The sequence below is a fragment of the Trichosurus vulpecula genome, chromosome 1 (assembly GCF_011100635.1).
Source record: "Trichosurus vulpecula isolate mTriVul1 chromosome 1, mTriVul1.pri, whole genome shotgun sequence".
NCBI lineage: Eukaryota > Metazoa > Chordata > Mammalia > Diprotodontia > Phalangeridae > Trichosurus > Trichosurus vulpecula.
The window spans coordinates 399,699,982-399,772,070 of record NC_050573.1 but is presented as its reverse complement, the minus strand read 5'-3'; the positions used below and the strand labels follow the sequence as shown (position 1 = coordinate 399,772,070).

Here is a 72,089-nt window from a genome sequence, read left to right as displayed (position 1 = left end):
TTCTATTGTCCCCACTTTTTTTTATCTCCTTCCTCCTTCTTTCTTGTGGGGTAAGATACCCAATTGAGTGTGTATGTTATTCCCTCCTCAAGTCAAATCTGATGAGAACAAGATTCACTCATTCCCCCTCACCTGCCCCCTCTTTCCTTCCAACAAACTGCTTTTTCTTGACACTTATCTGTGAGATAATTTACCCCATTCTATCTATCCCTTTCTCCCTATCTCAATATATTCCTTTCTCATCACTTAATTTGATTTTATTTTTTAAATATCATCCCTTGATATTCAACTCACCCTGTGCCCTCTGTCTATACATACATACATACATACATATATACATGTGTATATATATATATGTATATATGTATATATATATATATATATATATATATATATATATATATATATATATATATATATATGTATAGTCACTTCAGCTACCCTAATACTGAGGTCTCATGAATTACACACATCATCTTTCCATGTAGGAATGTAAAGAAAACAGTTCAACTTTAGTAAGTCCCTTATGATTTCTCTTACTTGTTTACCTTTTCATGCTTCTCTTGGTTCTTGGTTTAGAAAGTCAAATTTTCTATTCAGCTCTGGTCTTTTCACTGAGAAAGCTTGAAAGTCCTCTATTGTATTGAAAATCCATATTTTGTCTTGGAGCATGATACTCAGTTTTGCTGGGTAGCTGATTTTTGGTTTTAATCCTAGCTCCACTGACCTCCGGAATATCATATTCCAAGTCCTTTGATTCCTTAATGTAGAAGCTGCTAGATTTTGTATTATCCTGATTGTGTTTCCACAATACTCAAATTGTTTCTTTCCGACTGCTTGCAGTATTTTCTCCTTGATTTGTGAGCTCTGGAATTTGGCAACAATGATCTTCGGAGTTTTCTTTTTGGGATCTTTTTCTGGAGGCAATCGTTGGATTCTTTCAATTTCGATTTTACCCTCTGGCTCTAGAATATCAGGGCAGTTCTCTTTGATAATTTCTTGAAAGATGATATCTAGGCTCTTTTTTTGATCATGGCTTTCAGGTAGTCCAATAATTTTTAAATGATCTCTCCTGGATCTCTTTTCCAAGTCAGTGGTTTTCCAATGAGATATTTCACATTGTCTTCCATTTTTTTCATTCCTTTGGTTCTGTTTTATAATATCTTGATTTCTCATCAAGTCACTATCTTCCACTTGCTCCAGTCTAATTTATAAGGTAGTATTTTCTTCAGTGGTCTTTTGGATCTCCTTTTCCATTTGGGTAATTCTGCCTTTCAAGGCATTCTTCTCATTGGCTTTTTGGAGCTCTTTTGCCATTTGAGTTAGTCTATTTTTTAAGGTGTTGTTTTCTTCAGTATTTTTTTGTGTCTCCTTTAGCAAGTCATTGACTTGTTTTTCATGTTTTTCCAGCATCACTCTCATTTCTCTTCCCAATTTTTCCTCTTACTTCTCTTACTTGCTTTTCCAAATCCTTTTTGAGCTCTTCCATAGCCTGAGACCAATTTATGTTTTTCTTGGAGGCTTTTGATCTAGGCTCTTTGACTTTGTTGACTTCTTCTGGCTGTATGTTTTGGTCTTCTTTGTCACCAAAGAAAGATTCCAAAGTCTGAGTCTGAATCTGAGACCATTTTCACTGCCTGTTCATATTCCCAGACAACTATTTGGCCCTTGAATTTTTTGTCAGGGTAAGATTGCTTGTAGAGTAGAGTGTACTTTGTCCCAAGCTTGAGGAGCTGTGTTGCTATTTTCAGATCTACTTCTACACAGCAAGCTCTGCCACACTAGTGCTCCTCCTCCCCCTAGAACTGCCAACCAGGATTGTGGCCCAGATTCAAGCAGGGCAAAGCAGGTTTTGCCCTCCTGCACTAATCAGCTGCTTAACTCCTCCCACCAGGTGGGCCCGGGACCTTAGGCAACTGCAGCTGTAGCTCTGGAAGCAGGCTCATTGCTGCACTACCTCTTCCACCCCCAGGGTGGTGGCTGTCTGCAAACTCTTTTCACTCTGTCCCAGTGGCTTTGCCCACTAAATTTCTCTGTTGTCTTTGGTGTTTGAGGGTTGAGAAGTCTGGTAACTGCTACAGCTCACTGATTCAGAGTGCTAGGGCCCGTTCCACCTGGTTCCCAGTCTGGTTGGTCCTGGCACTGCCCATGCTGGGCTCTGCTCCGCTCCGCTCCCAGCTCTGTGCAATAGACACTTCCAATTGACCATCCAGGTTGTCCTGAATTGGAGCCCTGCTTCTCTTTACTATTTTGTGGCTTCTGCAGCTCTAGAATTTGTTCAGAGCCATTTTTATAGGTGTTTGGAGGGACCTGGAGGGGGAACTTAAGGAAGTCACAGCTTTCTGGCCACCATCTTGACTATTCATTTCTATATTTGTATACACAGTGTCTAAGCTCTGTGTCTCATACATTGTAGATGCATAATAAACATTTGTTTAATCAGATTGAATTGACTGCATTTAACGAATTGCCCAAAGTATGAGAAGATATCAAAAAAAGTGTCCAGAGACAGGAGGATCATAGCTCAAGAGTATGAAAAAAAAAAGAAAACTCAGCTGTCATTTAGGTTGTTTTACAGGGGAGGGAAGTGAGGCCACTGTAGGTAATTATGTCACTCAGGTAATAGATATGTAAATATCTAAGAGGGGTTTGTGACCTGCAAGTTCTCTTACTCTGGAGTAGGTGCTCTTATCATAGACTCAAAGTAGGTTGGCCAAGTGAAAAGAATGCTAGGTTTGGAGTTAACCAGGTTCAAATCCTGGGGCTGACCTTTAATACCTGTGTGACCATGAGCAAGTCAATTTTTCTCTCTTTGCCTCAGTTTCCTCATTCATAAAATGAGAGGGTTGAATGATATGACCCCTACATTTCTTTCATCTAAGATTCTGTGAGCTCACTTTTTCATATGTAGAGCGACAGATGTAAATACACAGAGATAGGATAGACATATTGTGTTTGTACATGGATGTTTGCGTGGTTTTTTCCCCATTATTAGATAGTGAGCTCCTTGAGACCAGGGGTTGTTTCTGCCTTTCTTTATATCTCCAGTGCTTAATAAATGCGTGTTGACTTGACCATACTTCAGTGCAGTTTGATACAACCTAAATGAAGAAAGAGCAACCAAATGGAGGGAAGTTTGAGTATTGCCAAAGACTGAAGACAAGATTGAGAAGGTGGACTGAAAAAGAAAGTAGTTGAGTATGACAATAAGAAGGGTATCTCTGATCTTGGAAGCAACAATTTCAACAGAGTAGTAGAACTGCAAATAAGATTGAAAGGGAATGAATACAGTATATGTGGAGAGAAGGTTGATAACAAGTACTTTTCCATGAATTTTGGGAAATTATATGAGAGAGAAAGAGAGAGAGAGAGAGAGAGAGAGAGAGAGAGAGAGAGAGAGAGAGAGAGACAGAGAGAGAGAGAGAGACAGAGAGAGAGAGAGAGAGACAGAGAGACAGGAAGAGAGAGAGAGAGAGAGAGAGAGAGAGAGAGAGAGAGAGAGAGAGAGAGAGAGAGAGAGATTCATTCAGCCTTTGCAATGACTGAAAAATTTTTGCAGGTTTAGGAAGGGTTATTGAGGAGGGTTGCTGATTAATTTATTCCTCTAGGAAATGGCCTCCAATGGTGCTGGAAAAGACTTAGGTTAGATATAGGGAAGACAATTTTTGACAATGAAATGTTCCAAATACTGAAAATGTTCCAAGAGTTACTTGAATATCTTGATGTTATGACATATTCCAACATGATTGTCTCCTGTGAGTTCTCTCTGCTTTTGCATTATTTACTGATTTTCTCATTCATTTTCTTTCCTCTGTCTTCCCTATTCTCTTGGCTTTCCACATTATGAAAGTGTAACGGATAGTGAAGTTCAGGCTTCACCTGAAATTCACCAGGCTCCAGGCTTTGGACCATTATGCTGTATGAAATTACAAACTCTAGATTTCAACTGAGTTCTCTAGTCCTACAATACAAACTGTGGGGAATTGAAATGGGTATGTGTTTGTGGGGAAGGAAGGGGATGGTGGAGAGATGGGGAAGGGATTAGAAAAAAGTCCTATCCTTCTCCATGTACCCAGATCCTTTCTAGTCAATCTTACCCTAAGCAAAATTGTAAAATAAGAAAAAAGAAGTCTTCAGAGTAGCCTCTATATACCCTACACCCAACCATCATTTTATTTTCCAACTTCATGTCTTTAGGAGCCTCATAGACACTGTTGCCTTCCAGTTAGCTGCCCTTTCCACTCTGTTACTTTATATGTTCCTAGCATCACTATGCTAAAGGTTCTGATCCCTTTCTTTCTCTTTATATCCTAACAAAACACAAATGTCCTATATCCCATTCTATACAGCCTTATTCTCTCTATGTCACATTTTGGAATGAAGTGGAGATGCTTTCTGCCCTTCTCAGATCATAGGTTATTATAGCAATACATATACGCATACATACATACTTGTATATATGTATATATACATGCACATATATAGTTATGCACATATGTATGCACATGATATATATGTATGTGTGTAGAGAGTTCCAAAAAGTCAATTTAGTTTTATATTTTAATTATTTAATAAATTTAATAACTTAAAATTGCCTTAAGACTTTTGGGATATGCTGTATATTTTTGGACCTCAAAGGAATTTTAGTAATCATCACCTAAGGCAGGGATTCTTAACCTGGGTTCCATGCATCTCCAGTAGGTCCATGGCTAGATTTCAGGGTGTCCATGAACTTAGATAGGAAAAAGAAAATCATGTTTGCTAACTTTTAATGGAAATTTAGGATTCTCTCAGATTATGAATTTTTAAAAAATATTCTGAGAAGGGGTCTATATACTTTGCCAAATTGCCCAAGGGGTCCATGACTTACAAAAATGCTAATACCTTCATTTTACAAATAAATAAATTGAGGCCCACCCAAAGAGGTTAGGCAATTTGTCCAAGATGCTTCTGCTCCAAGGTAGAAGACTAGGATCCAGATCGTCTGATTTTCAGTCTAATGGTCTTTCCACTGTACATTATATTTTGTTGCTGGCCGGTAGGGCTAGTTCTGCTTAATTCATTTAGCTAGTTTGATAATTTTGCCATTGGAAATGCTTATTAAGATTTAGACCTACTCTACTTTGTCTTGGTTTACTTTGATGGCTCTAAGGAGAGTTTTAGGTGCAGAAGAGGTGATTGTGGATGTCTCTTAAGGCAAGTAGAATTCTGTCAGAGAAAATGAATTCTGTAAAAAAGAATTTTACAGTTTTCCTACAGTTTCATAGGTTGGTGTTTTCACTCTGAGATCTGAAGGATTATTTTGAGGAAGAGGAGAGTTCTCAGTTACAAAGATGTTTTGGAATTTTATCTTCATTTCAAAATCAACAACATTCTTTTCTATCACAGGATGTGTCTGCTGTTACAGTAACTGCCCATTACTTAGAATGGATTTATTGAGTAATGAGTGGAAGGAGAGAAGGATGGTAACTAGATGGGGGAATCAGAGTCAAGATCAGGCAAGAAGGCATAGACAGAAGTCAAGATTGAGTGTTTAGGCAATGTCCAAACTGTCCATAAAGGAAGAGGTCCAGAAAATGAGATTCAGAATCTCTCTGGATCTGAGGCAGACAGGCAGTGACACAAAAGTACAACCATTATCTGGCTGTTGCTCCTAGTCCAGGGACCACCCACCTTATAAAGCAGACTTCACAATGCAGATGAATAAGGGGAGAAAGATAAGTGCTATTTCCCAGAGCAAGGCTGGGTTCTGAAACTGCCAATGGCTGGAAACGAAAACTCACAAGCAGAGTGGGAGCTTCTCTAAGGAGTCAAAACAGTTCTAATAACATTTGAGTAAAGGCAGCTTCAAGATGACTGCCTGTGAAGTCTACTTGAAACTGACTATGCAGAAGAGGACCATTAGACTGGGCAAATCAGGGTCCTTCCATTAGCAAACCATTGTATTGTTAATTCTGCTTTGCTTCTGCAGACAGTAGGGGAGATTGAGGGGCTGATTAGAGAAGAATTGCAAGGATCTCTTTGCTGGCTCTAGGCAGGATACTCTTGCTTTGCCTGTGCTTAGATCTGGGTCACAGTCCTGGGTAGCACTCCTGGGGCAACAAGATGTGCTGGTAACATGGAGCTTGTGGAAGTGATAGAGAGGGAATCCCCCTCACAGCTCCAAGGTAGAAAAGAGAGCTTGTGGTCACTCACAGACCAGAGCACAGGCCAAGAGAGGAGCAAACATCTCTCCTTTGCTCATACCACCCTGGAAGAACTAAAAATTTACAGGACCCTAGAAGTACCACTGATAACAGCTGCACAAAACCCCTGAAGTTTAAGACAGGACACCCTACATGCTGGAAGCAGAGTCCTACCTTAACAAAGAGTTAAAAAGTCAAGTGATTGTCGGAAAATGAGCAGACAGCAGAGAAAAAAGTCATACTATAGAATCTTATTTTGGTGACAAAGAAAATCAAAACATACAACCAGAAGAAGACAACAAAGTCAAAGCTCCTACATCCAAAGCTTCCAAGAAAAATATGAATTGGTCTCAAGCCATAGAAGAGCTCAAAAAGGATTTTGAAAAATCAAGTAAGAGAAGTAGAGGAAAAATTGGGAAGAGAAATGAGAGTGATGCAAGAAAATAATGAAAAATGAGTCAACAGCTTGCTAAAGGAAACCCTAAAATTACTGAAGAAAATAATACCTTAAAAATAGACTAACCCAAATGTCAAAAGAGGTCCAAAAAGCCAACGAGGAGAAGAATGCCTTAAAAAGCAGAATTGGAATGGAAAGAAGAAATGGAAAAGGAGGTCTAAAAGCTCACCGAAGAAAATAACTCCTTAAAATTAGAATGGAGCAAATGGAAGCTAATGCCTCTATGAGAGATCAAGAAATTATAAAACAAAACCAAAAGAATGAAAAATTGAAAACAATGTGAAATATCTCTTCAGAAAAACAACTGACCTGGAAAATAGATCTAAGAGAGATAATTTAAAAATTATTGGGCTAGCCAAAAGCCATGATCAAAAAAAAGAGTGTAGACATCAATCTTTCAAGAAATTATCAAGGAAAACTGCCTTGATATTCTAGAACCAGAAGGGAAAATAGAAATTGAAAGAATCCACAGATCACCTCCTAAAAGAGATCCCAAAAGGAAAGCTCCTAGGAGTATTTTAACCAAATTCCAGAGTTCCTAGGTCAAGGAGAAAATATTACAAGCAACCAGAAAGAAACAATCCAAGTATTGTGGGAATGCAATCAGGATAATACAAGATTTAGCAGCTTCTACATTAAGGGATGGGAGGGCTTGGAATATGGTATTCTGGAGGTCAAAGGAGCTAGGATTAAAACCAAGCATCACCTACCCAGCAAAACTGAGTATAACCCTTTGGGGGAAAAATGGAAATTCAATGAAATAGAGGACTTTCAAGCATTCTTGATGAAAAGACCAGAGCTGAATAGAAAATTTAAGAGAGAGAAAGGTAAATAAAATACTCCTAGAAGTTTTCTTCTTGCTATCTCTTTTAGGAGATGACAGATAGATAGACAGACAGTGAGAGAGAGAGAGAGAGAGAGAGAGAGAGAGAGAGAGAGAGAGAGAGAGAGAGAGCACACAGGGTGAAAGGGGTGAGAGAGAGGAATGTACTGGGAGGAGAAAGGGAAAAGTAGAATGGGGTAAAGTATCTCACATAAAAGAGGCAAGAAAAAGCATTTACAATGGATGGGAAGACAGGGAATGTGAGAGGGAATGAGTGAACCTTACTCTCATATGATTTGGCTTAAGGAGGGAATAGCATACACACTCAATTCAGTATGGAAATCTGTCTTCCCTACAGGAAATTAGGGGGGAAGGGGATAAGAGAGCAGGGTATGATAGAAGGGAGGGCAGATTGGGGTAGGCGTTAATCAGAAGCAAATATTTTTGAGGAGGTACATGGTCAAAGGAGAGAATAAAATAAATGGGGGGTAGGATAGGATGGAGGGAAATAGAGTTAATCTTTCAAATGACTGTTATGGTTGTGTTTTGCATGGCTATACATGTATAACCTATATTGAATTGCTTGCCTTCTTGAGGGTGGGGAGGAAAGAAGGGAGAGAATTTGGAGCTCAAAGCTTTGAAAACGAATGTTAAAAGTTCTCTTTACATGCAACTAGAAAATAAGATATATAGGCAATGGGGTATAGAAATCTATCTTGCCCTACAGGAAAATAGAAGGGAAAGGATTGGGGAAGGGAAGAAGGTGATAGAAGGGAGGACAGATTGGGGAAGGGGTAATCAGAATGCATGCCATTTTGGGGTGGGGGCAGGGGAGGGGAGGAAATTTGGAACTCAAAATCTTGTGGAAGTGAATGTTGAAAACTAAAAATTAATTAATTAAAAATTCTGCTTAGCTTACATGAGTAGTGATTTTACAGTTTATGTTGATATTTGTTTTCTTTTAAATAGTCCTATATGGAAGTAGGTAGGTGGGTATCACATAGATAGAGCACTAGGCCTTGAGTTGAGAAGACCTGAATTCAAAACCAGCCTCAGACACTAGCTGCGTGACCTTGGGCAGGACACTTGACTTCTGCCTGCCTCAGTTTCATCAACTGTAAGATGGGGATAATAATAGCATCTATCTCACAGACTTGGCATGAGGATAATATGAAATAATGTTTATAAAGCACTTAATACAGTGCTTTGTCCATAGAAGGTGCCAGGTAAATTCTGGTTGTTATTATTATAATTATTATAATTATTGTTATGTTATATGCATGTATTATACATGAATAACTGTCAATAAACAAGCACTTATTAAGCAATATGCATCATATACATTATAAGTACACACTGCTATAGACACTTCTATATGCATATATAGGCACTTGCCTGTGTGTAGATGTGTGTTTCTTAATGCTCGTGTGCACACATACATGTAAGTTTGCATATAATATGAGAATAAGAAAAGCATCTGTGAATTCATACATGCATCAAGAGATACCAACAGAAGTCAATAGAGAGATATATGGTGGGTGCTAACAGTCTGCAAAAAGGAATAAATGAATAAATAACAGGAAATGTCAAAAAAAGAACAGGAATAAATAATGCCCTCAGGGAGTTCCCTGATAGGCTAATAGGAAAAGAAGATGGGTTGATTATGTGCTGAGTGAAGAATGACTGGTAACCAAAACCTATCATGCAACGAGTTCCCTTTCAATGTCAGCAGAAAAGAAGTAAGCCTCCAACATGTTGGGTGAGCCCTATGAGGGGAACTGATAGGCAAACATGGGCAAATGGACAAGAGCCACAAAGACTGAGCTGGCATTGGAACATGTAGGCCTGGTGCCATAGTGCACAGAGGTATGGGCCTGGGGTCAGGAAGATCTGGCCTTCCAATCTGGCCTCAGATACTTGGCTGTGTGATCCTGGGCAAGTTACTTAACCTCTGTCTACCTCAGTTTCCTCAACTGTAAAATGAGAGATAATAATAGCATCCACCTCCCAGGGTTGTTGTGAGGATAAAATGAGATAATATTTGTAAAGTGCTTTGTAAACCTCAAAATGCTATATTAAATCAATGAGGTAACAGGATACACACACACACACACACACACACACACTCATTCTAGAAACCTGCATCCCTGTTACCAATACACATAAGTACATGCATATATGTAGTTATACACATACATATATGCATGCGTATACATTGATTCAGCCACACATACACACGTATAGATATGCATGTATAAGTATGTGTGCTGTGTGTACCCACATTACATATGGATCCTCTTCTTCTCTGTGTATATGAGACTTTGTGCCACTTTTTAACATAAGTTTACATTCTTGTCTCAGCTCCCAGGCTCTTACGCTGTTTAGGGGTGGCATGGTATGACTATGACATCTGGCTGACTCAGCTACATGTGACTGATTCCACCTCTCTGCATGTCCCTAGACCGGTACCCACTGTTGTGTCTTGCCATGTTGCCCTGGTCAGAATCAGACAACTAGCATTTACCTGGCACCTTCTATGGACAAGACAAGTACTAAGTGCTTTATAAATATTATTTCATATTATCCTCATGCCCAGTATGTGAGATAGATGCTATTATTATCCCTAGTTTTGGTCCACACTGCCGCCAGAACCTAACTGCGCAGATACTTCCAGGTGATTTGGAATAGTCCTTTCCTGCTCTCACAGAGCTCCTCTTGCAACATCCAGCCTGTTCCTCCAGAGCTGCCACCATAGCTTCAGTGGGACTTTAGCATCCTCTCCCCTACTTCTCATGGATAGCATTCTTTCCTCCTGTTTTTCAGAGGAGGGAGGTCTCCATTTGGGCTACACTGTCTGTGTGCTGGCATGGCAACTTTGAGGACAGAGGCACTGTGTGTTCTTCTGGGTGGTAGAATTGAAGATGCACATTGCAAAGTGAATCCAAGATGCTTTTGTCTATTCCAGGAGCCAGGTGGGCCAAGAATCAGTATTGCTACATTAGGTACTACTGTCCCACCTGTACGTTTGCAGTCACTACCCAATTGATGCTTCAGCCAATTTTTACTGTTATTTATAAAACATGCTAAGGACATAATGACTGAAAGAGGAAACAGCATGCCAGATGAAACTTTGGTTTCTAAATGTCAAGAATCTCTGCCCTCTCTATCTCTCTTCCCCCTACATTAAATATATTCTGCATTCAAGTGGACTCGGAAAAAGGCGATAATCTAAATTCATACCCAATCCAGAGGATATTCAGCAGACTTTTACTGACACCATTCATGAGACCTATGTATATGTTATTGACTAACAGAAATCAATGTAATTATCATTACCCTCTTAATAGATCATGGGCAACTGGGAGCACAATGGATAGAGTTCTGGTCTTGGAGTCTGGAAGACTCCTCTTCATGAGTTCAAATCCAGCCTCCAACACTTACCAGACATGTGACCCTGGGCAAATCACTTAGCCCTATTTGCCTCAGTAAAATAAGCTAGAGAAGGAGATGGCAAATCACTCCAGCATCTTTGCCAAGAAAACCCCAAATGGAGAGATGAAGACATGACTAAAGGGTAGGAAATCAACTTAGTAGATTGTGACCATGGAGGAGGATTGATGGTATTTGAAATCAGGTCTTGAGAACTTCTGAAGCAATCCAGGTGTATCATTAAAGGATTAATTGACAACACCTCCCAAGAATCATCAATAGATGGCAATGGTCAAATGACTGATCATTTATAAAACAACCAGACAGTCTAGCATATCCAAATCTTTTTAGAGCTAACCTAGAAGTAGTCATGAATTTATAAAAGAGAATGTCCCGGCTACAAGTCTTTCCTCTGGGAAAATGTACTGTATGTGACAATTCTGAGAGGTCATCTATTCTGAACAGAATCAGAAGGGTGTGCTTCTGCACTCAGAGAGGAAAAACATCATTTAGAAAGCCAGACAAGGAAGCTCAGGCAGTAGTAAGTCAATATTTTTAATATGGATGATTGTGCTGCATGTACATGAGCAAGTATGTGATATTATACATACTGTAAAATACGTAGTCCACAGGATCAAGGATCTAGAGCTGAAAGGAACCCCAGAAGCCATTTAGTCCAACTCCTTCATTTGACAGGTAAGGAAACTGAGGCTTTATTTCAAAGTCTCCCTTATACTTAGAAAACCATGACTTTAATACATGGATTGGCAAACCACTGCTAGTGAGCCAAACCTGGCCTCCCACCTGCCATAGGCCAAGAATATTTTTTTTTGCATTTTTAAATAAATCAAAGTTATTTGCAAATGAAAAAAAAAACATTCTTAGTTCTCTGGATGTACAAAAATAGACAGGTAGTATTTAAACTAGATCCACCCCTGGTCTAGCTGATTGTTGAAGCAGGCTCATTGACACCTTTTTGCTATCACTTTCATTTCAGATCTCATGAAGGACTTCAATTAATCAACTCTACCTCCTATAGAAAACAGGAAGAAATGGGGGTGGGGAGTTGGAATGGGGAAAATAATTATTTGTTATATGGAGAAAAATACCAATTTACCAATCTCACACAATCAAATTTTTTTAATTGTCAAAAGCATAGTTCATCCTATTATCATTACTATAGCAATAAAATGTGTACCCATTTGAATATCTCAGAGAAAGATCTCAATATATTTAGTCACTTCAGGATACATCAATAAATCAATATGTAAATATTTATTAAGTGCCTACTATATGCAGCTAGGAATACAAAAAGAAGGAAAAGACAGTCCTTGTCCTCAAGGAGCTTGTCCCATTACAAACTAATGGGGGAGACAATGTGCAAGCAAGTACATGCAAAACAAACTGTACAGGACAAATAGGAAATGATTAAAATAAGCACTGAATTTAAGAGGCAGTTCAGTGGCACAATGGAGAGAGCACTAGGCTTGGAATCAGGAAGACTCATCTTCATGATTTCAAATCCAGCTTCAGATACTTAATAGTTGTGTGACCTGAGCAAGTCACCTTACCCTGTTTGCCTCAGTTTCCTCATGTGTAAAGTGATCTGGGGAAGGATATGCCAAGATAACCCCAAATGGGGTGACAAAGAGTTGAACATGACTGAACAGTGATGACAACAGCAACTGGAATTAAGAGGGGTTGGGAAAACTTCTTGTAGAAGATGGGATTTTAGCTAGGATTAAAAAGAAGCCAGGGAGGTCAGTAGTCAGACTGGGGGAATGAGGGCATTCCAGGCATGGAGTACAGACAGAGAAATGCCTGGAATTGACAGCTAGCGTCTCATTCCTGGAACAGCTAGAGGCCATTTCCTCGTTTGAAGAATGCTGGGGAATAAGATGTAAGAAGATTGGAAAGGTAGGAGTTAGGTTATGAGGGTCTTTGAAAGCCAACCCGAGCATTTTGTATTTGCTTTTGAGGACAATGGGAAGCCACTGAAGTTTATTGACGGGGAGAATGACATATTTAAATCTGCATTTTAGAAAAAGCACTTTAGTGGGTAAATGGAGAATGGATTGAAATGGGGAGAGACTTTAGGCAGGTGGATCCACCAGTGGACTATTGAAATAGTAAAGGTATGAGGTAATGAGGGCTTGCACTAGAGAGGTGGCAGTGTCAGAGGAGAGAAGGGAGTATATTGGAGAGATGTTGTCAAGGTTAAATCAATAGGCCTCAACAGTAGCTTGGATATGGCTGGGTGAGAGATAGTAAGGAATCCAGGATGTGTCCTATGTTGGGAGCCTGAGAGACTGGGAGGTTGGTGTTGTCCTCTACAGAAATAGGGAAGGTGGGGGAGAGGGTTGGGGGAGGGATAATAAGTTCTGTTTTGGACATATTGACTTTAAGGTATCTACTGGACATACAGTTTGAGATATCTGAAAAGCAGTTGGAGATGTGAGATTGGAGGTTAGCAGAGAGACTGGGGCAGGAAAATTGGTATGAGAATTATCAGCATAGCTATGGTAGTCAAATCCATAAGCTAATGAGATCAACAAGTGAAGAAATATGGAGGTATAATGGCAAGCAAAGTGAGACTTTTCACTGTTTTTTCTTTTGGAGTACTTCTTAGCACTAAGGCAATCAAGTGCCTTTGATTTAGTCTTTAATTGAATTAAGAGTCTTTGACAACCTGCTTAAGTCACAAGAAAGCCTAAGTCACGTGAGTTTGAGTCACATGTTTGTGACACCCTCTGACCATGAAGACGTGTGTATATATACTCAGAGGTTAGCATTTTCCTTGGGGGCTCACTCCTTGGAAGAATGTTCGTGTGATTTGGCCAGATGAGACTCTGGGTAGCCATTAAAGACCCCCCCCAACTTTGAAAAACCAGCTGTTGGTGCTTCTCTCTCTAGTAATTATGTATGTATTGCTATGGACAGATGGTTAGAAGCCCTGTCTGCTGATTTGTGTTATTTGCTCTCTTTATATAATTTCTGCTTGTAATTTCTGTTTGTGTTTTCTCTGAAGTTCAAGGTGCTGACTTTTTCCCCTGAACTAAGTGAATGATATATATGTTTAATTAAAGTGAGATTGTAAACCCCTTAAAGTTGCTTTCCTTAGAAAAGCAGATCAAAGAACCTGTGCTAGGAGCCCTCCTGTGTGCTGGCATTGTTGGGCTCATACCTCCACAGCAGCTGCTAGTAACATAGTTGTTACAGGAGGATAAAGAGAAAAGGGCCCAGACAGAATCCTGAGGGATGCCTATGGCTAGAGGACATGATCTAGAAATCAGACAAATGAGACAGAGGAGTGTTCAGATAGGTTAGAGTGTGTAGGCATGAAGGTGATGAATAGTAGGAGTGATCCAAAACTGAGACTCAGCTAGGCATGACTGGTGATTTGAAAAGGTGACCAGGGATTCAAGAGAGGAGGACAATGTAGAATTGATTTGGCTCACCAAGGAATTAAGGAAGGGAGAAGAGGAGGAAGCAGCTAGTGCATGAGAGATTGCCTGGGAGAGAATTGAGGGGTTGAGGCATTAGAGGTCAAGGTAGGGATAGGGTTATGTAAGAGAAGGCAGAGGGATAGGTGAAAAGCCAATAGATGATGGTCAAATAAAGGGATTTCAGAATTCTTAGACATGGAGGTGGTACATTTGTGGGTGATGACAAGATTAAGGGTATGGCCATCTTTGCATGTGGCTGAGGGGGATGGAGGAGTAGCTCATGGGAGGTGGGTAGAATGAGGAACTGAGTGGTAAAGGTATTTGAGGGAGAATCATAATGTATGCTGAAGCCCCATAGTCTGAGGGCAGGAATTGGGGAGGAGAGAAAAATTGTGAGCCAGGTGTCAAACTCATTGAGGAAGGGAAATGACCTAGGTTTCTGAAGACAACAGCTTCCAGGATTTTGATTGGTGGTAGATATGAATTGCCTGAACCTCAAAGGAAGAGAATTTACTGAGTAATGGAGGAAGAGAGAGAACTTAGAAGTGGAAGTGGAAGCATGGAGTATTTCAACTCCCCTGACTCAATCAGTGAGCCAAGGAGAATGAGTAGCATATAATTTTTGGTACTTAGAGCAATTTCTGTGTACATTTCCTTTATTGTCTAGATACTAAGATAGAGGCCATCCTACATATTCACACCCCTATAATCTTTCTAATGCTCCACCCTGATCATGTCATTCCACTACGCAGAAATCTTCAGCGACTCCATCACAATCTGACTCCAACTTACCTTTCCAATTCCATATCATGCATTTCCCATAATCCCTAGCCTAGCCAAACTGGCCTAGTTGTGGTTCCCCATATACAATATTCCATCCCCCAAGCCTGAGACCTTGCATGGGCTTTCCTCTAGTCCTTGCAAGTTCTCCTTCACCATCACCTCTTAGAATACCTCACTTCCTTTGAGGTTCAGCTCAAGGGTCACCTCGAAATGGAGGACTTTTTTATTCTCTCAGTTGTTAGCACCCCCCCACTACCAAAATTAATTTAAATTTATTTTGTAGATTTTTATATTTAATTGCCTGTATTCCTGCTGTTTCCCATCAGTAGAATATACTGTAAAATCTTTGAAAGCAGAGGTTGTTTTCCTTTTGATCTTTATACCCCAGCAACTGGCCCAAAGCCTGATTTTTAACAGGCTTCTAATATTACTTGTCGAATCAAATTGAGTTGAATTAAATTGAATTTAAATAACTGAAATTTATATTTTATCCTTTGTAATCTCTTCTAGTCCTGTCTGGTTATGCATTCTCCCCTACACTAACCATATTTGTGAAAGATACAACATTCTCCTCTTTTTCTTTTTTTTGATCTTTTATATTAGATTGCTTAATCATTTGAAGTTTGACGTGGTATATAGTACAAGACAATGGTTTATACCTATTTTCTTTTGTTCCCTTTTTAATTATGACCTAAATTACCAAGAAACAATCATTTCAATGTAAAAAGAAGAAGAAAGCAGGGCACAGTGACACACACCTGCAGTCCCCGCTTCTGGGAAGGCTAAGGCTAATAGATGGCTTGAGCTCTGGCTAACTCTGATATTTAATGCATTTTGTCATTATTTTGAATACAACTTTTACCATTTCTTCCCTTTTTGCCTCAGGCCTAACCTGCCTATACTATTCCCTACTTAATCCGCCTCTCTATTATCCCTCTAGAATTCCATTTTGTCATTAAAGCTTATCTTTATTTTCAACCTTTTTCATCTTGTAGTCCTTTCATCTTCTTGCAATCATGGAAATCTACCTTCCAGAAGACTCTGCATCCCTGGCCACCCTGACCAAAATTGAGTATACCTTCTTGTGAATCCTGACAAATTAGACTAGAAGAAGACATACTCCTTGCTCCTCATAACCCACTCAAGACCCCTCTACTGCCACCATCACCCTACACTTCTCTTCCTTTGACATTCATTCTATCCATATCTACATATCTACCTACCTACCTTCCTATACATCATCTATCATCTAACTATAGATAGAGAGACACGTGTATATACATCTTGGTATATCTATACCTATGTGTGTAGATTTCTCAATCCCTCTTCATATATTCTGGCTGCAGTTATCTACCATTCCTAAGGACATTCTTCCTCTTTTCGCTAAGAATTTAGCACCTGGTGGATAATATTCCTTTCCATCCCAACCCTTGTCCTCATGCTTGAGGAATTCAATATATATATATATATACATATATATATATATGTATATGTATATGTATACATATACATATACATATATATATATATGTTGATATTCCCTTAAATATCCTGTTCTCCCAGTTTGCCACCTTCCTGAACTCCAGTGAACTATGCCTTACTCCACTTCAGCCATACAGAGGGATGTCTATATCCTAGATTGTATCAGTACTATGGGCTATATCTCTGTGATATGAAAGTCAATCTAACCACAACCTGCTGTCATTCCTTCTCTTCTTTTGGCATATTCTTTTAAAGCAGGGATTCTTAAGCTTTTTGCTTCATGTACACTTTTAGCAATCTGATGAAGTATATGGACCCATTGAATTGTTTTGAATAATGTTTTTAACCATTGTAAGAAATGCTAAATTTCAGTCATCAGTTAGTGAAAAAAAATTTCCTATTCAAGTTCACAGATCCCCAAAAATCTACCTTGGTCTGTGGACTCCAGGTTAAAAACCTTTATTCTAGATTTCTGGGGGTGGAGCCTAGATGGCAAAGTAGAGGAAGCGCTACAGCCAAGTTCTACTAACATACCACTCCAAGTGACTTTAAAATTATGTTTTAAATTGAATTCTAGAAGGGCAGAGCCAACAAGAGGTCAGGGTGAGACATTTTCCCAGCTTGAGGTAACCTAGGAGTTCAGAAGAAGAGACATTTTCTCAGCTTGAGGTAACCTAGGAGTTCAGAAGAGTGTAGGGTGGAGACTGGCATGGAGCCCATTTGGATGCAACTTCAGTGGTGGGAATTGGTTGTGAAAACAGCAGTAATAGCTTTAGGAGCTCTCAAGCTAGAGACAGTAAGAGGACTAGGCAAGTAGTCAGAAAGAGATTACAGGGGGTCCCTGCTCTGTGCTAGAGCTGGCTGCAGGACTAAATGGTGTTTGGCATTTCCATTGCATATATCCACTTCCAGGTCATAGTTTAAGGGCAGAGAGGATCACTTTCAGTAATGAGGAAGCAGGAGCCTTGGGGAGCAGTATCACTTCTAGTCCTAAGGGATCAGGGACCTTTCCTAGGTAAGAACTAAAGCACAGAAGAGGAGAGCAGTGACCACACCACTTCCCAGATAACATCACCTCAGAAGCACTGAAAACTTCCAAACCCACAGAAATAGCTCTAAAAACAGGAGTTCAAAAAAAACCTGAACCCTTGGGTGGTGGCCCTCCTACACCTCATGCTAGAAACAAAACACAACTTAAACATAAAGTTCAAAGTCAGAAAATAGGCAAGAAAAATGGGCAATCAATAACAAGAAAAAAGAACCTGACCATAAAAACTACTATAATGATAGGGAAGATCAAGAAGAACTCAGAAGACAATGATGTTAAATCAACTACAATCAAAGCCCCCAAAGAAAAAAAGTGAATTGGACACAAACTCAACAAAAATTCCTGGAAGAGTTAAAAAAATTCTCAAAATCAAATAAGAATTGTGGAGAAAAATTGGATAAAGAAATAAGAGTAAGAGAAGAAAATTGTGAAAAGACAATTAACAGCTTAATAAGAGCACACAAAATACTGAAGAAAATAATACCTTAAAAAAGCAGAATTGGTTAAATGGTAGAAGAGGTACAAAACTTCACTAATGAAGAAGAAAAAATGTAATTTTTGAAAAATAATTTGAACAATTGAAAAATAGATCCAAAATCTCACTAAAGAAAATAATTTATCAAAAATTAGAATTGAGTAAGTGGAAGCTAATGATTGTGTGAGACATCAAAAAACAATAAAATGAAATCAAAAGAATAAGAAAAATAAGAAAATATGAAAACTCTCACTGGCAACAGAACTGACATGGAAAATAAATGCAGGAGACATAATTTCAAAATTATTGTACTACCTGAAAGCCATGGTTAAAGAAAGAGCCTAGAAATCATATTTCAAGAAATTATAGAGGCAGAGCCAAGATGGTGGCTGGAAAGCAGGGACTAGCATAAGCTCCCTGCGAAGTCCCTCCAAAAACCTATAAAATGGCTCTGAACCAACTCTAGAACTTCAGAACCCACAAAATATCAGAGGGAAGCAGGGCTCCAGCCCAGGACAGCCTGGAAGTTTGCTGGGTGAGGTCTATCATGCACAAAGCTGGGAGGGGAGCAGAGCAGAGAGGAGCAGAGAGAAACAGAGCCCAGTGTGGGCGGCACAGACCAACCAGACCAGGAGCTGCATAGAGCGGGCCCTAGCACCCTCAATCAGTGAGCTGTGGCAGTTGCCAGACTTCTCAACCCATAAACAGCAAAGACAACAGAGAAGGTTATTGGGAAAAGCTGCTGGGGACAGGGTGATAGAGTTTGCAGTTCAGCCACTGCACCTGGGTCAGCAGAGGTGGGGCAGCTACAGAACTACAGCTGCAGTTGCTTCTGGCCCCAGGCCCACCTGGTGGGAGGAATTAAGTGGTGGATCAGAGCAGGAGTGCAGAGTCTGCTGAAGATCTAAGTCCAGTCCAGGTTGGGGGTTCTTGGGGAAGGAGGAGAGCTGGTGTGGCAGAGCTGGCTGTAATAGCTCTGAAATCAACAGCGCATCCCCCCAAGCTTGGAACATAGTACTCTTTACTCTACAAGCAGTCATACCCCAATGAAAAACTCAAGGATCAAGTAAGTTGGCTGGGAACATGGCCAGGCAGCGAAAATGCACCCAGATTCAGTCTCAGACTCTGGAATCTTTCTTTGGTGACAAAGAAGACCAAAACATACAGCTAGAAGAAGTCAACAAAGTCAAAGACCCTACAACAAAAGCCTTCAAGAAGAATATGAACTGGTCTCAGGCCATGGAAGAGCTCAAAAAGGATTTGGAAAAGCAAGTTAGAGAAATAGAGGAAAAATTGGGAAGAGAAATGAGAATAATGCGAGAAAACCATGAGAAACAAGTCAATGACTTGCTAAAGGAGACCCAAAAAAATATGGAAAAAAATATTGAAGAAAACAACACCTTAAAAAATAGAGTAACTCAAATGGTAAAAGAGTTCCAAAAAGTCAATGAGGAGAAGAATGCCTTGAAAGGCAGAAATTGCCAAATGAAAAAGGAGGTCCAAAAGACCACTGAGAAAATACTACCTTAAAAATGAGATTGGAGCAAGTGGAAGCCAGTGACTTTACAAGAAATCAAGATATTACAAAACAGAACCAAAGGAATGGAAAAGTGGAAGACAATGTGAAATATCTCATTGGAAAAACCACTGACCTAGAAAGTAGATCCAGGAGAGCTCATTTAAAAATTATTGGACTACCTGAAAGCCATGATCAAAAAAAGAGCCTAGATATCAACTTTCAAGAAATTATCAAGGAGAACTGCCCTGATATTCTAGAGCCACAGAGCAAAATAGAAATTGAAAGAATCCATTGATCGCCTCCTCAAATAGATCCCAAAAAGAAATCTCCTAGGAATATTGTTGTCAAATTCCAGAGCTCCCAGATCAAGGAGAAAATACTGCAAGCAGCCAGAAAGAAACAATTTGAGTATCATGGAAACACAATTAGAATAACACAAGATCTAACAGCTTCTACATTAAGAGATCGAAGGGCTTGGAATGTGATAATCTGGAGGTCAATGGAGCTAGGATTAAAACCAAGAATCACCTACCCAGCAAAACTGAGTATCATGCTCCAAGGCAAAATATGGATTTTCAATAAAATAGAGGACTTTCAAGCTTTCTCAGTGAAAAGACCAGAACTGAATAGAAAATTTGACTTTCAAACCCAAGAATCAAGAGAAGCATGAAAAGGTAATCAAGAAAAAGAGCAAGAAAAAGAAATTGCAAGGGACTTACTAAAGTTGAACTGTTTGTTTACATTCCTACATGGAAAGATGATGTTTATGATTCATGAGACCTCAGTATTAGAGTAGCTGAAGGGAATATGCATATATATATATATATGTATATATATGTGTGTGTATGTATATGCATATGTGTGTGTATGTATGTATATATGTATGTGTGTGTGTATATATAGAGAGAGAGGGTGAGAGAGAGAGAGAGAGAGGGCACAGGGTGAGTTGAAGATGAAGGGATGATATCCAAAAGAAATAAAATCAAATTAAGGGATGAGAGAGGAATATATTGAGAGAGGGAGAAAGGGAGAGATAGAATGGGATAAATTATCTTGCATAAAAGTGTCAAGAACAAGCAGTTCTGTAGGAAGAGAAGAGAAGGCTGGTGGGGGGGGGGGATGAGTGAATCTTGTTCTCATCAGATTTGACCTGAGGAGGGAATACCATACCCACTCAATTGGGTATCTTACCCCACAGGAAAGAAGGAGGAAGAAGATAAAAAAGGGGGGATGATAGAAGGGAAGGCAGATGGGGGAGGAGGTAATCAAAAACAAACACTTTCGAAAACAGACAGGGTCAAGGGAGAAAATTCAATAAAGGGGAATAGGTTAGTAAGGAGCAAAACATAGTTAGTCTTTCACAACATGAGTATTGTGGAATACATAATGATACACATGTGGCCTATGTTGAATTGCTTGACTTCTTAGAGAGGGTGGGTGTGAAGGGAAGAGGGGAGAGAATTTGGAACTCAAAGTTTTAAAAACAGATGTTCAAAAACAAAAAAAAAGTTTTTGCATGCAACTAGAAAATAAGATACATAGGCAATGGGGTGTAGAAATTTATCATGTCCTACAAGAAAGGAAGGGAAAAGGGGATGGGAGAGGAGTCGGGTGACAGAAGGGAGGGCTGACTGGGGAATGCGGCAACTGGAATATATGCCATCTTGGAGTTGGGGGGAGGGTAGAAATGGGGAGAAAATTTGTAATTCAAACTCTTGTGAAAATCAGTGCTGAAAACTAAATATATTAAATAAATTAAATTAAAAAAATAAAAAAATCACCATTCAAAAAAAAAGAAATTATAAAGGAAAACTGCCCTGATATTCTAGAATAGGGTATAAAATATAAATTGAAAGAATCCACCAATCTCCACCTAAAAGAGATCCCTAAATGAAAACTCCCAAGAATATTATATCCAAATTCCAGACATCCCAGATCAAAGAGAAAATAATTCAATCAGCCCAAAAGAAACCATTCAAATATTATGGAGCTACAGTCAGCAACACACAAAATATAGCAGCAACCATGTAGAAGGAACAGAGGGCTTACAATATAATATTCCAGAAGGCAAAATAGCTAGAATTACAAGCAAGAACTGAGTATAATCCTTTAGGGGGAAAAATAGACATTTAAGCAAATAGAGGACTTTCAAGCATTTTTGATGAAATACCAGAGATGAATGGAAAATTTTACTTTCAAATACAAGACTCAAGAGAAACAAAAAGGTAAACATGAAAGAGAAATCAGAAGGGACTCAATAAAGTTATACTGTTTGCAATAATACATGAAAAGATGATATATGTAACTCCTAAATACATTATTATTAGGGCAGTTACAAGGACACTACATAGACAGAGAAAAAAATAATGGGGGCTGGGTGGGCAACACTTGAAATTCACTCTCATATGAATTGATTTAAAGAAGTAAAATTATATACATATATATATGTGTGTGTGTGTGTGTGTGTGTGTACACACACACACACACACACACACACACAATTGGGCATAGAAATCCATTTTACCCAACAGGGAAATAGGAGGAGAAGAGAATTGGGAGAGGTGGTAAAAGACAGGGCAGATAAAGGAAGGCGATGGTGAGAAGCATTTCTGCATTTGGTTGTGAGGTTTTTATGCCTTAATACATGGTCAGTTTTTGTGAAGGTGTCACATACAACTGATTAAAGGTATACTCTTTTCTATTCCCATTCAATTTTCTCCAGAGGTCTATCATATATAACATACCTAACATTCTATTAATCTCTTTCACTTCTTTCTTATTCATCTTATGGTTAGATTTGCCTAGGTCTGAGAGGGGAAAGTTGAAGTCCCCCACTATTATAGTTTTATTGTCTATTTTCTCCTCTAACTCATTTAGCTTTTCCTTTAAGAATCTGGATGTAATACTTTTTGTTTAAAATTTATCTTTAAAGGGCATAAAAACCACACAAACAAATGCAGAAAAGCAGAAATGTTAAATGCACCCTTTTCAAACCATAATTAAAAAGTTATATTCAATAAACATCCATGGAAGCATATATTGAAAAGTGATTGGAAACTAAGTAGCCTAATCCTAAAGAATGAGTGGGTGAAATAACAAATCATAATGTAATTTCATTAAAAAGAATGACAGCAATGGGACAACATAGCAAAATTTGTGGGATGCAGCCAAAGCAGTACTTAGGGGAAATTTTATGTCTCTAAACTCATACGTCAATAAGAAAGAAAAAGAGCAGATCAACAAATTAGGCATGAAAAATAAAAAAAAAACTATGAAAAATCCCCATATTTTAAAATTCCAATTAAACACCAAAATGGAAATCTTGAATATCAAAGGAGATATTAATAAAATGGAAAGCAAGAAGACTATTGAACTAAGAAATAAAGCTAAAAGATGGTTTTATGGAAAAACAATAAAACTGGTAACATTGGTTAATTTAATTTTTATAAAAAAAAGGAGAAAACCAAATTGCCAGTATCAAAAATGAAAAGGATGACTGTACCACCAATGAAGATGAAATTAAAACATTAGGAGTTATTTTTACCAATTATATGCCAGTAAAACTGACAATCTAAGTAAAATGAATGAATATTTACAAACTATAAACTACCCAAATTAAGAGAAGAGGTAATAGAACACTCAAATAACCTGATCTTAGAAAAAGAAATTGAGCAAGCCATCAATTAGCACCCTAAGAAAAAGATCTCCAGGACCAGATAAACTAGGTCCACTGAACAGATGGATGTATTAAGTATCTCAAGGTTAATTCATTTTTTTTCAGCTATTGGCATGACAGGATGAAAAAGGGAAGAGAACATGTAGGCTCTCATTCAGTGACCCTTGACCTGAAACACCAAGCCTTTCCTGGATGAATCTCTTCAGGTAGCTGCCAGAAAATGATGGATTGTGCATTGGGTTTCTGAATTCTTTGGAAGAAAGATTGTATGTTAACCTAGCCAAATACGTGAATCACCGAATTTCCAGTAATAACAAAAAAAGAAATTTTGAAAATAAAAGACCTCTCCATGCCAAGAATGTAGGACAGAAAGTTCAGAAGTGGAAAACCCCTGTTTAAAATAACTATCATAATTATTCAATCAGGAAACATGCATTAAGCCTCTCTTATGTAAGAGCCCAGGACTAGATGCTGATGAAAATGCAATGTGTAACTAAGGCATAGGCCCTGTCCTCAAAGACCTCCCGCTCCTTCCAACTATATTGCGTGAGGGCTTTAAATAAACAAGAGCTACAAGTTTATTTGAATTCAAACTACCACACGAAATGACAAGATGCCTGAGCAACAAGGAGTATTTTTCCCAGGTTATCAGAGGTGATCTTGAATATGTTGTGTACGTATTCTACACTCCAAATAAGGAAAGTCAACATTCAACGTAGCAACTTTTATTCCCTTGCAGTTCTTTAGTGAACATTGGGATGTCTGAAATCACTGCTAATATAGCTACTGAGTACTTCAACAATGAGATTTGCGGAGGGGTTTACGTCAAGTTTTCAGTCCGGAGAACCAAAGGATCACCCAATTAAAATCTAAGGAACCCCAGAGACCATCCAGTCCAACACCTTCATTTTACAGATGAGGAAACTGAGAACCAGGGAAGTTGTGTTTTTCCAAGGTCACCCAGGGAAGGGCTAAGGGAATAAGCTTTTAGATAGTGCCCACTATGTGCTATAGACACTATGCTAAGAACTTTTAAAAAATAGTATCTGATTTTATTTTGTCAATAATCCTGGAAGCTTGGTGCTCCTATTATCTCCATTTTACAGTTGAGGAAGTTGAGGCAAACAGATGTTAAGTGACTTTCCCAGAATCACACAGCTAGTAAGTTTCTGAGGTCAAATTTGAACTTAGCTCTCCCTCCCTCCAGATCCAATACTGTATCCACACAGATAGTAAGTGTCAAAGACAGGTTGAAGCTAGGTCTTTTGACTCCAGAGCCATTGCTCTTCCCTCTGTACCATGCTGCATCAGTAATATTCTGTTCCTATCTTCATCTCACTTCCTGTTTCCCAAGTGGCAGAAAAAGTAGAAACTGTCTACTCCCATGCTAGTGTTGCAGTTCAGGATTTTTAAGCAAGAGCTAAAGCTCCCTTTATGAGAAGGAACTATAATCCTGACATAAGGCACATAAAGTTTCTGAACTTCAGACCCCCAGTTGCCCCCAAGGAGCAGAGTACTTCAACTCAGTTACATGGTGAGTTGGAGAGATTGCTAAACTTTTCTATTACCAAGTAAAGGATATATAAAGGTGGATAACCATGGCTTGGGCATCAACCAAGAGAGTTTGGAGAAACTTCTGAGTGGGGGAACAGGAAGGAACAAACAGTGAGGGAAGAGAAATAAGCAGGCAAATATATAGTTCCTATGACAGACTGTGTCTCCTGTCTGAGGATCAACCTAACTAGAGTGAAGAGACTCATCATCAGTAGATTGCATATTGGGCTATGGAAATCTATGAAATGACAACAAAATATATAAAATGGCCCTTGGTTTCTCGCAGAACTCTTCAGTTTCTGTAATGATAGTGACAGAGTGACAGTGAGAGGAGGGGAATAAAAATCGTACTAAGAATTATGGTTTGGGGGCTATCTATAAATATTAGCCTAACCATTAGTAAAGTAATTGGGAACTATTTGTTAATTAATGAATGAATTGCTATATAACTGGGAAAGTGGAACTACTCCTTCAAGCTCATCTCGAGTCCCAATTCTTACATGAGGCCTTTACTGATGCCACCCCCATCCTGTTAGTGTCTTCTCCCAAATTACTTTGTATTTACTTTACATATATTTTGCATAAACATTTGTAAATGTTGTTTTCCTCTATAGAATGTAAAGTTCTTGAGGGCAAGAGCTGTTCATTTTTATATTTGTATCCCTAGTGTCTATCATTATGCCTGGGACAAAGTATGAATTTAATAAATGCATGTCGATTGATTGAAATGAAGCCATGAAGTCAGAAGAATAAAAAATAAGAATAAGAAAATTGTAGTTGTCTTTGGTGTGATACATAAAAGAGTTGGTAGAGTAGATTTCATTGTGTCCAGAAGGAAATAAGAAATATCATTTTATCAGACACTTGATCATCTTTCCTCACGGTGTTTGCGTTAAGCAATAGGCCACTAGTGAGGTTAATTGAAAACTATACACAATCTTTTTCCAAGGACAGAAGAATTTTGTGAAGAGTTTGATAAGATCTTCCAAGTGAAGTCAACAAATACATCAATCCTTAGTGACTTCAATGAACAGGTGAGAACAGGAGTGGACAGAGAAGACTGATGAAGAGATGGTTCAGTATTTTAAAATTTAGGAAGCCAATTTAATGACTTTTAAGAAACCTCATGCATTTATAGGAAGAAAAGAGGGCAACAAGTATTTATTAAGCGCTTACTGTGTGCCAAGCACTAGGCTAAGTGCTGGGGATACAAATAAAGAAAAAAAAAGACAGTCCTCTCCCTCAAGGAGTTCCCATTCTAATGAGGGAAGACAATGCATAATGGGAGCTAAAAAGCTAGAATGACAGTGGAACATGAAGCACAGGGCATAGTTTTGAAGTTTAGAAGCCAAGCACAGGGCATGGTTTTGAATGAGGAAGCTAAAAAGAAGTCTGAAAGGGGAATGAAGGCCAGCTTGGGCCCCTCCACAAAATAAGTTCTCTAAGAAGAACTCATCAATGGGAGAAAGGGAACTGTCTTTACAGTGGGATGTCCCACATTGAGAAGACCATAGCAATAGTGAGATGTTTCAGGGCAAGGAGGTCCCAGGATCTGAGGGAAGTTCCAATACAAAACAATATAGTTTTTAAGTCTGGAAAGCAACAAGAGGACTTTCTCTAGAACAGAATCAGAAGGCACTAGAGAGGAGTAAGACCAAATAGTATCATAAATAGAAAATTAAAATTGGCAACATCTTAGCATACATCAAACAACTGATTACAACATGGAAATTATCCCCAAATTAGCTGTGTATATTCCAATTGTAAGACCACTGATGTATTAGAGAAAAGGTTATAATAACATCACATGAGAAGAAAAGTTGAAGATGAGAAGACACTGAATGGAAATACAACTCCAACCTGGCCTATTCAAATAAGTGGGATATACTCCAAATGGGAAATTGATAAATGAAATAATTTTAATTCTGGTTATTGACATTTCTCACAGAAATTTAATCAATGTAAAATAATCATCACAATAGAAAGTACTAAAACAATTACAGAAGCTACTTTAGTCAAAAAACATTAGATTTCTTGGCCAGCTAGAGAGCAAAAATTCTATCCAAGGAAAACAATGGTTTAGAATATAAGCTTATTTGAAAAAATTATAGAAGATGGCAGAAGTTTATGTGAAGTATTATTTCACAAATCAGCAGAGTTGTTTAGGGAAAAGTGTTTGCAGAAAGTTTGGCATAGTATAATAACCAACCAAGGCAGATCATTCCAAGAGGACTTATAAATTAAATGGAAGCAGGACAACAAATAAACAAACAAACAGAAAATATTTGCAGTGTTTCTCTAATAACCTATATTAATCACTGGTGATAATGGAAGCAATATAATTGGACTCTAATACTCAAATTGCTCTATGAGGAACCAGAAATGATACTCAAAAATACAAAATTGTGACGAGTATCTTGACCAGATGAAGCACACAAACCAATAAATCTACTATGGAGGCAACACAGTTTGTTAAACATTGAATAACTGATTTCCACTCATGAAAGAGGGATGGGGGGAAAATCACAAGCAGTATTGTTTTCCCCCAAATAATACCATGATGAAGCGGTCATCTATTACCTATACTGAATGATATGCCTACTTTATCTTAATCATCTCTAGGAAATCTTTATGAGAATGACCTGTGCAGCCATCAAGGAGACCCTTGAAGAAAATGAGATGATAATAAGAGCTTCCATAAATTATTCTCTATAATGGACTATATCTTCACAATCCAACAGATGACTGAAAGGAATATAGAATACAAGATACTACTGCCTTTATTGTTTTTTTTAAAGTGCTTAACTCAGTAGAGTAAAAGGTAGCTCTTCCAACAAGAAGTTGCATGCTTATGATGAGATTTATAAGGAAAGCACTTTGTGAAGCCTAAAGAGCCATTCCAACACAAATTATTATCCCAGCAGGGCCTCGGTAAGTATAATGGCAAAATAGAAATCAATCCTAGCACTTTTATTGCAAATTAAAGGAATGTTTTGTTGTTTTATCATAACCCACTAAAAATATATTTCTTCATTAACAACTTGTTAGATAACTTGCAAAATGAGTAGAGCATAGCAACCAAGATCATACCTTCCTCCCTTTTGGTAACTACTCCCCAATAAAACACACAGAAACACAAACATATCCACATGTGTCACTTACATAATTCAAATCTTTCCCTTCCACATGACTACTAAATTGATATTCTTAAAGCCTAGATCTGACCATATCACTCCCTTGTTCATTGTCTCTAGAATATATACAAAAAGTGTTTAAAGACATTTACAAACTGGTTTTAGTCTAACCTCTCTTTCCTGAAAAATTTTCCCTTAGTCTTCTACAAACATTCTATGGCCGCTCCAAACTGACCTGATGTGCTTTCAATATGGCATTATATATCTAATCTCTGAGTCTTTGCACAGGATGTCCTCATGCCCAGAATAATGTCTGTTTACCATTTCCTCTTGAAATATCTGCTCCTTCAAGACAGCTCAAGTGTCACTTTTTACAAGAAAGAGGTTTTCCCTGACTGTTAGCATTCTCCTTCCCCCCATAATGATTTTGCACTTATTTTGTATATATTTTATATTTACTAGATTTCTACCATAGGCATCTGTGCCTATATTGTTTGCCAAAGTAGAATATCAGCTCATTGAAGAAAAGATGGTTCAGTTTTGTCTTTGCATGTCTAATGTCTAGCAGTGTGTCTGGTACTTCAAAGGTGCTTACTAAATAGAATTGAATCTAGTGTCTGATTCGACAGAAGTTATCATATCATTGGAGTTTTTAAAATGTTCATTGCTTGCTTGGTGTTCAGCACTTGCCTACATACGCTCTGTGGGAGATAGATGCAATGTAAAGACATGGTCCTTAACTTCACAAAAGCAGGCAATATAAGAATAAATAATTAAATGCTGGAGATCATGATAGAGATCATAAGTGTCTTAGGAGTCTGACATAAAGAAAAAACAAGAAATGCAGGGCTAATTGGAGAGAACCTCAAGAGGGTGGGAGAAAGAAGAATGTAAAAGGTTAAATGCTTTCTTTAAAAATTAAAAACAAGGAACATAACACTATTCAACAGATATGATAAATAGTTGAAAAATGTTCAAGTTATATATTCATTGTGACCACTTAAGTCAATGAGGAAGGAGGAAAGAAAGGAAAAGTAAGACAAAGGGGAAAAGGATGAGGAAAAGGCAGAAAGATCCATACATTAGGGAATAGGCCAAAGGAAATATACAGAGGGACAACAGACTGAGAAAGAAGGAGATGGAAGAATGGCAAAAAGGGAGAGATAGAAGTAGACAATGAGGTAGGAAAGTTAGAAAAATCCAGTAGGTTCTATAGCAAAAGAAAGAAAGAAAGGAAGGGCGGAAGGAAGGAAGAAAGAAAGAAAGAAAGGAAGAAAGAAAGGAAGGCAGGAAGAAAGGAAGAAAGAAAAGACTTTATACTCAGCAGTTCACTTATTCAATGTGCTTCAGAGGGTTATCACTTATCATAGTTTTTTGAAATGTAAATTGGATGATTAATCACTCTTCTCAGCTCTTTACCCTTAAGCCTTCAGATCTGAAAAGTACAACCAAAGCAGTTCACTAGGGAGGAAATGATTCCTTAAATTGAGAAGCAACAGTGGTAGCACTATTACCCTAGAGGCCAGATGAAATCAAGCCAAGAACCGGATCTGGCCTGTGAGCCAAAGGCTCCCCACCTATGGAGAAGGTAAATTGTCCAAAACAGCACAGAGACATGTTTACTGGCCTGATTCTCTTGTTTGCAATGCAAATTTTAAACACACACATGGCTCACACACTGGGAATGCCTCTTTACTGGCATAGCCAGGAGTACAGAGGCTGTCGCTGCTGAATCAGTTGGAGCATTCTATGATTTAGGAAAGCATTTTCTAACTAGACTCCATGCCAACCTCAAGGATCAGGATGCAGTTTGGGAGTCTTTCCAGGAAAATAATACCAGCAAAAATGGTGATAGGCATTTTTGCACTTAAACTCATCACATGTAGAAATAAGCTGGACTAAAATTGTTAGTTTGGGAAGACCCTTGTGTAAATAGAGTTTTATGTATTCAAATACCAAAGAAGTGGATAGAGAAGAAGGAAATTGTCTTCTTTTACCCAAAATTTAATTTTTGATCTGAAATTCACTGTTGAATCTGGGTCATGAAATCACCACTTGTGGAAAAACACAGGTCACATTGTTGTTGAATTATCTACCTGCCCCACCCTCCCAGCCTTGAATGTAATCCAAGATGAGTCAACCTTATACTGAATTCTGTTCCATAGTGAATATGACTGTGACACATATTGATTCTACACTAATGTAAATTTCATTGAGCAAATTGTTGATATGGTATACAAATAAAAATGTTTTAATATCCTTTCAAATGTTTGGCATTTCATAAATGTTTGTTGAAGAAATAAGTGGATAGATGCCGTACAGATCAGTTTCAGGTGTGTTATTTTAGGGAAGCATGTAACCATATGAGAATTCTAGAATACAAGAATAGTCTTTCTCTTGAACTCCAACGTCCTGTTACCAACTACCTGCTGTATATCTCTATCCCAATGCCCTTGCAATCTCAAATTTGACATAGCCAAAAGATTATATCATAGGTTTTTTTTTTCAAATCAATTCTTCCTTTGAACTTACTATCTTACTGAGGGCACCACTATCTTTCCAGTCACCTAAGCTTGTAATATTAGGATCATCCTTCACTCTTCCTTTTCCTTCATCTCCATAGAAAATCTATTGCAAAGAAGCAGAGCCAAGATGGTAGAAAGAAGCCAGGAAGTTTCCTGAGCTCTCCTCAGATTCTCTCAGAAACAATGTTAAATCAAACTTCTAAATGGATTCTGGAATGATGGAACCCATAGAAAGATGGAATTAAACATTTTTCCAGCCCAAGAGAACTTAGAAGAACTTCGGGAAAGGTCTGTCTCACTTGGGTAAAAGGGGAGCCCAGCCCAGTACAGATGGTGTCTGGGCAAGTCAGCAGGAGGCTCTTAGCCACAGGACAGATCAGCCAATGAGATCCCTCGGCCCTGGCTCATCAGGCTAGTGACATAGCAGGCCAGCTGGGAGGCTTCCAGCCTCTACACAGAAGGTAAACTGCCACCCCAGAACCCTGGAACAACAGGCAAGGCTAGGCCAGGTCACCCAGCACAGTGGGCAAGCTGCCATCACCTGAAGCCCCAGGGTGGAAAGCCAGTGACCAAGCCCCTGGCCACCAGCACGAGAAATTTAGGACTGTGGCCCTGTGACCCAGAAGCAGAGCTCAACTTTTAAAAATGAGCAAAAAGGAGAGAGAGAGTGAGAGAGAGAGAGAGAGAGAGAGAGAGAGAGAGAGAGAGAGAGAGAGAGAAAGAGAGAGAAAGAGAGAGAGAGAGACATGACAATAGAAAGCTATTATAGAAACAGGGAAGATCAAAACACATTCAGAAGAGGACAATGATGTCAAAATGCTTACATGTGAACCCATTAAAGGGAATATGGGTTGAACTCAAACCCAAAAAATTCCTCTAGGAAGAACTAAAAATACTTTAAAAAACAAGTAATAAAGATAGAAGAAAAATTGGGAAAAGAAATGAGAGTTATGCAAGAGAATTATGAAAAAAGAGTCAACAGTTTGGAAAAGGAAGCACAAAAATTGACTGAAGAAAACAACTACTTAAAAATCAGAATTGGCCAAAAGGAAAAAAACATCCACTGAAGAAAACAACTCCTTTAAAAGTAGAATTGGCCAAATGGAAAAGGAGGTACAAAAGCTAACTAAGGAAAGTAGTTTCTTAAAAATTAGAGTTCCGCAAGTGAAAGTGAATGATTTTTTGAAACATCAAGAATCAGTTGAACAAAATCAAAAGATTGAAAAAATAGAAGAAACTATAAAACTACCTCATTGGAAAAAAAAATTTACCTGGAAAATAGATCCAGGACAGGCAATTTAAGAATTATTGGATTATCTGAAAGCCATAATAAAACAAAAAGATCCCAGATAGCATCTTTCAAAAAATTATCAAGCAATACTGCCCTGATACCCTACAACCAGAGGCTAAAAGAAAAATTGAAAGAATCCACTGATCAGGGGTGGAGGCAAGATGGTGGCTAGAAAGCAGGGACGTGCCTAAACATCTCCCCCAGGACCCTCTAAACACCTATTAAAAAGTGGCTCTGAATAAATTCTAGAACTACAGAACCCACAAAATAGCAGAGGACTGCCTGGGTGGTCCCTGGGTAAGGTCTATTGCAGGGAGGTGGGAGTGGAGCAGAGCAGAGCCCAGCATGGGCTGTGCCCAGACCAACCAGACCAGGAGCCAGGCAGAAGAGGCTCTAGAGCCCTGAGTCAGTGAACTGTGGCAGTTACCAGACTTCTCAACCCACAAACACCAAAGACAACAGAGAAGGTTAGTGGGAAAAAACTGCGGGGGGACAGAGTGAAAGGAGTTCGTGGTTCAGTCACCACCCCAGGGGCAGTGGAGGTGGTGTAGCTACAGAATTACAGCTGCAGTTGCTTCCAGCCCCAGGCCTACCTGGTGAGAGGAATTAAGTGCCATATGCAAGCAGGAGTGCAAAGTCTGCGCAGATCTGAGTCGCAGTCCAGGTCGGCAATTCTTGGGAAAGGAGGAGCCCTGGTGTGGCAGAGCTTGCTGTGTAGAAAAAGCTCTGAAAACCACAGTGCAGCCCCTCAAGCTTGGGACAAAATACTCTCTACTCTACAAGCAGTCCTACCCCAACAAAAAACTCAAGGGTCAAGTAGTTGGCTGGGAACATGAACAGGCAGTGAAAATGGACTCAGATTCAGACTCAGACTTTGGAATCTTTCTTTGGTGACAAAGGAACACCAAAACATACAGCCAGAAGAAGTCAATAAAGTCAAACAGCCTATATCAAAAGCCTCCAAGAAAAACATGAACTGGACTCAGGCCATGGAAGAGCTCAAAAAGGAATTGGAAAAGCAAGTTAGAGAAGTAGAGGAAAAATTGGGAACAGAAATGAGAGTGATGTGAGAAAACCATAAAAAACAAGTCAATGACTTGCTAAAGGAGACCCAAAAAAGTACTGAAGAAAACAACACCTTAAAAAATAGACTCACTCAAATGGCAAAAGAGTTCCAAAATGTCAATGAGGAGAAGAATGCCTTGAAAGGCAGAATTAGCCAAATGGAAAAGGAGGTCCAAAAGACCACTGAAGAAAATACTACCTTAAAAATTAGATTGGAGCAAGTGGAAGATAGTGACTTTGTGAGAAATCAAGATATTATAAAACAGAACCAAAGGAATGAAAAAGTGGAAGACAATGTGAAATATCTCATTGGAAAAACCACTGACCTGGAAAACAGATCCAGGAGAGATCATTTTAAAATTATTGGACTACTTGAAAGCCATGATCAAAAAAAAGAGCCTAGATATCACCTTTCAAGAAATTATCAAGGAGAACTGCCCTGATATTCTAGAGCCAGAGGGCAAAATAGAAATTGAAAGAATCCACCGATCGCCTCCTCAAATAGATCCCAAAAAGAAATCTCCTAGGAATATTGTTGTCAAATTCCAGAGCTCCCAGATCAAGGAGAAAATACTGCAAGCAGCCAGAAAGAAACAATTTGAGTATTGTGGAAACCCAATCAGAATAATCCAAGATCTGGCAGCTTCTACATTAAGGGATCGAAGGGCTTGGAATATGATATTCCAGAGGTCAATGGAGCTAGGATTAAAACCAAGAATCACCTACCCAGCAAAACTGAGTATCATGCTCCAAGGCAAAATGCGGATTTTCAATAAAATAGAGAACTTTCAAGCTTTCTCAGTGAAAAGACCAGAGCTGAATAGAAAATTTGACTTTCAAACCCAAGAATCAAGAGAAGCATGAAAAGGTATTCAAGAAAAAGAAGAAGAAAAAGAAATTGCAAGGGACTTACTAAAGTTGAACTGTTTTGTTTACATTCCTACATGGAAAGATGATGTATATGATTCATAAGACCTCAGTATTAGGGTAGCTGAAGGGAATATGCATATATATATACGTATATATATGTATATATATGTTTATGTGTGTGTGTGTATATATATAAGTGAATGTGTATGTATATATATATATATGTATGTGTATATATAGAGAGAGAAAGAGAGAGAGAGTGGACACCGGGTGAGTTGAAGATGAAGGGAAGATGTCTAAAAGAAATAAAATCAAATTAAGGAATGACAGAGGAGTATATCGACAGAGGGAGACAGGGAGAGATAGAATGGGGTGGATTATCTCCCATAAAGGTGGCAAGAGGAAGCAGTTCTGTGGGAGGAGGTGAGAGGGCAGGTGAGGGGGGAATGAGTGAATCTTGCTCTCATCAGATTTGGCCTGAGGAGGGAATACCATACATACTCAATTGGGTATCTTACCCCACAGGAAAGAAGAGGGAAGAAGATAAAAAAAAAGGGGGGGATGAGGATGGCGACTGGAAAGCAGGGACTTGCGTGAGCTCCCCACCACATCCCTACAAAAGCCTATAAAAATGGCCCTAAACAAATTCTAGAAATGCAGAACCCACAAAATAGCAGAGGGAAGCAGGGATCCGGCCCAGGACAGCCTGGATGGTCGCCGGATTAGGTGTATTGTGCATGGGACCAACCAGAGCAGGAGCCAGGCAGGACAGGCCCTAGCACCCTGAATCAGTGAGCTGTGGCAGTAACCAGACTTCTCAACCCACAAACACCAAAGACAATAAGAAGGTTAGTGGGAAAAGCTGCCGGGGACAGAGTTCCTGGTTCGGCCACTGCCCCCAGGGTAGCAGGGGAGGTGCAGCTACAGAACTACAGCTGCAGCTACTTCTGGCCCCACGCCCACATGGTGGGAAGAATTAAGTGGCAGATCAGAGCAGGAGTGCAGAACCTGCTGAAGATTTGCATCAGGTCCAGGCTGGTGGTTCCTGAGGAAGGAGGAGTGCTGGTGTGGCAGAGCTGGCTGTATAGAAATAGCTCTGAAATCAATGGCACATCCCCTCAAGCTTGGAACAAAGTACTCTTTGCTCTACAAGCAGTCATACCCCAGTGAAAAACTCAAGGGTCAAGTAAGTTGGCTGGGAACATGGCCAGGCAGCGAAAATACATCCAGATTCAGTCTTAGACTTTGGAATCCTTCCTTGGTGACAAAGAAGACCAAAACATATGCCCTGAAGAAGTCAACAAAGTGCAAGAGCCTACACCAAAAGCCTCCAAGAAAAACATGAACTGGACTCAGGCCATGGAAGGGCTCAAAAAGGAGTTGGAAAAGCAAGTTAGAGAAGTAGAGGAAAAACTGGGACGAGAAATGAGGATGATGCAAGAAAACCATGAAAAACAAGTCAATGACTTGCTAAAGGAGACCCAAAGAAATAATATTGAAGAAAACAACACTTTAAAAAATAGACTAACTCAAGTTTCAAAAGAGCTCCAAAAAGCCAATGAGAAGGATGCCTTGAAAGGCAGAATTAGCCAAATGGAAAAGGAGGTGCAAAAGACCACTGAGGAAAATACTACCTTAAAAATGAGATTGTAGGAAGTGGAAGCTAGTGACTTTATGAGAAATCAAGATATTATAAAACAGAACGAAAGGAATGAAAAAATGGAAAACAATGTCAAATATCTCATTGGAAAAACCACTGACCTAGAAAATAGATCCAGGAGAGATCATTTAAAAATTATTGGACTACCTGAAAGCCATGATCAAAAAAAGAGCCTGGACATCATCTTTCAAGAAATTATCAAGGAGAATTGCCCTAATATTCTAGAGCCAGAGGGTAAAATAGAAATTGAAAGAATCCACAGATTGCCTCCACAAATTGATCCCAAAAAGAAAACTCCTAGGAACTTAGTCGCCAAATTCCAGAGCTCCCAGGTCAAGGAGCAAATACTGCAAGCAGCCAGAAAAAAACAATTTGAATATTGTGGTAAAACAATCAGGACAACACAGGATCTGGCAGCTTCCACATTAAGGGACCGAAGGGCTTGGAATATGATATTCCGGAGGTCAGTGGAGCTAGGATTAAAAGCAACAATCACCTACCCAGCAAAACCAAGTATCATGCTCCAAGGCAAAATATGGATTTTCAATAAAATAGAGGACTTTCAAGTTTTCTCAGTGAAAAGACCAGAGCTGAATAGAAAATTTGACTTCCAAACACAACAATCAAGAGAAGCATGAAAAGGTAAACAAGAAAGAGAAATCATAAGAGACTTACTAAAGTTGAACTGTTTTGCTTACATTCCTACATAGAAAGATGATGTGTGTGATTCATGAGACCTCAATATCATAGTAGCTGAAAGGAATATGCATATATATATATATATATGTATATGTGTGTGTGTACACATATATATATATATACATATGTGTGTGTTTATGTATGTATGTGTGTATATATATATATATATGTATATATACATATATATACACAAAGAGCACAGGGTGAGTTGAATGTGAAGGGATGATATGTAAAAAAATAAAATCAATTTAAGGGATAAGAGAGGAATATATTGAGAGAGGGAGAAAGGGAGATATAGAATGGGGTAAATTATCTCACATAAAAGTGCTTCTGTAGGAAGGGAAGAGGGGGCAGGTGAGGGAGAATGAGTAAATCTTGCTCTCTTCAGATTTGACCTCAGGAGGGGATACCATACACACTCAATTGGGTATCTTACCCCACAGGAAAGAAGGAGGAAGAAGATAAAAAAGGGGGGATGATAGAAGGGAGGGCAGATGGGGGAGAGGAGGTAATAAAAACAAACATTTTTGAAAAGGGACAGGGTCAAGGGAGAAAATTCAATAAAGGGGGATGGGTTGGGAAGGAGCAAAGTATAGTTAGTCTTTCACAACATGAGTATTGTGGAAGGGTTATACATAATGATACACATGTAGCCTATGTTATATTGCTTGACTTCTTAGGGAGGGTGGGTGGGAAGGGAAGAGGGGAGAGAATTTGGAACTCAAAGTTTTAAAAACAGATGTTCAAAAACAAAAAAAAAAGTTTTTGCATGCAACTAGAAAATAAGATACACAGGCAATGGGGCATAGAAATTTATCTTGCCCTACAAGAGAGGAAGGGAAAAGGGAATGGGAGGGGAGTGGGGTGACTGAAGGAAGGGCTGACTGGGGAAAAGGGCAACCAGAATATAAGCCATCTTGGAGTGGGGGGGAGGCTAGAAATGGGGAGAAAATTTGTAATTCAATTTCTTGTGAAAATCAATGCTGAAAACTAAATATATTAAATAAATAATTTTTTTTAAAAAGAGCCTAGATATTATCTTTCAAGAAATTATCAAGGACAACTGCCCTGATATTCTAGAGCCAGAGGGTAAAGTAAAAATTAAAAGAATCCACCAATCGCCTCCTCAAAAAGATCCCAAAAACAAAACTCCTAGGAACATTGTGGCCAAATTCCAGAGCTCCCAGATCAAGGAGTAAATATTGTGCAAGCAGCCAAAAAGAAACAATTTGAGTATTGTGGAAACACAATCAGGATAACACAAGATCTAGCAGCTTCTACATTAAGGGATTGAAGGGCTTGGAATATGATATTCTAGAGATCAATGGAGCTAGGATTAAAACCAAGAATCACCTACCTAGCAAAACTGAGTATCAAGATCCAAGGCAAAATATGGATTTTCAATAAAATAGAGGACTTTCAAGCTTTCTCAGTGAAAAGACCAGAGCTGAGTAGAAAATTTGTCTTTCAAACACAACAATCAAGAGAAGCATGAAAAGGTTAACAAGAAAGAGAAATCATAAGGGACTTACTTAAGTTGAATTGTTTTGTTTACATTCCTACATGGAAAGATAATATGTATAATTCATGAGACCTCAGTATTAGGGTAGCTGAAGGGAATACACACACACACACACACACACATACACACATAGAGAGATGGCACAGGGTGAGTTGAACATGAAGGGATGATATCTAAAAAAAATAAAATTAAATTAAGGGATGAAAGAGGAATGTATTGAGAGAGGGAGAAAGGCATAGATAGAATGGGGTAAATTATCTCGCACAAAAGTGGCAAGTAAAAGCAGTTCTGTAGGAAGGGAAGAGGGGGCAGGTGAGGGAGAATGAGTGAATCTTGCTCTCTTTGGATTTGACCTGAGGAGGGAATAACATACACACTCAATTGGGTATCTTACCCCACAGGAAAGAAGGAGGAAGGAGATAAAAAAGTGGGGATGCCCGAAGGGAGGGTGGATGGCAGAGGATGTAATCAAAAGCAAATACTTTCAAAAAGGGACAGGTTGAAGGAAGAAAACTGAACAAAGGGGGATAGGATAGAAAGGAGCAAAATATAGTTAGTCTTTCACAACACAAGTATTGTGAAAGGGTTTACATAATGATACACATGTGGCCTATGTTGAATTGCTTGCCTTCTTAGGGAGGGTGGGTGGGGAGGGAAGAGGGGAGAGAATTTGGAACTCAAAGTTTTAAAAGCGGATGTTCCAAAAAGTTTTTGCATGCAACTAGGAAACAAGACCTACAGGAAATGGGGCATAGAAATCTATCTTGCCCTACAAGAAAGTAACGGAAAACAGGATGGGTGGAGTGCGGTGACAGAAGGGAGGGCTGACTGGGGAATGGGGCAATCAGAATATATGCCATCTTGGAGTGGGTGTGGGAGGGTAGAAATGGGGAGAAAATTTGTTGTTCAAACTCTTGTGAAAATCAATGCTGAAAACTAAAAATATTAAATAAATAAATTAAAACAAACAAACAAGCAAACAAAAAGAATCCACTGATCATCTCTTTATAAAGGTCCCAAAATGAAAATCAAAGGACAGATTAATAAAATTGACAGTAAGAAAACTACTGAACTAGGAAATAAAATTAAAAGCTGGTTTTATGAAAAAAATCAATAAAATAGATAAAGATTTGGTTAATTTGTCTAAAAAAAAAGAAAAAAATCAAATTACTGGTAGCAAAAATGAAAAGGGTGAATTCACACCCCCAAAACAGCAATTAGTAAGTATTTTGCCCAACTGTATGCCAATAAATCTGACAATCTAAGTGTAATGGATAAATATTTACAAAAATATAAATTGCCCTGATTAACAGAAGAGGAAAATCCCTAAATAACTCCATTTTAGAAAAAGAAATTGAACAAGCCTTCTATAAACTCCCTGAGAAAAAATTTTCAGGGTCAGATGGATTTACAAGTGAATTCTGCCAAACACTGAATGAACAATTATTTCCAACACTATATACAATATTTAGAAAAATAGATGAAGTAATCCTTCCAAATTTCTTTTATGACACAAATATCGTGCTGATACCTAAACCAGGAAGAGCCAAAACAGAGAAAGAAAATTATAGATCAATTTTCCTAGTGAATATTGATGCAAAAATTTAAATTATATATTAATAAAGAGATTATAGCAATTTATCATGAGGAGAATAAACCATGACCAGGTATGATTTATACCAGTTATGCAGGGCTGGTTCAATATTAGGAAAACAATCACCATAATTGACCATATCATTAACAAAACTAACAGAAATGATAAAATTACCTGAATAGATGCAGACAAAATACAGCACCCATTCCTACTAAAAACATAGGAATAAATGGAGGTTCCTTAAAATGATAATCATTGTCTATCTAAAGCCATCAGGAAACATTATATGTAGTAGGGATAAGCTTGAAGCTTTCCCAATAAAATCAGGGGTGAAACAAGGATGTCTATTATCACCACTGTTATTCAATATTGCACTAGAAATGTTAGCTTTAGCAATAAGAGGAGAAGAAATTGAAGAAATTAGAATAGGAAATGAAAAAAGAAAGTATCATTCTTTGTAGACAATATGATGGTTTACTTAGGGGATCCTAGAGAATTAACTTAAAAATTACTTGAAACAATTAACAACTTTAGCAAAGCTGCAGGATATAAAATCAACCCACATAAATCATCAGCGTTTCTATATATTACTAACAAAGCCCAGAAGCAAGAGATAGGAAGAAAAATTCCATTTAAAATAACTGTATACGGGGGGTGGAGCCAAGATGGCGGCTGGTAAGCACGGACTAGAGTGAGCTCCGTACCCGAGTCCCTCCAAAAACCTATAAAAATGGCTCTGAACCAATTCTAGAACGGCAGAACCCACAGAACAGCAGAGGGAAGCAGGGCTCCAGCCCAGGACAGCCTGGATGGTCTCTGGGTGAGGTCTATTCCACACGGAGCTGGGAGCTGGGAACGGAGTGGAGGAGAGCCCAGCCTGAGCAGCGTGGACGATCCAGACCAGAAGCCGGGTGGAAGGGGCCCTAGCGCCCTGAATATGTGAGCTGCGGCAGTTACCAGACCCCTCGACCCACAAACACCAAAGACTGCGGAGAAGGTTAGTTGGAAAAGCTGCGGGAGTGGAAGGAGTTCGAGGTTCGGCTTCCAGCCCCGGGGGCAGCGGAGGTGGGGCAGCTACAGCTGTTGTTACTTCCGGCTCCAGGCCCACCTGGTGGGAGGAATTAAGTGGCGGATCAGAGCAGGAGTGCAACAGCCTGCTGAAGATCTAAGCCCAGCCTGGACTGGGGGTTCTTGGGGAAGGAGGAGTGCGGCTCTGACAGAGCTGGCACCTCCCCCCCAAACATAGAACATAGAACTCGTTAGTCTACAAGCAGTCATACCCCACTGAAAAACTCAAGGGTCAAGTTAGTTGGTTGGGAATATGGCCAGGCAGCGAAAACGCGCCCAGATTCAGTCTCAGACTTTGGATTCTTTCTTTGGTGACAAAGAAGACCAAAACATACAGCCTAAAGAAGACAACAAAGTCATAGAGCCTACAACCAAAGCCTCCAAGAAAAACATGAACTGGCCCCAGGCCATAGAAGAACTCAAAAAGGATTTGGAAAAGCAAGTTAGAAAAGTAGAGGAAAAATTGGGAAGAGAAATGAGAAGGATGCGAGAAAACCATGAAAAACAAGTCAATGACTTGCTAAAGGAGACCCAAAAAAATACTGAAAAATACACTGAAGAAAACAACACCTTAAAAAATAGACTAACTCAAATGGCAAAAGAGCTCCAAAAAGCCAATGAGGAGAAGAATGCCTTGAAAGGCAGAATTAGCCAAATGGAAAAGGAGGTCCAAAAGACCACTGAAGAAAATACTACTTTAAAAATTAGATTGGAGCAAGTGGAAGCTAGTGACTTGATGAGAAATCAGGATATTATAAAACAGAACCAGAGGAATGAAAAAATGGAAGACAATGTGAAATATCTCCTTGGAAAAACCACTGACCTGGAAAATAGATCCAGGAGAGATAATTTAAAAATTATTGGACTACCTGAAAGCCATGATCAAAAAAAGAGCCTAGATACCATCTTTCAGGAAATTATCAAGGAGAACTGCCCTGATATTCTAGAGCCACAGGGCAAAATAGAAATTGAAAGAATCCATCGATCGCCTCCTCAAATAGATCCCAAAAAGAAATCTCCTAGGAATATTGTTGTCAAATTCCAGAGCTCCCAGATCAAGGAGAAAATACTGTAAGCAGCCAGAAAGAAACAATTTGAGTATTGTGGAAACATAATTAGAATAACCCAAGATCTGGCAGCTTCTACATTAAGTGATCGAAGGGCTTGGAATGCGATATTCCGGAGGTCAATGGAGCTAGGATTAAAACCTAGAATCACCTACCCAGCAAAACTGAGTATCATGTTCCAAGGCAAAATATGGAGTTTCAATAAAATAGAGGACTTTCAAGCTTTCTCAGTGAAAAGACCAGAACTGAATAGAAAATTTGACTTTCAAACACAAGAATCAAGAGAAGCATGAAAAGGTAATCAAGAAACGGAAATTGCAAGGGACTTACTGAAGTTGAACTGTTTTGTTTACATTCCTACATGGAAAGATGTTGAGTATGATTCATGAGACCTCAGTATTAGGGTAGTTGAAGGGAATATGCATATATATATATATATGCATATGTATATATATATGTTTATGTATATATATAAGTGAATGTGTATGTATGTATATATCTATGTGTATATGTATGTATGTGTATGTATGTGTATATATATATATGTGTTTATATATATATATATATATATATATATATATATATATGTAAAAGAGAGAGAGCAGACACAGGGTGAGTTGAGGATGAAGGGAAGATAGCTAAAAGAAATAAAATGAAATTAAGGGATGAGAGAGTAACATACTGAGAGAGGGAGATAGGGAGAGATAGAATGGGGTGGATTATCTCACATAAAGGTGGCAAGAGGAAGCAGTTCTATGGGAGGAGGGGAGAGGGCAAGTGAGGGGGGAATGAGTGAACCTTGCTCTCATCAGATTTGGCCTGAGGGGGAATACCATACATACTCAGTTGGGTATCTTACCCCACAGGAAAGAAGAGGGAGGAAGATAAAAAATAAATAAAAGGGGGGTAAGATAGAGGGGAGGGCAGATGGGGGTGGAGGTAATCAAAACAAACACTTTGGAAAGGGGACAGGGTCAAGGGAGAAAATTCAATAAAGTGGGATGGATTGGGAAGGAGCAAAATGTAGTTAGCCTTTCACAACATGAGTATTGTGGAAGGGTTATACATAATAATACATGTGTGGCCTAGGTTGAATTGCTCAACTTCTTAGGGAGGGTGGGTGGGAAGGGAAGAGGGAAGGGAATTTGGAACTCAAAGTTTTAAAATCAGATGTTCAAAAACAAAAAAAGTTTTTGTATGCAACTAAAAAATAAGATACACAGGCAATGGGGGGTAGAAATTTATCTTGCCCTACAAGAAAGGAAGGGAAAAGGGGATGAGAGGGGAGGGGGGTGATAGAGGGGAGGGCTGACTGGGGAACAGGGCAACCAGAATATAAGCCATCTTGGAGTGGGGGGGAGGGTAGAAATGGGGAGAAAATTTGTAATTCAAAATGTTGTGAAAATCAATGCTGAAAACCAAATATGTTAAATAAATAAATTGCATTAAAAAAATAGTACCTAAAAAAAAATAACTGTATACAATATAAAATATTTGGGAGTCTATCTTCCAAGAGAAACCTAGGAAATATATGAACACAATTACAAAACACTACACAAATAAAGTCGGATTTAAACAACTGGAAAAATATCAATTGCTCATTAATAGGGTGAGATAATATAATAAAAATGACAATTCCACCTAAAGTAATTTACTTCTTCGGTAACATAGGAATCAAACTACCAAAAATATTTTATAGAGCTCAAAAATTAATAAAATTCATCTGGAAGAACAAAAGGTCAAGAATATCAAGGGAATTAATGAAAAAATGCAAAGGAAGGTGGTCTAGCCATGCCAGATCTAAAATATTATAAAGCAACAATCATCAAAACTATTTGGCACTGGCTAAGAAGTAGAATGGTGGATCAGAGGAATAGGTGAGGTACGCAAGACAGAATAGTGAATGACTATAGTAATCTATTATTATAGTAATAGTATAATGGATAATATAATAGTAATGTACTAATAAACCCAAAGACTCCACCTTCTGGGATAAGAGCTCACTATTTGACAAAAGCTGCTATGGAAACAGGAAAACCACAAGGCAGAAACTAGGCATAGACAAAATCTTATACTGCATAACAAGATAAGGTGAAACTGGGTACATGATTTAAACGTAAAGAGTGATATCATAAGCAAATTAAGAGACCAAGGAATAGTTTACCTGTCAGATCTATGAAAATGGGAAGTATCTATGACCAAACAAGAAATAGAATGCAATAAAATGCAAAATGGAAAATTTTGATTACATTAAATTTAAAAGTTTTTGCTCAAAGAGAACCAAATGAAACCAAGATTAGAAGGAAAACAGAAAGATGGGGGAAAATTTTTGCCACCAGTGTGTCTAATAAGGGTCTCATTTCTCAAATATATAGAGAACCGAGTCAAATTTATAAGAATACAAATCACTCCCCAATGGATAAATGATCAAAGGATATGAACAAGCAGTTTTCAGATGAAGAAATTAAAGTTATCTATAGTCATATAGAAAAATGCTCTAAATCACTATTTATTAGAGAAATACAAATTAAAACAACTCTGAGATACCACCTCATACCTGTCAGATTGGCTAATATTACAGAAAATGAAAATGATCTATGTTGGAGAAGATGCTGGAAAATTGCAACATCAAAGCATTGTTGATGAAGTTGTGAATCGATCCAACCATTCTCAAGAGCAACTTGAACCATTCCCAAACTATAAAACTCTGCCTTCCCTTTGATCCAGCAATACCACTACTACATCATTAAAAAGGGGAAATGACCCACATGAGCAAAAATATTAATAGCAGCTCTTTCTCTGGTGGCAAAGAATTAGAAATTGAGGGGATGCCCATCAATTGGGGAATGGCTGAACAAGTTGTGCTAAATGAATGTAATGGAATACTATTGTTCTATAAGAAATAATGAGCAGGTAGATTTTAGAAAAACCTGGAAAGACTTAAGTGAACTGATGCTGAGTTAAGTGATTGGAACGAGAACATTGTACACAGTAACAGCAACATGGTGCAATGATCACCTATGATAGACTTAGTTCTTCTCAGCAATGCAATGATCTAAGAAAATTCCGAAAGACTCATGATGGAAAATGCTATCCACATCCACATCCACATCCATAGAAAGAACTATGGAGTCTGAATGCAGATGGAAGTATACTGTTTTCACTTTTTTGGTTTTTTTTTTCTAGTGGTTTTTCCCTTTTGTTCTGATTCTTCTTTCACAACATGATTAATGTGGAAATACGTTTAACATGATTGAACATGTATAGCCTATATCAGGTTGTTTGCTGTCTCGGGGCGGGGGGGGGGGGGGTGGGGCTAGAAGGGAAGGAGAAGAATTTAGAACTCAAAATCTTACAAAAATGAATGTTGAAAACTGTCTTTACATGTAACTGAGGGAAAAATACTATTAAGAGCAAAAATAGAAAAAAGAAAATTTGTGGCCAAGTCTTGTTGATAATATCTTCACAACATTTCTCTCCTCTCTGCTCACAGATTTTCATCATCTCTCATCTCTACTACTGCAATAGTTTCCTAATTGGTCTCCTTGCCTCCATTCTCTCTCTTCTTCAACCCAGTCTCCATATTGGAATTAGCATAAAAGGAGAATTCTAGATTTTTTACATCATAAACCAAAGGTGAGTCACTGAGCACTAGGAGACTGATTTGAGGAAATAAAAAAGGTGGAAAACCCAGCTAGAGTAGTGAAGAAAGGAACAGAAGAGGAAAATCTCAGTATGGGGTGGGAAAGCTAGCACTTTGATGGAGCTGTGTGAAGAAACCAGCCAACAAGAAGGCTTCAGCTTCTAGTTCCTGATTGTCTGGGAAAAGGCTGAAACTTATTGGCAGACAGTCGAACTGCCATCTAGAACCATCTACAATTTGAGAAGTGAAGCCTCTCAAAAGTGCCTTTTGCTCTCTGCTGCCCTCTCCAGTTTTGAGAGGGGAAAAATTAAAAGAGAAAGATAAGCTTTGAAGCTAATTAGCAGTTGGTTTAATTACCTGCTTGAAAAGATTCACACTTCTCTGGGTTAAAGTGAACTCCTAGGCAATACAATAGCAATACACTCAGTGCCTTTTAAGGGTAACCATGAGTTGAAAGAGCTTGTAAATTCTTTACCAGTTTGAGAGTAGATAAGAGAAGCATTTTCCATCAAAAAGCTTTGAGGACCAGAAGCAGAGAATCTAGAAGTGTCTTCATATTGTGCAAATGTTTCCAAATGGGTCAATAGACAACGAATGAACTAAGGCCTAGATTCCAAAGGTGTATTACCCCAAGAATATGTTTTCCTAATTTATGTATAGACTGTGCTGTATTGATTATTGGTACATTTGATTATATTCAGTATCTGATATGTTATTATTTATTTTGCCTTATTGTTAAGTAAATGATCATGCTTAAAACTTAATGGTGTTATCATTGTGAGGTACTAGAGTTTTTTGTTTTTTTTATAAATGGAAGCACACAAGTGGGGGCTCAAAGATTATATCATTGAATAGAAGGAATATATGCCCCACAACAGGTTACTCCTAAAAGCCTGAGAGAACTTGTATGTAGAACCAATGGTGGTATTCCTCCATTGAGAACCAGTTTTGCAAGTGTTAGTCATTCACCAAATATTTATGAGCCAGTCCAGAGATAGTAAATGGCCCATGTAACATATGAAGAGTTACACTGGAGATTTGCACCAGGCACATTTCACATACTCGTTACATGAAAGATATCTGATTAGAAAAGAGCCTTTAAGGATGTTTTGCTCTACTGAGTTGAGTTGATTTTTTCTATTGCTGATAATTATAAAGCACAAAGAAATCTGATCTTTTGTCTCATTCAGGAAAGTATAGATTATTCTAAAAAATCATATGTGAAAGCTTACCTGTTCCTATCTTATATTGTTATCATGCATACCTTTGATATATACAAAAACTATTTAATAAAGGTTGTATAGAATTTACATATATATATGTACTTATTTTGACTATATTAGCTATATATACCTTATATATAAATACATACATATGTGTGTTTATATGTGTGTGTATGTGTATAATCATAGAATCACAGATTAAGAACTGAAAAAGACATTGGAGAGCATTCAGTCCAGCCCCTTAATTTTTATAGATGACAAAATACGCCCCAAATGGCTAAGTGAATTACCCAAAGTCAAAATACAGTCATTCACAAAGGTAGGATTGGAACCAGGCCTTTTGAATCCAAATACATTGCTGTGTATACTTTGTGTGAATATATATACACATACACATATGAATATATATGTATGTGGGTATACACTTTGACATAAAGAAAGGTGATGTGTATGTATGCATACACATATAAATATCACCTTTACTTTCTCCCTTCTGTCTGTAGGAACATGGCAGCTTCACACTGAGTCTGCAATTATGGATATGCTTATCTTGCAACAACAAAGTGTGTAGTGCTAGTGACTTCATGACAAGAATGGAGAATTGACATTTTTTTAAGAGAGGAGGGGACTACAGGAGGACAGGATCACCATGGCCAGCCTCATGAATGATAGCCATCCTCTATTCCTCCAGGTGCTGATGATGTCTAATGGAATAATAGATGCAGCTGAGGTATGATGTCTACATAGATTTTTCTGTGAACAGCATAAAGTGCAGTATGCACATAACAAACTGGATGACTTCATTGATGTTAACACATTTCTGTATCCATTGTTTATGGAAATCAGGAAAGGATGCTTAGAAAATAACAGAAAGATGTTTTTTGCTCTGGTGAATCTTTCAATAGCAGAAGCTACCAAACTGGCATCTGACTAGGCAGAAAATGAATTGGAATTATTTTTTAAAACTATGGAGCTGATTGTTGAATCAGAAAGTGGCTATGAACCATCCACCAGTATTTTAAATTGTCCAACATACTTCAGAGCAAAAAAATGAGGAAGGAAGCTAAACAAGTGCTCCCAATGTTTGTTCAGGATAAGTGTCTTTCAGAAAGACACAGCAAATAAACTTTACACCCTTGCTGCATCATGGATTTGGATCGGTATGTATGTGAGACATATCAAGATGCAGAAGCCTTGCCATCTGCCACAGCCTTGCCATTCAGGGCCAGTCCCGTGAAACCTGTGAAATTAAAATACACTTATTTTGTGTTGCAAAGTATCTCCAATCTCAGCCTGAGCCACACTGTCATTGTAATAACACTTGACCTCATGAAATGTGAGATTTAATTCAGCCAGTTTTCCATTTGCCATCCAGTACTCCAAGAACACCTAGAAAAGCCTCATCTTCAGGAACAAAATGATGTTAAATGTTCACTATTGGGTCAGGATTTTCTGTACAAGAGTTAAATATTCAGATATATTCAGAAGGATAAAATGTATTAAATGGTCCTGTTTTGAACCAATCAATCCATTTTAGTAGTTTTGTATTAATTAGCCCTGCTTATATGAATTGACTTGCTAATAATCTGAGTAACATAACTTTAATGAAAAGAAGAGTTAACACCCGGCTGACTCTGGGGGAAAAGTTCTGTACAGGTGAGGAGAGATTCTATTGTAGCATTCTTCCTGAAACTACACATCTGTGAAGGACTTTTTCCCTCCCCTAGTTATATACCTCTAAATAAGCCTCTTTCTAACCTAACATTTCAGATTGTTTTGTTGGGCTGTATTATATTACCCTAACACTGTCAATCTGCCACTGCATTACTGAAGTAGAAGTGGATTCACAAGACTTAAGTGCCATTTTGTGCATCATTGGAGGGAAAACACATCATTGTGATTGTAGATCCATAGAAATGTTAAAGCATTCATCACTGAGATCAAAGGATTCATCAGCTAGTGGCTAACCTGCTAATGCTGAGCTTCTCTGTATTTAACACAGTCCATGCCTAGAAAGATTTTTGAAGTCTTTCTAGCTTGGTAGAAACTGCCAGAGCTTATATTTCTCTGATATCAACTGGGAGGATATCATCTCAATCTCACGTAGAGGCACTGGACTGGATTTTTGTGTAGAAGTATAGTTACATAAGCCAATATGCGTAATCCTGAATTTCAACATCCTTTATAAAGGACACAGAAATGAGTCTTGCAGGTACGTGGAAGTCAGTCAGTCAATAACCATTTAAATGCTTACTATATGCCAGGCATTGCTTCCCTCTTCTTTTCTCCCCCAACTTTATTGAAATTACTCAAAATTACTCAAAAGCTTGAAAGGAACTTAAAGGAATTTAGGTACCTCCCCTGAAGTGCAGGGTGGATTCTTTCTAGATATTGTAGTCAGACAGGGTATGTCCATCTTCCAGCTGCTTTCCAGCAAGCAGTTAATACCTTCTTTGTCTTGAATTTTGGTCTTGACATTCTTGATGGTATCATTGGGCTCCACTTTGAGGGTGATGGTCTTATCAGTCAAGGTTTTCACAAAGATCTATATCTCACACTTGAGATAAAGGCCTAAGTAAAGAGTTGACTCTTTTCTGGATATTGTAGTCAGACAATATTCTAGTTGCTTTCCGGCAAAGATTAATCCCTGTTGGTCTGGGATAATGCCTTCCTTGTCTTAGATTTTTGTCTTGACGTTCTCAATGGTATCACTAGGCTCCACTTCAAGGGTGAAGCTCTTGCCAGTCAGGATCTTCACAAAGATCTGCATGGTCAAGCAGTGGTGATGGCACCTACTGAGCATCAGAGTCAACTCCTGTTCTTGGTATATTTCCACGTTCTTCTTTTCCTAATCTATCCCAAATATCTCTATGATACTTATACTCTTGTACAAATAATGTTTATGTTCCATAGCTTAGCTGTCATCCTATAACCCCTCCCCTTCTTGGCTAACTCCTTGAGAAAAAAATATCTTCGTAAGATGTGTCCATTCGCTTTCCATTCACTCTCTTCTAAACCTTTTGCAGTCTGGCCTCCAGCTTCATTATTCAACTGGAACTGTTCTCTCTAAAATTACCAAATGATCTCTTAATTGCTAAATTCCCAGAGCTTGGCACAACACCTGGAACACAGTGGGCACTTAACAAGTGCTTGCTGATTTGCAATTTTATAGAATCACTGAAATTAAGAGCTCAGAAGCACCTCAAAAGTCATCTACTCCAACCCATGGCTGACCAATTACCACTTCTGCTACATATTCAACAGCCACACGTCCAGCTTTTGCTTGAAACCTTCCAACAAAGGGGGATGAATCTATTACTGTCCAAATCTGACCAATCCACTTTTGAATAGTTCTAACCATTTAAAAGCCTTTTTTTTACATTAAACCTTAATCTATTTCTCTGTAGCTTCCAGTCTTTGTTGTCTCTCCTTTTCTCTAGGGCCAAGTCAATCTATACTATCCTTCCTTCACTTAATAGTCTTTAAAATATTTTAAATAGCTATCATATCTCTAAGTCTTTTTTTTCCTCGAGGGTGTAAGTCTGCAGTTCCTTTACCCATTTTCACATGGTATGTTCTTCATTCCTTTCACCATCTCAAGCATGCTCTTCTGGTAATGCTGTAGCTTGTTGGTGTATTTCCCAAAACATGATACCCAGAACTGAACTTGTTGCTTAGACAGTTTGGTCAGGGCAGAGTATAACATGAAACCCTCTCACCCTGTTTAACCTTGCCATTGTTCTCCACAATCTGATTCCCTTGATGCCAAGCTTTCTGACTCTACTTGGAGGGTGAGGCTTAATTTTTTGAAGAGCAAGATGGCGTACAAGCAAAAGACAAGAACACACAATAATAGGGAAAGGTTTTGCTCTGGCACTAGCATGAGAAATCAGGTATGCCCTAGTGTCTTAGACTAGGACATCATGACAACTCCTGATCGAAATGGTGGTATAAATGAAATAATAATAATAATACCCATTTCTTGAGCACTTCTCTTAAGATTATAGGACAATAAATCTATAGCTAAAATTGTCCTCAGAGGCCATCTAGTTCAACCCCCTTATTTTACATATAAGGGAATTGAGACCTGGGGAGATTATTTGGCTTGCCCATGCTCACAGAGCTAGCAACTGTCAGAGATGAGGTTTGGACCCAAGGGCTCTTAATTCCAAGGCCATCTTTTGTCACTCTGTTTTTCCTTGTACCCTATGAACTGTCTAATATAAGTATTAAAACCCCTACTTTCAGATGAAGAAACTAAGACTTTAAAACATGAATTATTTGTCCAGATCTACACAGTTGTTAAGTATTAAAAAACAGGAATAGAGCCCAGGTCTTTTCCTGCTTTTAGGTCCAGTGTTTGGACAGCTAAGACATGCTGTCTCCTTGTATCCCAGCAAAGCATGAAATTTGAATTTGCTAATATCCATGGTTAGACTTTTTAGCTATGGCTATGGTTAATCTATGAGAGGGTACCCAAGTAGTCTTGATAGCAGAAAATGTTCTTAGGTCAAATTTGTTGTTGTTCAGTCATTTCAGTCATGTCTGACTCTTCTTGACCCTATTTGGTGTTTTCTTTGCAAAGATACTGAAATGGTTTGCCATTTCCTCTCCAGCTCACTTTACAGTTGAGGAAACTAAGGCAAACAGGGTTAAGTGACTTGCCTAGGGTCACACAGGTAGTAAGTGTCTGAGGCTGGATTTGAACTCAGGAAGATGAGTCCTCTTGACTCTATGCACAGCACTCTATCTGCTATACCAGGGCTGTCCAAAATGTGCCTGCAGTGTGATTTATGCAGCCTGCCTACAAACATAGAAACTTACATAAATGCTTTAGTAAACAAAGCCGAGCTACCACAGAGCTCTCACTAAAATGGCAAATCAATAAAAACCTAAGGTTGTATAGCCTTGCAGTAAAGCAACTAGCTTAGGTCAAATACCCTGGTATTATAAGCAGGCCCATGCTTGGGGGTCAGATGCTAAAAACCAGCATTGTTGTATCTTGCTAGAAAGAATGTTTGAGAATATAGTGGGACTATATCTGTAGATTCACTTGGGCTAGGCCTTTACTTCTTGTACACCTTCAATTTAACTTAATTTAAATGTACTACTTATACGAATTGGGCAGGGGGAGGGGAGACCTGAGGTAAAAGGACCAAGGAGTTGTTTCTGCTGCAATTGGTATAGATGATTTATCTCAATGAGGGTCATCCTAGAAAGCTCTGTGGTCTTAATATGGTAGCACTGGTTATGTTCACCAGTTTTAGAATGGAAACATATTACTTTTCTTTCCAGTTGTTCAAAATATATGATAATTATAGTCATAATCATATTCCTGATATAAGGAGGAGCTCTTGCCATCTCCAGTTTTTAGATGGGGCGACTGAGACATGGGCCACAATCGCCCAAACTCTGTTTTCCCATGCCGGTGCACTCTGCATTGCCCTTCTGACCTTGTGATAAGGTATTCTATATGTCAATGCTACTCCTCTGGTGCCCAGATGCTATCTGGGCAGGAGGAAACTTGAATGGGGATAACCCAAATACTTCTGAGCTGGGGCTAGATTATTTTCAGCCCATTGCTGAAGTCAGATGCCAGTTTCTTGTCGATTCTTTGCCTTTACTTGTCAACAGAAAGTTGCTACTTCTTCATGTTACTACATAACACCTAGCTTATGTTGCCAATTTTGCAGATATTAAGAAATAGATGTATATATATATACATATATATACATATATATATTTCTATAGCACTTCTAAGGCTCACCCCCAAAGAATACCAAATTCTTAACACACGCACATATAAAGTTCTTGATCAAAATGATAAGGGGAGAAAATGCTGATATCCTGCTGAGGCATTGAATCCTGCCTGAGGACACTTAATAGCTTTGTGACCATCGGCATGTTATATAACCCTTCATAAAAACAGTATTCTCATCTGCCAAGTGGGCATATTTTCACTTTTCTACCTCACAGAATTGTTGTGAAGAAAGTACTTTGCAAACGTTAAAGTTAGTGTTGTTATTGTTACTGTGAATATTATTTTCTTTAGCAAGTGAGTTCAAAAGACCACCATGCAGTATTTGATAGACCACATTGACTCTGTCTCTGCCATTGTTTGAACTTGGACACGTAGTTTGCTCTCTCAAGGCTTCAATTCTGTCATCTGCAAAATGGGCTGGAGCAGCCTAAAAGCTCTTCCTGCTCTACATCTTATGACACGGTCCTCTAGAGAGACAGTTTTATGTTTCTGCTTGTTTCCTAATTAGCATCTTCCCACTAGTGACGTCAGAATCTTCAAGGAAAAATTTTGGGAAACTCAGGGGTGAATTCAACCCAAACTACCCTTACGTGTTTTGCAATCATGCTTTTGTAGCCAGCTCAGGCATTTCAAATGCGTGACTTTCAAGGCCTGTAAAGTAAATTATCTTTCTTTCCAACAGACCCTATATTTCCTGACTGAGCACCACAAGAAAGACTGGCCTTGCAGAGGGCAGTCAGCTTAACGCCTGCCCTGAACCAGACATCCAAATTAATTTTTATGGAGCTTACAGGGGCCGGCTGGGACTGCGTGAACCAGATCTAGAGTGACTATTTCAAAATATTCCCCCTTTTGGGGGGAAACAAGGCTCTTTTATGCCTTGTTCTCTTAGCCAAAAAAATGCATGTTTTCATAATCAGCATTGCTTAAGACATGCCTCCTCCTTATGTGTTCAATGTTCTCTTGTTGGCTGGCCACAGCATGACATATGGCCAGAACACTGACTTAGCTTCAGATTCCACCTCTGATGCTTTCTAGCTGTGTGGTCATTAGCCAGTCACTAAGCCTCCCTGAGCCCCAATGTCCTCATCTATAAAATGGACATAATGATATCTATTGTACCTGTCTTACTGGGTTAGGGTTAGGGTCATTGGGAGGTTCAAATGCCAATGTATGCAACACTTTGCATACTTTAAATCACTATATAAACATCAATTATTATATCTGTCAGTCCCAGTCCCAGAACCTTTATATAGGTTTGCTTTGATTAAAATTCCCAAGGGCTGAAAAAATAGTTTTCAAGTTAAAAAAAGGCTTTACTTTTTTAAAAATAGCTTCTTCTTCCCTAATTTTAAAATATCCATCTCTTAAGGGTAACATAACTTTTTATTTTCTATTTCTTTCCACTCAGATCTTCAGAATATTGTTTTAAGTGTTCATTGGGGTTTGAGAATGTATAGTTCAGTTTTCTAAACGTAGAAATCCTGTAAGTGTGTTTGCCAAATTAAATGCAGTTTCTTGCCTAGGAGTAGGAAGCAGGGCACTTTCAGTTATCTTTTGGGTGTGTTCATACCTTTACCCTTTCATGTAATTGAAATCTCACATTCTCTTTTCTCATTACCAATGTACAATCCCCTATCAAGTTTCACCACTACCACCTTGCCCCATGTCACTGGTATGTTTGGTATATGACAAACCACAGAGGACGTTGCCTGCTTCAGGAGCCTGGAGACAAAATTTTCAGATTTAGGAGCAATCCAGCTGTTCCTATTTGTGCTTTAAAGATGATTATAGTTTATCCTTGATAGTATCCTGTGTCAAGGGAATCTTTAACAGAGCAAAAAGAAATACGTCAGAAATGAAAACACAAACTAGAAAGTTGACAAAAACTTAATGTCAGAGATGGACAAAGTTAAAGATTTTTACATTCTTTTATTTCCTCTTCTCTCTCTGTGTCTGTCCTTGTTGCTCTATCTCTGTCTCTTTTTCTCTGTTTTTATCTCTCTCTGTCTCTGTTTACCTCTGTCTGTCTCTCCCTGTCTCTCTCTGTCTTACTCTTTCTGTGTCTCTGTCTCTCTCTAGTACTCTCTCTCTCTCTCTCTCTCTCTCTCTCTCTCTCTCTCTCTCTCCCTCTCCTAATGCTTCCACATTTTCTGCCTCTACGTATGTCATTCTATCCCTTTTTTCTTCATCTCCAAGTGCAGAGCAGGAGGCTTTTCTGTGGATGGACTTCAAAGACATGAGAAACACACTTGCATGTCCCATCATAGCATTTTAGACTTTAGAGCTAGAAAGGCAACTAGCCCACCTCTCTCATCTTACCCATGAGTAAACTAAGATGAGGTTGAAGTAACTTACCATGGAGCCAGATGGCTAATCCTTTTTTCCCCTAACCTCAAATTTGCTGCTTTTTCTGATAGACTAACAAGTCTTTTGAACTTCCAAAAAAATTATTGCTGTATTTTATTTTTCTATCTTCTCTATTTCCCAGTGAATTCATCTCCTTCTAAGAAAGTTATTCCTTGCAATAAGGAAGAAGAAAACAGAAGAAAAGTCCATAAAAATGAACCAACATATCAGAAAGTCTAATATTATATGCAACATTCCATATCCACAGTCCTCTACCTCTGCAAAGAGTTTTGGGGGTGGGATGGGGTGGGGAGAGAGGAGCAAGTATGTTCTATCTCTCCTTTGGGACCAAGCTTCGTCACTATAATTAAAAAACCCTTTGGTTTCAATTTTTGTTCTTGTTCAGTTATACTTTCCATTTATTTTGTTGTCATCACTGTGTGCATTATTTTCCCAGTTCTGTGGACTTCACATTGCATCATTTCATATGTCTTTCTTTTTAAAATTTTTTATTTATTTTGTTTTTAATTTATGGAACAAAACAAGCTTTTCTGTAATAGTATGGTAAAAAAAAAGATGATTGCACATGAAACTGCAAATCTATTCTGTACAACTTGCTATTCCTTTTAAATATGTAATAAATTTATCATGTAAATTTCTTTTTTTCTTTCCCCCCCACCCCAGAGATGGCTACCATTAGAAACAAACACTTGTACACATGTAAAATCATTCTATACATACTTCTCTTTATCGGTTCTTTCTCTGGATGCAGATAGCATCTTCCTTCGGATGTCAGAATATAAAGTAAATCCACATATAAGTCTTCCCATGTTATTTTGTATCCATATCATGTTCATTATTATTTATGCCTTAGTAACGTTCTATTACATGCACATACCAAAACCTGTTTAAGCTAGTCCCCAATCAATGAGCATCTACTTTGTTTACCATTCCTTGATCTCACACACACAAACACACACACACACACACATACAAACACACACACATACGTACAAAACGTTGCTGCTACAAATATTTTGGTATATGGAAGACTTTTTTTTTTAGTATTGACCTTGTTGGAGCTTCCTTGCAATCTCTGGCTCACTTGCTACAAAGGGAAAAAGGGTGGGGGAAAAGAATAAGCATTTATTCACATCTACTAAGTGGTAGATGCCATGCTATGCACTTTACAAATATCTCATTTGATCTCACAACAGCCCTGTGAGGTAGGTGCGATTATTGTCCCTATTTTATGGTTGAGGAAACCGAGGTAGGCAGAGATTAATTGACTTGGCTTGAGTCATATAGCTAGTAGAGTGGGAATTCTTACCATTTGGACCCTCGGTTCCAAAATGTAAATCGTTTAGTTGTTTAGTCCCTTTTATGGCTCCTCTCCCATAAGAGGAGGTTGTTTTCTGCTCAGGTATATCCTTACTTACCAGGTTCTGATTACCCTCCCCAAAGCACCTAAAGCTGGCAAGCTTTTACAAGCATTTCACAGCATAACTTTGAATAGTTGGCTCATGATAGTCTATTTTAACCAAAGTATTGATCTTGCCTTTTTTTTTTCTTTTGATTCCTCATGTTTCTCAGAAGCTCGACTCCTCCAGGGCATTTGCATTGAAGCCCCATGGTGAGTGTTCCAGTCAGGTTCAGTAGATGGAGGCTGGATTCTAAACAACTGGCATGTCGTTGTTATTTGTCCTTCATTCTCGAGGAAGACCATGGCATCAGGAAGGTGACACCATTTCTTGCAAGTGAATTGGATTCAAGTGAGGGAGGGCTGTGGAAAGTCACCAGCTTCACTTTCTCCTCCAGAGCCTTCTGGGTCCAGTGGCAAGATATAAGTCAGGACGTTAGGCAAGGGACATGCAAACATAGAGAGGGCCTGTTTCTGGAGGGGAGGTTCTGGCTGAGAACAACAAAAGACATTTGTTAAGATCTTATGTGTACAGTACACTGTACAAGGCCCTAGAGGAGACAAAAAATTTATACAAAATGTGAAGGTACCTATTGAGGGAGCGGCATGAGATATCAATGCAACTATTTGTAATAGATATTATGTAATAAGTATATAATGGAGTTATGAAACAATATATGGCAGAGAGTTTTATGGTCTGAAGATAAAGGAAGGCTTGCTGCACAGGTCAGAGATTGAAATGATTTTTAAAAGATGATTAATTGAGAATGGGAGGATAAGGGAGGGATCTTTAGAGGGAATGTAGGTTAAGTAATAGGACGGCAAGTTAGCAGGTAGAAGTAAAGTAGAGGAGTCAGGAAGGATAAGAAATAAGAGATGTGTACAAACATAAAAATAAAGATTAAGAGTAGAATCTGTTAGGGAAAGTATATGTTTATATATGTATGTGTGTATATATGTATGTATGTATGTATGTATGTGTGTATGTATATATTTATGTATAAATATATCCACACTTAATTGTAGCTGGGGAGGGAAAAAGAACAAAGTAAAAAGTATACAGCAGAGAACAAAAGAAAACCTACAAGGAAGCAAAGAAAAGATGGACAGCTTTTAACACAATGTACAGTATTTAATATATAGGCTTTCTTGAAATGGAAATGTATCGCTATATATTTTTAATCCTCTCTCATGGTCTACTGTGTGCATGACATGTTTTTTTTCTTTTCTTATTTTATGTTTAAGTTTTAGTATTTAAGTTTATAATGTTTCTTTTTCTTTTCTTATTATGTAATTAAGTTTTAGTATTCAAGTCTAAAATAAAAAGAAAAAAAAGATGATTAGGAATAAAGCAAGAGTAGAGATGAAGGGCATCCCAGGCTTAAGGACATAATGAACAAGGTATAAAGGGCTGGGACCGCTTCAGGCATTTAAAGAACAGCCTGGTTTAGTTGGATGGTACTGAATGCAGTGCTATTAAATGAGACCAAAAAGAATGATTTCAGATTATAGAAGGACTTGGATGCCAGGCAGATGAATTGGAACTTCACTTTGCAGGAAAGAAGGTGCCCCTGGAATATTTTTAGCAGGGAGTGACACGACCATATCTAACCACAAAAATTATTATTCCGGAGGATATATGAAGGATAACAGAATATCGAGGCAGAAAGATACATGAAGAGTTTGTTGTAATGGTCTAGATAGGAAATAGTGAGACTCTGTACTAATGCAGTGGTGGTGGGTATAAAAGAAAAATATATATGAGATGTTGTAGAGGTGGAAGCAACAGGACAGAGTAAGACAGGGCCCCCAAGTGACAGGCATGGGACATTTGGTGAATGGTGATCCCATATACAAAAGCCAGAAGGAATAAGAAAGTGAAGGAAAAGATAACGAGTTCAGTTTCAAATATATTTATTTTGAGATTCTAGTGGGTTTTCCAAGAGGAGGTTATTCTGTAAGGAGGAAATAAAAGTCTGAAACTTAAAAGAGAGCTGAGGACTGGATGTAATCAAGATTCAATCAATAAATATGTATTAAGTGCCCATTATGTGATATTTGGGGATCCGTTGCATGGTCCTAGTAAGGGAATAGGAGTGAATAACATTGCCAAGTGTAGAAAGGAGAGGTCCCAAAACTTTAGAGAATACCCACAGAAAGGGGTCAGGAAAAACATAAGAAGATGTAGAACAATGGTTAAAGAAGAACCAGGCAGAGTGCAGTGTTTCTGAAGCCAAAAGAGAGAGTGTCAAGTGAGTGTCAGCGGCCAAGAGCCCCAGAAGCTGCAGAGGAAGTGAGGAATGAAAAAAAGCCCCTGAATCTAATGATTGAGAAGTGACCGGTAACCTCTGAAAGTACAGTCTGAATAGAGCAGTGTGGGCAGAAACCAGGTTACAAGAGAGTACATAATAAGAAAGTTGAGGCATTGAATAAAGGCAGAAGAAATTTAGAGGCAACTGGGGAGAAAGAGACGAAATATAGTCATACAGGACTAGAGGGATGCAGGACAGGCATTTTTAGGATTGGAGAGACCTGAGCATGTTTGGAGATAGAAGAGTAAAAAAGGTGGGGAGGGTTGCTGCAGCAGCTCCCTAAGGAAGAACAAAGTAAATAATCATTTATTGAGCACCTAACATGTATCAGACACTGTGTTAAAAACTTTATGAATATTATCTCATTGGATTCTCACAGCGATCCTCGGCAGTAGGTACTATTATTATCTGCATTGTGATTTGCCCAGGGTCACACAGCCAGTAAGTGTCTGAAACTAGATTTGAACTCAGGTCTTCCTCACTCTAGATCTAGCACTCAATGCACTGCATCTCCTAGGTTGGAATTGTGGAAAAAAATTGGGAGACTCTTCTATAAAGTGTAGGAATGGCATATCTTCAGTGATGGAAGCAAGTGCACCAAGCAGGGGTGATGATGTTTAGAAGTTGTGAATTATGGAAGAGAGAAGCCTCAGGAGCTTCAATGACTTTGGAGTCAGAAGATCTGAGTTCAAATTCTTCCTCTCTCCTTTACTACCTGTATGACCATGGGCAAGTCTCTCAGAGTCACAGGCAACTCTCTAAGACTAATCTGCAGAGCAAGTGCTAATCTGTACTGGTAGAGGGAGATTCGTCACTGGGAATTCCTTAGATCAATGAAATCATAGATCAGATCCAAAAAGGAAAAAAAATCTCAGATTAAAATGAACTCAATGTTATTGTAGGAGTGTGGGTACATACCAAGATGTATAACTGAAAATCTTTTTTTAACCTTATTTAATACTTCGTTTTTTCCAAATTACATGTAAAAACAATTTTAATATTTGTTTTTTTTCAAATTTGAGTTTCAAATTCTCTCCCTCCTCTCCTCCCCCTGCATTTAGAAAGCAAGCAATTTGATATAGGTTATACATGTGTAGTCATGCAAAACACATTTCCATGTAACTCATGCTGTGAAAGAAAGCACAAAGAAAAAGAAAAACCAAGAAAAGTAAAGACAGTAAAGAAAAAGTATCTTTGATTTGTGTTCATGCTCTACCAGTTCTTTCTCTGGAGATGGACAGCACCTTTCATCATATGCAACTGAACATCTTGACAAAAAGTGGCTCTATAGCTCTGATTACCCCTAATCTCACAGGCTGGCTGAGCTCCGGGTGGCATTAGAATGAATGGTCTTTGATTAAGCTGACTCTTTCAGGCTTTTTGTGTCTTGACACATTGAGGCAATTTTATGTGTTCAATGTATTTTTCTATAGTTCTGTGTCTTCTCTGTTCGGTTGTTTTGTGATTGAGGGGCTACATGGAGGCAGGGGCAGGGCAGGAAAAGATGAGCAGGTCTGTCTACAACCATTTTGGCCTCATTTCTTTCCTTGTGCTGACTTCAAAAGGAGCTTGGGACTCAATTAAACCCCAGTGGAGTGGAGATGATGAGAAATTGGACTTTAATGAACAAAACAATCAGAATCATTACTCTGCTGCTGGGCAGTGTCATGGTGTGATTTTGATCAGATCTTATAAAGGCAGACAGGTTTTGTTCATTACCAGCTGAAAGGCCCAGAGAAAGCGGGAGTCTCGGAAGCCCTGATGTATTTTATTTTAATTCAGAGGTTGGTTCTCAACCATGTGGAGTGAGAGGATCCCTTTCCATTAATTAAAATTTTCTTTTTTGTTGTAAAGTTTATAAAAATCAACAAATTAACATTTCCAAAACCTAAAGATGAATTAGAGTCTTGAATAAGAAATTAAGCTTCTCTCATGTTCACTTTTTTAAAAAAGATATCTATTTTAAAAAGTAATCACAAACTGTTCTGTTTGTCTCCCTTTTAAACTTCTTTTTCTCCGTGACTTTTAGAAAAATATTTTGTTGATATTTGATATTGATATTAATTGATTGAAATTGATTTGTTTTTAGTGTATCTATTACTGTTAACCAACCTACTGTCACCCTTCTCCCAGTAGAATTAAATATGACCCAGTTTGAACCTTGGTCCCAATGTCAGTATAAATCTGGTCCATCTTTTGCCCAACTTTCCTCTCCCTCAGTGGAAGCTCTCTCTTGTAACAAACATGTATCACCCAACAAAACAAATCAACACATTGGCAATGGCTAATAATTTGTGCCTTATTCTGTATCTCAAGTCCATTATCTCTTCACGAAATATCAATGACCATGTCCCCACCCCACCCCCCCACACAGGTGATAATAGTTGTCCTGTTAGTAACCAATGAGAAAATGCATCATGGCAAAAAAGCAATGGTGAATTCAGTAACACTTTTCAGTGAACTTGTGGATTTTTTGTTTGTTTGTTTTACATCATAGCAGCATCTGACAACATTGAGAAATGTAGTCCTACATCTGATAAATTATTTCTTCAACCCACCAATGATATCATCAATGTTTCCTTGCTTTGGGATTCACAGAAGGCATCCCTGGCCCCTTACAACAATCCTGGGCTTTGCTCTGATCTCTATCCCTTAAGGGTTCACAGTCCAGCGAGTGAGAACTGTAGCCATTACTACATTTCAACTTTCTTGTGGCTTCGATTACATCTGCCCTGAAACTGTCTCAAGATGATTACTAAATTTTGTTGGAAATCAAACAGTGTGGGACAAATTTATAGTGGCATTAAAACAGAAGTTCAAATGGAGTCACATTGAATTCTTTTCCACTAACAAAGAGAGACAAAATAGATAGGTAACAGATAGATAACAGAATAGATAGTAGGATGACCTCGCAATTATGAAGACTTGGGTTCAAGTCTTGATTCTGGCATATGCTAGGCGTGCCGTTATAGGAAAAATTACTTAATGTCTCAGAGCCCTAGGGAACTCTCTTGAGATGAATCATAGGGAAGTTGGTGATCTGAATTGGCAGAGGGATTCTCCACACCAGAAGTTCCCCTGATGAAATCACAGGTCCAGATACCCTTCTAAAAAATAAAAGCTATCACTAGTGCTTTCCTGTGTAATATGCAGCTTGACATCTAGCTTTTCACAGTAGGGGGATGGGAGATGAGGAAACGACAATAATTTGATTTCAAATCAAAATGAATATGATAGAGATAAAACACATTAGATTTGTGCAACCTATAACTGGGTTTTGATCTAAGATAACTCATTGATCATGTTCTAGGACCCCCAGATTCATATTTGGAAAAAATTGCTCAGTCTTTTTTCAATCCTGTTCATCTCTTCATGACCCCATTTGGGGTTTTCTTGGAAAAGATACTGGAGCGGTTTGCCATTTCCTTCTCCACCTTATTTTACAGATGAGGAAACTGCAGCAAACAGGGTTAAGTGACTTGCCCAGGGTCACACAGCTAGGAAGTACCTGAGGCAGGATTTTAATTCATGAAGAGGAGTCTTCCTGATTCCAAGCCCAGTACTCTCTGCATTGTGCCATCTAACTACCCTGAGCTATTATTATTAAGCGTGCCCATCCACTAGGTTATGAATTCTTTGACTGTGGTGACTCAGGAAAATACAAAATGCTTCTCAGTGTCGTATGACCCCCTTCTGCTTCCACGAGAGCAATATCCCAGAAAGGGAGAAGGTGGGGCAGAGTGGTAAAAATTGAATACTCTTTAGACTATCTCCAAACAATAATTTAGCTGGTATATTTAATATAAGATCTCTACACTAAGGCCATTAAGAATCTAGCTGTGGTGGGAAGTATATATTATGTGGAAGCAAAGAACTGTTCAGATACTAATTGTCCAGATTAAGGTGCTGAGGATCTGTTCTGGGGCATTGGCCATGGAAATATGAAAGATAATGATGAAGTTCAGAAAAGTTAGGTGACTTATCTGTAGTCACACAACAAGTGATAGAACTAGAACTGACTAGAATTCAACTCTTCTAATGACCAGTCCATTGAATGGGAGGGCACAGCCTTGTAGTCATAAAGAGTGAGACACAACTGAAATGACTCAACAGCAATGACAAATATTAATAATAACAATAATAGGTAGCATGTATAGCTAACATTTTAGGTTTGCAAAGTGCTTTACAAATGTTATTTTAGATTCACAACAACTCTGGGAAGTAGGTACTATTATTAAGTCCATTTTACAGATTATGAAACTGAGTTAGAGAGAGGTTAAGGTACCTAACCAGGGTCACAAAGCTACTAGAGTCAAAAGCAGGATTTGAACTCAGGTCTTCCAGACTACAGGTCCAGTGCTTTTTGCATAGTCCTACATGACCACCTCTTAGGGATAAGCTTCTCTATGCTTTTCCAGGCTGATCCTCGGGGTGCAGAACAAGATAAATGTACAAAGGAGCTGATATAATATCTTATTATAAATTGAATCATCATAAAGGAGACATTCCTATAGTGTTTTACAAGTTGCAAAGTATTTGACATCTGTAATCTCACTTGATTCCCATAATAACCACTTGGGGAGGCAGTATGAGTATGACTATCCCTACTTTACAGATGAAGAAACTGAAGGGTGAAGTGATTTGCCCAATGTTCTCATAGCTAGGAAGTGGTGTAACTAGAATTTGAATTCTGGTCTTCTAACTGAGGTTAGTTTTATTGAGTGCCAAAAGAAGCAAAAAAAAATTTAATGAAACATTTAGCAATAATAGGCAGCATTCATATAGTACTTTAAGGTATACAAAATGGTTTACATAAGTTATTTCACTTGATCCTCACAACAGCTCTGGAAGGGAGGTATTTTTGTTGCTTCCACTTTACCAATGAGGAAACTGAGTCTGGAAAAAGTTTAGTGATTTGCCTAGAGTCACAGTACTCAGAAGTGTTTAAGGCAATATTTGAATTCAGATATTCCTGAAGTCCAGCAAGCACTCTATTCCTACCTACTATACCACTTTTTTGTTGTTGTTCAGTTGTTTTCAGTCATGTCCACCTCTTTGTGACCCTGTTTGTGGTTTTCTTGGCAATGACACTGGCGTGGTTTGCTATTTCCTTCTCCAGCTCATTTTACACATGAAGAAACTGAGGCAAACAGGGTTAAGTGACTTGCCCATGGTAATGCAGGTAGTAAGTGTCTGAGATCAGATCTGAACTCAGGAAGATGAATCCCTGGCTCTACACCAGCCACTGTTTCCACAGCACTCTTAAATTTCCAGCTGCCTCTTTAATAATATTGTGGAGAAGCACACAGGGAACAGGGAAGTCACACCAATTGTATTAGAAAATCACCATAACTCCTCAATGCTGCTCTTAGGACCCTTACGGAGAGATATAGCCAGCCTAGCACCCGAAACCTGACTCCACTGTGAAAGTGGGAGTTGAGGGTAAATATACCTCAGGCCTTGTATGGGCTCCATTTGGTCACAAGTCATTCAGCAATCATAATAAGAATATGCAAACAGAACACCATGAAAATAATTGTAGCTAATCCTCCACCATCTGTTGTAGATGACTGAGCTCAAGAGATATTCATTGACTGGTTAGAGCAAAGGTCAAATTTGGTACTGATATCAAATTAAAAGAAAGAAGAGAGATTTGAAGAAGATGCTATATGCAGTTATATCAGCTCCAATCTGATGTATTTAAAGAAATTGTCTCTAAAAAATAAGAAATAGATAAAAGTAAAGACATTGACTATTCCTTAAGAGAAGTTTGATTAATGAAAAACAATCTACACAAGTCAAAAAGTAACTAGAAACTACCTCAGCCAGAAAACATCTGATTTTGTTAAGCAAAGATATATGGCACTCAGATGGAACCCTGAGTTCTAGTCCAAGATCATTTGCAAAATATCATAGGAAAGGATAATGGCAGATATTAACAATATGGCTTTACAAAATAGTTAAAATCTGTAGAGGGGAAAAACAAGCTTTCAGAAAGCTTTGCATGAGATACAATTGATATTGCTAATTTGAGGAACACATAGATCTCAAATGAAATATATCTGTCCACACTTGTGCATGTGTGTGTTCTATTTTCTTCATCAATGATAGTGAAATGGCCACAAATGGACTCTAGGTAAGAAAAAACATGCTATGTGAAAAAGTAGAAATGACTCATAAAAAGGGAGTTTGGGAAAGATAAATGGATATAACCAAATAAATATAAAAATTCAAGCTGCAGGTGTCACAAAGAAGATATTCAGACTGATTTTCTGATTAGAGTGATGAGGGTAAAAAATAGAAGAGAAATCAAAAATATTATACATAATACCATTTCCAAAAACAAAATAAAGACAATGAAAAAGACAGTCTAACTACTGATCTATATTTTAGTAAACCAGAGATAATGAAGATATGCCTTGCCCATGACCCAAGGTTGTCATGAGGATGAAATAAAAGAAGGGATATGAAAGTGTTTTGGAAAACCCAAGTGACACATGACTGTAAAGTCTTCTGTAGTCCCAAATCACCAACTCTCTTTTGAACATTGTTTTTTTTTTAAATGTCTTAATAAGAAAAATTTACATGCACATTGAAGATAGCCTGGATGAGACCATGAAAAGGGAAACATACAAGTTTTTGCACGTGATTTTATACATTAACCAAATTTTTACAGTCACAAAGTATACTGATGTATAAAGAAGATAAGCTCCCACTGTGTTTACAAGAAAGAATTTGACTAAATGGCAAACCGCTACTTTAATCTCTCCTCAATGTTTCTCCATACTTAAGATCTTGCAAAAATAGGTGAATGAATGCAAAAAGTGTTTATTAAACATTTGCTATGTGCATGCATTGTGCTGAGTGTTGGGGATGACAAAGAAAAAAACAAGACAGTCCCTGGTCACAAGAACGTCACACTATAATTTAAGGGTTCTTAGTGTTTTTTGGTGGCATGGATTCTTTCAGTAATGTGGAGAAGCCTGTGAACTTCTTATCAGAATAATATTTTGAAATGTGTAAAATAAAATATAGCATGACAGAAAAAACTGTGTTGAAATACAGTTGGCAAAAAAAAAATCATGGACCCCATGTGAGGAATCCTTGCTCTAATTGGAGGAGAAAACACATAAAAGAAAGTTCGGCTAGAGGTCAGGTGAATAGACCCAGAAGTCCTAAAGGTGCAAATATGGGGCAGATGACAATGCCTAATGTTCTTCAAGTTACCTCAGTAGATCAGATGAGAGTGCCATGGATCTAGAGGATATAGAGACAAGTCAGATAGTAAATCCTAGAGAACCTTAGGAGGTAATGGCAGAGAAAATGGTAAGGCTTAGTTATCCTCCATCTCACCAGAAGGGAGTTTGTGATTCCATGTTATCTAAACCGTGTGAGCAGTCAAGCACCCCAGATGGGTTTTGGGCAATAAGTGTCTGGGAGATGGAGAAAGAGGAAAACAAGGGAAAAATTTAATTACCTGCTATCTCCTATACATGTTCCATACTTTCCTACCTCATTGCTTTTGCTTACCCTGTTCCTTCTTTATTCCTAGAATAGCTGATCCCCCCCAATTCTGCTAAATGAATTTTATCCATCCACTAAAGCTCAGCTTAGTACCACCTCATCACAGTCTTCCCGGTCAATACTGATCTTTACCTCCTTGAATCTCATCTAACATTTTGTTTCATACCTCTCTGATGTACTTTTCCCATATTATTTTGTATTATAATCATATGTCCCAACTACAAAATGAACTCTATAAAGGCAGGGACTATATCTTATCAAAACTTCATAGTTCCCCTAGCATCTAGCATAAAACAATGCACATTGGCACCTAAGAGATGTTTATTGACTTGGATTGAATCTATAATATGTATTTCAATGAATCTGTGGTCTCATCAACTAAACATGCCTTCAACTCCCAATTCATCCAGCTAATACGGCTCTCACCCAGGTACTCCCATAAGTTAGCTATAGAGGATGTCCAGCCAGCATAATAGTGGCCTTTCTTGGATTCTTTTGACCTCATGGGGATACCAGTGGAGCAATAATATGATAATAGGGATAATAAAGATACATCCTGCCCATGACCCAGAGTTGACATGAGGATCAAATGAGAGAAGAGATATGGAGGTGCTTTGGAAAACCCAAGTGACGTGTCATTGTAAAGTCTTCTTCTGTAGTCCCAAATCACTAACTCTTGTTTAAACATTTTGAATTGAATGTCCTATAGCCATTGCAAACTCAACACATCTAAAACCAAATGAGTCATCGTTTCCCTCAAACCCTCTCCTCTTCTGAACATTCCTATTACCACCCTTACCATCACTCAGGCTCTCTGCCTTAGAATTGCATCTGATGCCTCATTCTCCCTCATCCCACATACCTAAATTGACTTCAACAACATCTCTAGTATCCATTCTCTTCTCTCTCTGCCTCCTTCTCCCAATTACCTTGAATTTATTTTGTATAGGCTTATTAGTATCATAGTTTAATGGTAGAGAACTCTATTCTTGAAGCCAGCAAGCTCTGGGTTAAAATCTTATTTCTGGTACATAGTAGATCTGCATCCCTGAGAAAGTCATTTATCCTCTCAGTGATCTGGACAACTCTAAGACTCTAAGTTATAGCAACTGTGCTGATATTGGTAGAAGTTGGTTTTGTTTTTGTTTTTTTTCTTAACCTGGAGATTCCCTATACCAATGAAATCACAGGTCCAATTCTTATCCCTATTCCTATCCCTAAACTATCAGTTCATACAACTCTTCCCAGGTTTCTCTGAAACTATCTCCATAATTTCTTACAGGACAGTAGTATTCCATAATATTCATATGCTATAACCTGTTCATCCATTCCCCAATTAAAGGGCATTTCCTCAACTCCCAGTATTGTTATAATTCCCAATTCTTTGTTGGTCTAAAAGCAGCTATTATAAATACTTTTGCAAATATAGGTCCTTTGATCTCTTGGGGATACAGACCCAATACTCACTGGCTCAAAGGAAACACATAAATTGATAGCTTTTTGGCTAGAATTCTAATTCTTTCCAGAAATAATACTCTCATTTTAAAGATGAGGAAATTGGGAACCAAAAAGGTGAAGTAACTCGTCTGAGATCACATGGGTGATAAGTGACAGATGCAAGATTTGAATCCAGGTTCTCTGAATCCAAAGCCAGTGTTGTTTCCACTGTACAAAATGACTGCCTTCATATATGCCCAAATACGTAAATGTATATACATATATGTTATATCCTCCTGTAATAATATAATTAAGGCAACAGACTGTTTCATATACTATAAGGAATCCAGTAACCTCCATAATTCACTAAATGAAAAAGGTTCAGGGAATCTTAAAAGCACATGACAAGGAAACCCAGTCAGTGTACAACCAGCATTAACATCCCAAAGCCCCCTTTCCAGCCAGAGACCTACCTTCCAGTTCACCAGGAGCCTTCCCTCCTCCTACTAGTGTGAATCAGCATCAGTCCCCAGGTCCAGCCTCCTCACTCCCTTCCCCCAATGCCTGGTCCAGGAAATGCATAATAAATATTTATTGAATGACTATTAAAAACCTATCAGACTTTAGTGGTCTGTGGGGATAAGATGCCCCATTCCTTCTGGTGCACCAGTGGAATGCCCAAATCTACTAAGGCTCCCAGCAAGATACACAATTTCACTTGGGGCCCAGTGGGCCTAACCAGTTTCCATTCATTTTTCTGACTGCCCTATATTTTGTGAATATCTCTTCTCAGTAAAGTTTGTTGTAAGCTCCAGATTTCTTTGTACTGGACTTCAGTATTCTCTAAATCTTACTGAGTTCATGTTGAGACATATACCCAGTGTCTAACACAGTACCTGACATATATTAGGTACTTGGTAAAAGTCTGTTGATTAATCAGTTGGCAGATAATACTTTTCTGGTTGAGGGTTAGAAGGTCAATTTCAGCCCTTACTCAGAAAGCCTATATATCTCTTGTCCAGTTGATGACCTGTGAGGACTTCTGTCTTAGTGTATTCATGAGCTTCTTTCTTCTGAATATAAATAGAACAGTTTGCTGAGTCTTTGGTATCTCACCTCAAAGAACTAAAACTAATGATTTTGTGCAGGGAATGTTGAAGATATTAGTGGTCTGAGGAATTGTTGACAAGAACAATTTGGCTTTAGCCCTCTGGCCCAAAGAGAAACTTATTTCCATTAACACACTCAGTTCATCTCTTCCTCTGGAAATTAGTGTGCGTACACGTAACACTTGCAAAGAAAAAACTTTTTAGAGAAATATATCATCACAATGACTGGGGTGGGAGAAAAAGACTTTCAAATGCCAAATGCTGAGATCACAGCTTTTCATTAGCAAATATGCCTCTACTTCTGGAAAAGTGGGTCGGTGTCTGAAAAAGAAGTTGGAATAATTACCCACATTTGCTAAACAAACACTCAATGTGGTTGTTCCCATAATGAAAATCCATCATTTCTATTTTGATTCTAAGGGACCCATAATTAAGTGGGCTTGTCCAGAGGTTTTAAATCCTTGTACCTTACAAGGAAAATTATACACTTGATCCAACAAGGAGGCTATGATTTGTATTTGAAAATCATTCATTTAGGGGTTTCTTATTAGGAAGTGAAAGGCTGTTTTCCCCTCACTTGGACCAAAGAATACTCGTTTCCAGAAAACATCATTGAAAGGAACTAAATGACTGGTGAGCCCTGGAAACTGTGCATCTGTCCACAGTGTTTACCATTTTAATTGTTTCACCTAAATGTGTTTTACAGGTCTTTGTAGCACTCAGTCCTTGCTATTCTAGTTCTACACTTAAATGGCAAAAAATATTTGTTTTATCATATCCATTGGATACTGTCAAATGTTAAATAATATAATTTAATTAAAGCTTTAAAAGAAACCATATTTTTTCTACATGTATAACAGACTACCTGTCAGGGTAAAGGATTTCTATTAACATGTACGTGTATATGCAATATATAGACTGAGCAAAGAACAGTTCCAGGGGAAAGGGAGGTATGTAGATTAATTGTCAGAGGATCTTGTAGATTAACTGTCAAAGGAGATTGCCACTTTCACAAATGTGTACACACACACACACACACACACACACACACACACGATATTCATAGCATCCAAAAGTTTCTTTGTCTTTTACTTTAGCTTTGACATTTATTAAGGTTATCTTTTAAAATCTACTTGTTGAGAAAGAGATATTCAAATTACCTTCCTATCAATATAGCAAGTCTGAGTTTGTTTGTTTTTTCCCAAGGATTTAAAGTACTAAGCAGGGGAATAGACAGAGTTGGGGACAATAAACATATGTTGCCAGAGGTTCATGGGATGAGGAGGGGAAAAGTTGCTATTGAATAATGCCAAAAACACATTTGCCATCCTGCATTTGACAAGGATCTCATTTTACCTTGCTAGATTCACAAACTAGAACCTTGCAATTGGAAGAGAGCTAGCTCACAGGTTATCTAGTCTATCTCGTATCTGAAGTGTGAATCTTTTCTACAACATCTATAACAAGTGGTCGCCCACCTCCTGCTTGAATATTTCCTGTGATAAAGAGCCCATTACCTTCTGAGGCAGCTCATTTCTCAAGTTGCATGGTGTAGAGGTAAAGACGCCATTTGCCTAGTAGATCCAAGTACAGGAAATCACCACAAAGCAACCCAGTTAGTTTTTTTTATTTAAATTTGCTTTTTAAAAAATTATGAACTAAACACTAAAATCCTCAACAAATACAAACATTTCAGAATAAAAAGTGAATAAAAAATATTGCAAACTGCTAATTGTTACATAGTTTACACAACGGCTAAAGCATCAGTTCTGGAGTTGGGAAGACCCAAGTTCAAATCTATCCTCAGACACTAGCTGTGTGACCCTAGGCAAGTCAAGAAAACCCCAAATGAGGTTATGAAGAGTTCGACACAGCAGAAAAAAACAATGACAAAAAGTTATTTGTAAATGCATTTTAATTTAACATGGCAGTAACAAAATTGTCCATTTGTGTCCCTTTCTGAGCCATTTTCCTCTGTGTTTTAATATTTTGGTTGCACTTTTTTCTTTTTTGCATCTCTATCACTAACCACTAATTCAACCTCCCTTCTTCATAAGTAGAAGTCCTCCCTTGCAACAAATAAGTATGTTTTAAAAAACAGTTCAATGGTGGGGCAGAGCCAAGATGGCAGCTGGAAAGCAGGGACGAGCGTAAGCTCCCCGCCAAGTCCCTCCAAAACCCAATAAAAAATGGCTCTGAACCAATTCTACAACTGCAGAACCCACAAAATAGCAGAGAGAAGCAGGGCTCCAGCCCAGGACAGCTTGGATGGTCGCTGGGTGAGGTCTATCCCGCACGGAGCTGGGAGTGGAGCAGAGTGGAGCAGAGCAGAGCCCAGTGTGGGCGGCGAGGACCAACCAGACCAGGAGCCGGGTAGAGCATGCCCTAGAGCCCTGAATCAGTGAGCTGCAGCAGTTACCAGACTTCTCAACCCACAAACACCAAAGACAACAGAGAAGGTTAGAGGGAAAAGCTGCTGGGGACAGAGTGAAAACAGGAGTTCATGGTTCAGCCACCGCCCCAGGGGCAGCAGAGGTGGGGCAGCTACTGAACTACAGCTGCAGTTGCTTCTGGCCCCAGGCCGACCTGGTGGGAGGAATTAAGTGGTGGATCAGAGCAGGAGTGCAGAGTCTGCTGAAGATCTAAGTCCAGTCAGGGTTGGGGGTCCTTGGGGAAGGAGGAGAACTGGTGTGGCAGAGCTGGTGCATCCCCGCAAGCTTGGAACATAGTTCTTTTAACTCTACAAGCAGTCATGCCCTGCTGAAAAACTCAAGGGTCAAGTTAGTTGGCTGGGAATATGGCCAGGCAGCGAAAACACACTCAGATTCAGTCTCAGACTTTGGAATCTTTCTTTGGTGACAAAGAAGACCAAAACATACAGACAGAAGAAGTCAACAAAATCAAAGAGCCTACAACAAAAGCCTCCAAGAAAAACATGAACTGTTCTCAGGCCATGGAAGAGCTCAAAAATGATTTGGAAAAGCAAGTTAGAGAAGTAGAGGAAAAATTGGGAAGAGAAATAAGAAGAATGCAAGAAAACCATGAAAAACAAGTCAATGACTTGTTAAAGGAGACTCAAAAAAATACTGAAAAATATACTGAAGAAAACAACACCTTTAAAAAATAGACTCACTCAAATGGGAAAAGAGCTCCAAAAAGCCAATGAGGAGAAGAATGCCTTGAAAGGCAGAATTACCCAAATGGAAAAGGAGGTCCAAAAGACTACTGAAGAAAATAGTACCTTAAAAATTAGATTGGAGCAAGTGGAAGCTAGTGACTTTATGAGAAATCAAGATATTATAAAACAGAACCAAAGGAATGAAAAAATGGGTGACAATGTGAACTATCTCATTGGAAAAACCACTGACCTGGAAAATAGATCCAGGAGAGACAATTTAAAAACTATTGGACGACCTGAAAGCCATGATCAAAAAAGAGCCTAGATATCATCTTTCAAGAAATTATCAAGGAGAACTGCCCTGATATTCTAGAGCCACAGGGCAAAATAGAAATTGAAAGAATCCATCGATCACCTCCTCAAATAGATCCCAAAAAGAAATCTCCTAGGAATATTGTCGCCAAATTTCAGAGTTCCCAGATCAAGGAGAAAATACTGCAAGCAGTCAGAAAGAAACAATTTGAGTACTGTGGAAACATAATCATAATAATCAAAGATCTAGCAGCTTCTACATTAAGAGATCAAAGGGCTTGGAATATGGTATTCCAGAGGTCAATGGAGCTAGGCTTAAAACCAAGAATCACCTACTCAGCAAAACTGAGTATCATGCTCCAAGGCAAAATATGGATTTTCAATAAAATAGAGGACTTTCAAGCTTTCTCAGTGAAAAGACCAGAGCTGAATAGAAAATTTGACTTTCAAACCCAAGAATCAAGAGAAGCATGAAAAGGTAATCAAGAAAAAGAACAAGAAAAATAAAT

The 72,089-nt window shown here is 38.4% G+C and overlaps 1 pseudogene; it reads left to right on the top strand.

Annotated features, from left to right (window-relative positions):
• Positions 1-46,887: 46,887 nt before the first annotated feature.
• LOC118845414 lies at positions 46,888-47,659 on the top strand (annotated as a pseudogene).
• The last annotated feature ends 24,430 nt before the right edge of the window (positions 47,660-72,089 follow it).